General features: G+C 45.1%; 1 protein-coding gene and 1 long non-coding RNA gene across 4 annotated transcripts in view; one reads left to right on the forward strand and one right to left on the reverse strand.

The window, feature by feature from the left end:
• Positions 1-8,234: 8,234 nt before the first annotated feature.
• On the reverse strand, positions 8,235-45,937 carry LOC142786475 (MIF4G domain-containing protein B-like). 2 transcript variants are annotated; one of them, XM_075884178.1, is made up of 7 exons: positions 45,651-45,937; positions 45,456-45,552; positions 40,083-40,255; positions 36,036-36,228; positions 24,660-24,778; positions 19,838-20,146; positions 8,235-8,630 (listed from the first exon to the last, which is right to left on the reverse strand). In XM_075884178.1, exons 1-7 carry the CDS (start codon positions 45,666-45,668, stop codon positions 8,346-8,348), a joined length of 1,194 nt encoding a protein of 397 aa, XP_075740293.1. In that variant the 5' UTR covers positions 45,669-45,937; the 3' UTR covers positions 8,235-8,345. The 2 variants fall into 2 exon arrangements, with proteins under 2 accessions (XP_075740293.1, XP_075740294.1); XM_075884179.1 differs by lacking the exon at positions 45,456-45,552 and having other exon boundaries at positions 45,651-45,936.
• Positions 45,938-51,051: 5,114 nt separating this feature from the next.
• LOC119185585 (uncharacterized) overlaps positions 51,052-72,089 on the forward strand; it is a 21,935-nt gene continuing 897 nt past the window's right edge. Inside the window, exons 1-5 of one of the 2 annotated variants that reach the window (XR_012889064.1) lie at positions 51,052-51,190; positions 54,999-55,062; positions 57,716-57,875; positions 60,429-60,516; positions 70,440-70,595. This is a non-coding gene — a long non-coding RNA (uncharacterized LOC119185585). Of the gene's footprint in view, positions 51,191-54,998; positions 55,063-57,715; positions 57,876-60,428; positions 61,373-70,439; positions 70,596-72,089 lie in introns of those variants that run through there. The other variant, XR_012889063.1, reaches the window with a different exon arrangement.

A 72,089-nucleotide genomic window follows, 5' to 3' on the forward strand; every position in this document is an offset into this window, starting at 1 on the left:
CTCACCCTGAACTAGCTTGTAAATAAATAACAGCTCAGCGCGATTTTCCCGGTCATTAACTGGTGGCAAATATAATATTCCAGCAGTGTTGAAAGGATTATAGTGAAACGATGGGGGTAAATGCTTATGAAATTTTTCTGGACTCACTCAGTTGCGCTACTGCTGGATTTAGCAAGGCCATTCCAAATCAGATATGCATATGTACTCAAGTTGAGCACGACATATCACGGTGTACCATTAGTAGAAGGCTGTAGGAGAACCGGATTCTCGCGAGATGTCGAGCCAACAGGAAGAGAATGAAGGCCTCACATGGCAGCACATTTAATGCAAGTAGAAAAAATTCGGCATGCTATCAAAAAGAAGACCAAGATAACTGATCTCATAAAACTTACATAACGACACAGTATGACAGCATATGGATTTGCTGTTGGACGATTCGCGAAATACAACAACAACAACAACAACAACAATAATAATAATAATAATAATAATACACTCATATCATTCTGACATGGCCGAAAATATCTAGCCACATTGAATGAAATGCCAGTGTCCTGGTGCCCATGAATCTCTATACGCGACTGTGCACTTGCGCAGTTTGGTGAGTATGTACCGGCATACATATCTTATAAGTAAGTGCACTACCGTGTTGGTGTTGAAAGGATATGTTCGCAAGCAGTTTGAATCGTTACGCGCCTGCACAGCAAAGGGCTGTTTACATATAGTAGAGTTTGGCTTAGGTATCACGCCAGCCCGCAAAAAAATGTGTCATACTAATTGTATTCACAAGGCAATGTTTATGCTAATCATGATGATGGCACGTGCGCTTTAGTGACCTCGACCAAGTAATGACACACCGACACAAAATAGAAGTTTTGTGAATTCGGCAGCCTACGTTAAATGTTGCTATAAAGCTTCAGCATTTCATTACATGGTCCATTAAATATGTATCACGTGTGAGTCAGTTGCACCTTTCTTAACGTACATGTCTATGACGTGAGATTTATTTGACGCTTGAAAACATTACAATAAATTAATTGTTCACTTGTGCAATCATAAAATTTTTGATAAATTTACTATGTGCACAGCCAGGAACATTATACGTAGCCAAAGGAAACGCAAGATGTATTTTGCAATAAATTAGTACAACTTCCATCTTGATTGTAATCATAATAGTGCCTGCACGTTGCATTCACGTAAGTTCTTTTTGTTTTTGAAAATACTCCCTTAAACCTTGCACTGCGCATGCAATTTTAGTAAATGGATGCTGAAAGCAATCGCAGTTGAGGGGTCAACAGGATTAATAGAAATCTTGTTATATGAAGGGAGCATATAGCCATCAAAACTTTCAAATAATCAGAAAATTTGTCCACCGATGTGGAAGCTAAAAGTGCATTGAAATTACTATTTCTTGCTGCCACTTTAAAGAATGCATTAATGTGAACAATATAACTTGCATGCATTTTGTCTTTACATAATACTATATAGGATTGCTCTATAATAATAGCGAGGTTCGGAAGCTTCAATACGTTTTGTGACTTGACACGATTCCTTCCTCGTAAAACATGTCTGCTCTTGTATACATTATTTACGTCGTATTAATTGCAACTTATTGTTTCAAACCTAAATGTCTAGAAAAATGTACGAGTTAAATTACACGAATGCATGCATATATGCATTCAACTGAGTTGCAACTATCACGAACACAAAGCTGACCTGAAATTTCGGTTTTTTTGCATGGCAGAAACAACATATATATTTATTACTCATATTGTTATGAAAAATAAGCAGGTCAGCTTTGTGTACATATTGTTATATATTACAATTCGCATAAAAGTGTGATCACGGTGCTAAATATATACGTGGTTCATCCCAAATAAGAGAGCACTTCCACATATAAGGACCCACTTGATATGTTATATATGGTGTGGCCGTGCCTTATTTGGCCGGATTTGACTCCTTATATGGGCCGACCGCGTCATATATGGCCGTATATAACCCCATGCATGAACCGACTCCGCCAGATATACATCCATATATGCTTATATCTGGCCACATATGCTGCCATATATGCTTATATGTGGCCACACATCCTGCCATATATGCCTATATGTGGCCACATATGCTGCCATATATGCTTATATATGGCCAGATATAACTTATATATGGGCCATGTATGGCGTTTCCGTAAGGGTTGTCTACAAGCTATACAATTCAGGTTAGTCGGCATCGTTCAAAACTTTGTAAAGGTCGAAAAAGTTAAAATTTAAGCAATGCGAGTCTACAAACAATCATTACTGAGCACAGGCTCCAGCTCCACAAAAAGTGCAAAGGTTAACGAAACTTGACGTTCGCTGTAAGAAACCACTCCGCCAGCCACAACATCAAATAGGCAGCACTGAAGTTATTCGAAATTCCCGTTTCAAACAACTCAAGCGGTATTTAAATTCGTGTTATTCTTCGTTAATATGAGAAATTTGATTTAAAAATTGAAGGCCGTTTAGCTCCGGTGGCGTTAAACCAGACGACACGACACTGCATGGTCGCTGTAGTTTATCTTCATTTATTGTTCCATTGCTCTATTTGTTTATCGTATCAGCTTTCTTCGTACTTCATATTGTCTGCATCTTTTTCTTTCTTTCTTTCTTTCTTTCTTTCTTCTTTCCGGCTTCTTCTTTCTTTCTTTCATTCTTTCTTTCCTTCTTTTTCTACTTTCTTTCTTTTTCTCTTTCTTTCTTTCTTTGTTTACGTCGTGCAATGTTCTAGCAATCAGATGACTTTGTGCACGTACTTCGATGACCAACAGCGTCGTATCAAAGAGTGACAAAATTACGATATTGTGCTACCCACGTTCGTATAAAAGCAACATGTCTGCCACGGGAAAAACTTAATCGTATATTTTTTGGCTCGACGAAATTTCCTTTCAGAAAAAATGGTTGCATGTACATGGTGACCTAAAGGGAAGCGCAACCTCCATGCTTCAGTTTAGGCTTCCAGCAGTTAAAATCCACGTTTACAACATCTACGCACGACAAATTAGGACGAGGAACAGCCACACATGCAGGTATAATGGCATTTAGAGCGCGTTAACAGACAAGAAACGAAAGACAGAGCGATACAGACGAGCGCTGTATAACTCTGTCCTTCGTTTCTTGTCTGTTTACACGCTGTGAATACCACTATGTTCAAGCACAAACCTCCCCAAATTTGAGTGCTTTTAAACATGCAGATATGCATAAGTCATCCATCTTTCGCATCGCTTGGTGAATGAATATCACAACTTCTATTGTACATTTAAGACAAGTCATCGAAAGTGGCACAATTGGCGCTGTTGAGTTTTTTTTATTGGTTCCCCCTGGATTTAGGATTTTTGCCACATTATTCATAGGGACACGAAGACTAGCTTGGTCCCCAACTTTCCGGCTTTGCACAGAAGCAGCGTCGTAGCCATTGCAGTTCCTTGGGTTCTTAAGCGAACGTTCTCGAAAAAACAACGCAGTCTCTATAAAGCGTTCACCCGTTGGTTGATCTTGTTCGTCCCTTTGTTTTGAGAACGTGCTTGTCAACGATGAATTCTTTGAAGTTATAGACCGACTCACCGTTATGCTCAATTCAGCCTCTATACTATCAATAAAGTTTTCCAGCACGGCAAGATTGTGCTTCATAGGATAATTTCCAGCATGGCAAATCTTTCCTCACCTGACGCTGAGCGCACTCGCACGCTTCTGAGCGTGTTTCCACTTGGTGCAAACGATAGCGGCCACGCTAGCTTATGCACCGTAAAAGTTACATAATGAACCCGCTCAGGCGGTTTCATTGTACTCATTATTACGCAGGCAACTATTCAGCCCCCTTAAGGTATATATATATATATATATATATATATATATATATATATATATATATATATATATATATATATATATATATATGTATATATATATATATATATATATATATATATATATATATATATATATTTATATATACATATATATATATATTTATATATATATGTATATATTTATATATATATATATATATATATATATATATACATACCTTCGTCATGTACTTTCGTTTTTCACCGCACTGAGCGAGTTACCAGGAGAAGTGGTTAATGCGGACCCGACACAATCGTTCGCCTATCCCGTCAGTAGCCTTACTACTGACTTTCGAAATTCTGCTCTGTACTTATGTTCCATACTCAAGTGCCATATTTTGGTATTTCTTTATAGTGAAAGCTGTTATGAGATCCCAACACGGGTTACATGCGCCATAGTTGTCTGCTTCAACCGGTGTCTGTAACCCCTATCGCGCAAAGCGAGAAAAAAAAACTAAAGAACAAACAGCAACACCACAATTGGATTCGAGCCCGAGTCCGCTGTGTGCCAACCCAGAATTCTACACTGAGCTACGCTGGTGCTTGGAACTCCGTGGCAAACTGCACCCTATAGGCGGGCTTCATGCCGGTGACAAAATCGCCGTTAAGGTGTGTAAATAAAGCGCTTAGAACAGCAACAGAGCAGCCAGGCATCACATCTTGCGAATTTCGTAACGAGTGGTTCGTGGAATGGTACTAATTCTTGTTCTTGTTCACCTATTGATCGTGACGCATACCCACTATGAGGAATTGGCCAAGAATCGAGTTATTTTAAAAATTATTGTTCAGACTTAGAATATTGGAAATATATTAGAAAGGTTACCGATAACCTAGGAAAGTGTAGTGCTTAATTTAGTGCATGCAATTATTTAAATAAAGAAACGAATTTATTCTCAGAAGCTAGCAATAACCTGATTTTTATACGTATATAATTTTGTAAAAACGTTACGATAACGAAACACATTAATTAGTCAACCTATTAGTTTCATCAGTATGGTCACGGACGGCCGCGCGTACTATTACATTAAAGAACCGAGAAATGGAAGCTCCAAAAGACAAAATGGCAGGCACAGATAAGTCCATACCGATACCACATAAAGGTTTTCTAAAAGGTTGTTTCGGAGTGTGAAATATCGCCTGCACGTCAAAAAGAAATGATCTATTTTTTTAAGTTCATCACAGAACGTGCAAAGTGGCGAAGGTGCCTGAGCAGACCTGTGTTTATAGAAATTCAGATTTGGTAACCGGCAACGCAGCCTTGTCATAGCTACTTCTTGTTTACGAGTGCGGCAAAAGTCTCTTCGCCAGGGATATAATAAATGGCGATATTTTGTAGAGTTTTTTTAGCGCTGTACCTCTAAAGACTTCCATAAGTGTTCGTCTGCGGAATCAAGCAACAGTCACATAAGCGGATGATGGACAGTGTGGTAGAATCGATTCGCTAATTGACGACTTAGCTGAGGAATGACCTATTTTATTTAGAAATAAACCTTTATGTCCACGCACCCAAACTAGTCGTACTGTTCTCAAATGTACAGGCACTAGCGCACGGAACACCTTTGTTACTTGATTATCAGCACCAACAGAAAGTGCCGCACAGAGAGATGGACAATCTGTTATTATGACAGCTGATGTAATTGCTGTATGTAACTTGCGTAAGGCGAGCACTACTGCCAGAAATTCAGCCACAAAAACGGGTTTGAGATTGGGCAGTCTAAGGGAATAAATCCAATCCAAAATCGGGCTGAAAATTCCAACCCTTAAATTTTCGTCACATTGCGATGCGTATGTAGCATTAACAACGTTTGTTCTATTACTGCACAGGTGATCTTGTAGTAAACCATCCAAATAATTATGAGGAAGTAATTTGGCGTTATTAGAAAAAATATTGTCAAATTGAATTTCATCAGGGTATGAATTATAACGACTCAGCATGATGTCGCATATACGTACGTTTAGAGGCTCCAATAAATTTTGCACAAATATAATTTTGGGGGGGAGGGGGTGGTTGTGAAATCGTAGTCATCTAGCACCGAGAAATGATTCCGGGGTGGAAATAAAGGCTGCTTCTGAAGGTTGTAATGGGGATTTATAAATTCTTAAGAACGTCTGATCAGTCAGAAGGAGAATCCTACAAGAAAGAGGAGATACGTCGATTCTAAATACAACACATTGTTAGCAACTGTTTGGGGCAGGCCAAGGCATAAGCGCAAAGCTTCTATTTCCTGAAGAATTAGAGGCTACAACTTGTAAGCTGGAACTCCAGAAAAAAGTACACAACCAAATTCCAAAATAGTATGAACGCACATGCGATATATCATTACCAATGTGTCTCTTTCTACACCTATGAGGTAGTTGCTTAGGCCACGTAATATGCCAATGACCCGCACACCTTTTCGGGTGATATATTTGATATGAGGTCGCCAGTTATGCGATGTGTGTGGTCGCCAGTTAAGCGATGGTACTACCCCATCATAATACCGTTAGGCATATTCTTCTCCGTTGTCAACCACAGCAACAAAATATAGCACAAAATTTCTCGCAAGTGTGAAACGGATGAGGCTTCACCGAAGATTGACGAAGGATGGCATAGTGAATATTATGTTTTCTTGGCCCCAGAGTAAGTATGTGCCATCAATTCCAGGCTACAAACAAATAAACAAATGCCGGCAACAAAACTATGGGTGTAGTGGCTACCCCGCAATTGTGCTTGTAGCGGTTACCCAAATTGTTTAAAGCAGCTCCAGAAGGCTGCTCTTCCAGCTTTAGCAGTGTCTGTGTTGCGCGTTCTGCTCAGGCATGGCGTTTTTAAAGACGATGGTCTTTCTTGGGGACCTTCGACGGAAAAATGTTGGTCTGTATGACTGTCTGTACATTTGTCTGTTTGTCCACCCTAACGACACCTCAAACGGCACTAAACGGTTAACCCCATCCGCAGCGCCCTCCAATACTGCTCGAGGTTTAGCGTTCATAGTTGTGCGATTGTGAATTAAAGAAGCAAGTATTTTGCATATCAGAGGTACCATAATAACACGTCTATGTTTTGTATGTCTGCCTTTATATTAGAAAAGGCACACACAAGTAGCTCTAAGGCCTGTAGCGTTTATCGCGTTGCGCTGACAGTGCAACGCGATGCTCATGAAGGTGTTTTCAAAACTTTGATACGACGACAGGTGCTGGCACCTGCCCGTCGCTTTGCATTCTACACCTTATCTCCTGCAAGACTGGCGCGCATCTTTCAACGCGGTCGCGCACACCTTCGTTTTCGAAGATAACTGCCAGATGGCGCTCGTGTCTAACGTGCCTAGATGCGCTTGTTCGCTTCCGCTACACGCTCGATGCACTCCAACGCAGCGCCTTCAGAATACCATTCACCTATTTTCTTGCACAGAACATAAAATAAACGTATTGTTCACTTTCTCCAGACGCAAGACTACCGTTTTTTCGACAAAATTTACAGTGTAGCACGTAGATTCGGGTTCAATGTTTTGTCATTTCTACTGTATTGTGTTTAGTCAGTTCAGTTTCTCTTATTACCATTGACATTCATGTACCCCCTCCTGCTGCAGCGCGAAAACGGTCTGCAGTATATGTAAACAATTAATTATTTCTATAATTAATTATATTTATTAAATAAATAAAAAGATAACAATTCACTGTACTTATATCATGACAGGCTTGCCCTAATCAGTATCGTTTCAATTTTTCTACTTCAGAGATTTCCATATTCACATATCATCTGAATTCTTTCGGAAGGAGGTATTCGTTACACAGAGTGAATTTCATTCGGTACATTCCACCCCGACTTTCTTCAGCTATTTGTAGACAACGCAATGCTTATCGGTCGTTTTTTTTCCTTTGAGTCTTCTCCCTTCGGTCGCATTGACTAAGGCACTTAGCAGTGCAGAGTGATTAACAGCCTAAGCCAAAACAAAATGGCGGCCGAGTCTGGCGGCACAGTCCACCTGCGTGAACGGAAATCTACGAAAGGATAAAACGCGCGTTTCATAGTGACCTATTCGGACTGAAGCAGCAAAGGGCGCACTTGAAAGGGCGTAACCGAAATGCTCTTGTGGAGGGGGTTCTGATATTCTCTTCAAATGCTCATGAATTCTCTGTGTGAATACATACGCCTGCAAACTCGAAAAAAATATTTGAGAAGGTGACGAGGGGCAAACCATTTGCCGTCTTCTCGAAACAAGATTTATCTTCTTGCAGCTTTTGGTTCCTTGCCATGCTGTTACCTCGTTTCATCTGAAGCCTTCCATCACTGTACTTAAAAAAAATCAGTGTACTTTTCAAAAAGAAAAACAAAGTTAAAAACAGCTTGTAAAAACCATAGGCAGATCCATCACATAGAAATTAGTTTATTTCACACAAAACAAATGGAAGAAGCTATTGAGCGCGACGCGAAACGTGTTGACGGAAAGCTTTCGTCTCCGGGTGCAAATGTAAGGAAGCCTCATTCGGCGATGCGCCATGGGAGAGGTGACAAGTTTTGAACATCGTCGCATTCGTCTCCGACGGCATCGTTGAGGCTAGCGTACGAGAGTTGCTGCTCAGGGGATAGTTTCCATCCTGAAGCGCGCAGCTCTATAAGTTCGAGCAGGGTCAGGCGATCATCCTCCGGAACATCTGACGACAAGAAAGCGTCCCGCAAGCAGGCCACCAGCGCCGCCATGCGGGCAGGGGCGCCTCGCTCCGCAGCTTCGCCGGCTGTAGTTAGGGCTCTGCGGAGGCACTCGACCTGCAGTGGCAGTTTCAAAATAATAATGTATCATTATATACCTAGCAGTCTGTTAAAATGTGTTGTTTGACTGAAGAAACAACTGCGCTGCTCAACAAGGCTTCAACTGACTTTACCTACGAAGGCTCATTAAAGAATCGAAGAAATGGCTTCAAGTCGCCAACGCTCGGCGCACTGCTCCCGATCTTTCCATTGCATCGGTGGTGCTTGAAAATGTGCTAGCGTTGATCCACATCTTTTTCCAGCACAGCCAATCTCGCTACTACTATCCCTCCTCCATACACCACCTGTTCTAATCCCACCGCAGCTTCACCTTCATTCTGCTTCTTTGTACCTTGCATGGTCTTCTCAATATTGCCACACTTTCTTTGCCTGGCTAAAGTAGCTTCTTTATATAAGCCTCCCTGTGTCCCTGATATCTTTACCATGTTCTCCCACTTGCCAGGCTTCTTCGCTCTCGCGCGTGGGCTAAAAGTGGGCACGACCGACCCTCGGTTTTAAACAGTTCCTTTGAGGAGAGCTCCATGGAACATGTATATAACAGACATGAGTCAACTATTTTGCAACAAAGCCACACCACTGCGTAAAACTTCTTGGAGAAATCACACTATACATGCTTTATGTAAAGCGAGAAGTCTGGAATCAGGGGAGAGGTGAGAAGGTGAGAACACGTGGCCGAAGTGCAGAATTGAACTGTAAGTTGCACTATGTCAACCAGTAAGGGGGCTTGGAGAGCTTCGCCCATATTACAATGGGCACAGTCATAACTAATGTTTTAAAGCAGTATGTCCACTTAAGAGGTGTATTAACCGTGGAGCCGAACCGCGAGAGTGAATTAACAAGAAGAATAAGGATGGGATGGAGCACATTGAACACACATTCTAAAGTTACTAAGAACAGTCTACCACTATCCTTCAACAAGAATGTATGTGACAGCTTCATCTTACAGACACTTAACTGCACAGAAGGAACCTGGAAGCTTACAGAGAGCTAGGACACAGCAAAAATTGAGGATGACGCAGTGAGCGATTGAAAGAAAATTATAGATGTAACCTTGAGAGACAATAAGAGGGCAGAGTGTGTCAAGGAACAAACCAGGGTTAGGAGTATCAGAGTCAAAATCAAGAAGAAATAATGGTCATCGGCAGAGCACGTAGCACGTAGGCAGGACCACCGCTCGTCATTAAAGGTGACTGACTGAATTTTAAGAAAAAGTAAAGGCGTGAAAGGGAGACAGAAAAGTACGTTAGCAGATGAGATTAAGAAGTTCGGGTATAACATGGCAGCAAAAAAGTACAACACCAGGTTGATTGGTGGGACATGGTAGAGGCCTTTGCTCTGCAGTGGGCGTAGTCAAGCTGATGGTGATGAAAATAAATAATCGCCATCGTTCACAATGTAAACAGTAAAGCGAAATCTCGTCAATTGGAATTTCACGAATCCGCTAAAAGTTTCAGAAGTCATTGAATGCCGACCAATTGAACGTATCAAGAAAACAAAGGAAATATGTCTGCTATGTCTACATCAGTTTCCTTCATGAATTCGTAAATGCTGCAATTATTGCGCATAAGACCAGCGTAGAAGCAGCAACGTTTGTCATTCTGCGTTCTAGTTTCCAACGCGACATCGGTGCCAGACTACCGTGTTTAATAAAATTAACGTTCTCGGCAGACCTCCTTCCTTGCGTGTTTACTGCCACCACTACAACCACCACATGTATGCATTGGCTATGATGAAAATAGCAATGCGTACTCTTCGACCTATTTTCTGCTGGCTGTAAATGCTGTTTTTGTTCTTTCGGGACAAAGAATGGCCGCGTTTTGGGCTAGGCGCACTCCGATGATTGTCGGAATCAACCGAGTTGCGGCCTAATGTGGCCGAATTAAAAAATGTTTCTCGCCGTTAAGCAACGCGTAGGCTAGCCAGAACCAAAAGACCCGTGCGAAGGATGCTATTTTCCGGATTATTGAGGTAGGACCTATAAAGCTTTAACTGTATTTGCATATACGTATATTGTGGGCATTTAGTATATGCATCCTCTTCACCTGTACATTATCATAATTATCATGATAATGTACGATGAGGATGCATGTGGTTCATGCATCCTCATCGTCGCGTAGCATCCTCATCTTGGTTCATTCATCGTAGCTGTCGGTGCCAGTTCCTCAGGCCTAATAAAGGTCATCTAAACCAAGTCTTCATACGTGGTGGAGTGTGCTGTTAGAACCCCTGCCTTCCTCTCGACCACTCTACCCCGTGGAGCTACGTTCAGGTCGCCGCTTGGGCCAGGTGTCCAGAAATATGTCGCACCAAGATGAGGTCGGTGCTGCAGCCATTCCCACTCCACCACCGCGTGCCGTGCCTTGTCACGTCATCAACAGCCTCCAGCGTGAGCCCCATCCCTTCGCTGTGTTCGCGGGAAAGATGTAGAGGAATGGCTGAACAATTTCGGGCGTATCGGCACAGCTAACCGGTGATACAACACCTACAAACTCGCTCACGTGTCATTCTACCTCTCGGGTGTCGCGAACACGTGGTTCCTCAACCACTTCATCGACATCCCCGACTGGTCAGCCTTCAAAGATCAGCTTCGCGATGTCTTTGGCACACTGGCTGTTCGTTCGGCTCTCGCAAAGAAAGCTCTCGCGACTCGGAAATAGCACATCGCGGAGTCGTATACATCCTACATCGGGGATGTTCTTTCACTTTGCCGCGGGGTTGACACACCAGTGACAGAGTCAGACATGGTGCGCCAGCTTCTTAAGGGGATCGCACCCATCGCACCCTTGCAATCCAGAATGCGGCTACCGTTGCTGACGTTGCGACAACCTGTCAGTGCCTCGAAGAACTTGAGTCTATGCGCTTACAACCGGATAGTGACGTGGCCCGTATTACAGCGGATCCAAACCTACGAGACTCGATAAGTGTGAATGTACGTGAAGAATTAGAAACAATGGGATTCATACTACCTTCAGTGTGTCCCATTCAGTCTTCTTCAACGTCATTGCGGGATGTCGTCAGGGAGGAGCTGACGTCCATGACCCACATGACCCACTGCAGCCCACTGTCACCGTACTCTCCCTTCGTTCCCGCAAACCACCGCCGCGCCACCAGGAACCGTCAGCTCGACGTCTCCGCCACGAACGTACGCGTCGGTTGCTGCCGCACCTCCCACAAGCTGTCCCACGAGCTTTCCGTCACCACCGCCTGAGCCGTCATTTGTCCCTCTCACTGCTCTCTCTCTCCCGGTGCAGTTAGGGCAAGCTACTACCCTCCTTATAGATCGAATCGCCCAACGTGCTAATATTGCGACTATCGTGGTCACAATTTACGCTTTTGCCACAAGCGCCAGCAAAACGAGCGGCAAGGGTACGACATCGCGAACGGAACTATACCACAGGAGCCTTGTACCAGGGCTGCCGTTATTCGTCACTGCCGCGTCGGTCTCCATCTCTACCAGCATCGGGTGAACTGCGCAGTGGTCATCCATCAACCCGACGCCGTTCACGATCGCCCTACCGTCGCTCCTTTTCTCCTCTTCAGCCTGCTTTCCTCGCTTCTGATCGGCGTCCGGAAAATTAAGCGATGCAGTTTTTGGAGGAGAAACTGCATTCCGACACAGGACTCCAATTACTCCAGCGCGCCCTTACAATATGATTGCGGTCAGAGTTGAGGGAGTGGACGTTGATGCTTTGGTGGACACTGGGGCTGCGTTTTCTGTTATTCGTGCTAATTTGTGTGCCCGTCTTCGAAAAGTCACGACGCCTTATGATGGACCAACACTGGTTACAGCCCAGGGAACGACGATTCGCCCTTCCGCTCTCTTTACTGCCTGTGTACTAATCGACGAAGTTCTTCATCACATATAATTTGCTGTGCTATCCCCGTGCTCCCACGAACTCATTTTAGGCTGAGACTTTCTTTCCTCTGCTTCTGCGGCTATTTGTTGTGTACAACGTGTCGTTCATCTTACTGACACGGATCACTTACTCAACGACGAAGCCTACAGGCCACTTCGACTCATCACTGCTGTAGACATCGAGTTACCACCGCACGAACATCAATTAGTCACACTTTTGTCCAACGACGTCGAGTCTGGTGACATTTTGGTCACTCTGTCGCCCCGTTGCCTTAATAAAGGCATAGCTCTCGCATCAGGTGTGGCTCGCTTCAACAATGGATCAGCTGTCCTTGCTGCTACCAACACCACACCAGATAAAACTTTACTGCCATGGGGCACTACTGTCACCTGCGTTGCCGATCTGGAGCCTGTGTGCGTCGTGCCTCTTACCCCTGTCTCCTCTAAATGCCATCTTGCAGATCATGCTCCTCCCTCGGCCTTTACAGCAACCAAAAACAAGACTTGACAGACTCACAGAAGCAGCAGCTGCTTGATTTGTTTGAAAAGCATGCAAACTCCTTTTTTATTTATTATTTATTTATTCACACTGTCAGCCCAAAGACCAAGACAGGAGTTGGGGTTACATATCTGCCACGTACAAAGAACATATGTGGAAACAAGTTTCACACTGTACGCTCAAGACGCACACTATATGGAAATAACAAAAACAAAAACGCAAAACTATATCAAAATACATCCCGCATAGATCACGGATAAAAGAAACATGTTCGAATACATCTCGTACACGTCACCAAAAAGAGAAAAAAGATTCGAAGTGATATAGTACATATTGAACTTGTTGATATAGTACATTGAACATGTTCAACCGACAAGGAACAAGCAATTTGGTTACAAATTTTCTGACAAAGCCTTTTCGAACCTTTGTAAACCGCAATGTTCGACTATGTATTGAGATAATTGATTCCAGTCAACGATGCTCCGAACCAAAAACGAATACTTGAATAAATCTGTTCTGTAGCTATGTGGTGTGATATGTTTCGAGTGTTTAGTTCTAGATGTGGTAAATGGGTGTAGTGCGATGTGTTCCTTTAGGTGAACTTTGTAGTCTCCATTGAGTATCTGAAAAAAGAATATCAGTCGATTATGTTGCATTTTTCGTTTCACCGTCATTAAACCGGCTCACTAATAGACTGAGTTCCGGAATAGGAGTTTACGTTCATTCATTCACCCTGGGCCAGACAGTCGCTACAGCACATCGTATTCAGACCAACGGAACATCCATTGTGCACTGCCGTCTGTACCGCGTCTCGCTAGCCTAACGAAAAATTGTTGAAAAAAACATAGATGATATGCCGCAACGGGAGATAATCTGACCCTCAACCAGTCCTTGGTCGTCTCCTATCGTTTTGGTGTGCAGAAAAAGACGGTTTCGTACGATTTTGCGTCGACTAGGAAGGACGTATACCCCATGCCACGCATCGATGACGCCCTCGATTCCTTACAGGGTGCTGAATACTTTTCGAGCCTCGACTTGCGTTCCGGCTATTGGCAAATCGCCATGCACGAAGATGATAAAGAAAAAACTCAGTTTGTGACCCCAGACGGCTTATACGAATTCAAGGTTATGTCGTTTGGTCTATTCAATGCACCCGCAACTTTTGAGCGCATGATTGACACCGTGCTGCGTGGCCTGAAATTGAAGACTTGTCTTTGTTGGCACGATGACATTGTTGTCTTTTCATCGACGTTTTATCAAGATCTGGAACGCTTGGGCGAGGTCTTGACTTGTCTTGCGGGCGCTGGTCTTTAAATTAACACCAAGAAATGCCAATTCACCAGCATACCTATCAAGTTCCTCGATCATGTTCTGAACAAGGATGGAATTCGTCCAGATCCTGATAACACTGTCGACGTGGGAGTCGCCCGCTGCGCGCTGACGTGCGCTTTGCAGGACCTCAATAAAGTTTCGCAAACAACCAACCAACCAACCTGATAACACTGCTGCAGTGCTTCGCTTCCCTCGCCCTGACAAACCAAAAGATTTGCGAAGTTTCCTTGGTCTCGCCTCTTACTTTCGGCGATTCATACAAAACTTTGCCTCCATAGCCGCACCACTCCATAAGCTACTTGCTTCCGGCATGCTCTTTCGGTGGTCTCAGGAATGTGATTCGGCTTTTGAGAGGTTGAAGAGAAGCCCTCACGACTGACCCTGCACTTTCTCATTTTCACGAGGATGCAGCGACCTTCCTGCACACAGACGCTAGCGGCCGCGGTTTAGGAGCCGTGCTCCTGCAACGCGACAACTCTTCGCGAGAGCGAGTCGTTGCAAACGCCGGCCGCGTCCTTTCCGCAGATGAGAGGAACTACACGATCACCGAGCAGGAGTGCCTCGCCATCGTTTGGTCAGTGCAGAAATTTCGTCTATATCTGCACGGCCACCATTTCACCATTGTGACCGACCACTACGCTTTACGTTGGCTTTCGACACTCAAGAACTTGTCGGGATGCCTCGGCCGCTGGATTCTACGCCTCCAAGAATATGATTTTGACATCGTATACAAGTGTTGCAGGAAGCATAGTGACGCCGACGCTCTTTCTCGCTGCTCACTACCAGCGGCTCCACTCGGGATTTCCGCGATCACTTTGCATTTCACACCCTTGGAGTCCACATCTATGGCGGTTTCCTCTCTTCTCTATGGACCAGCTGCCTTCGAACGATCCCCACAATTTTTCTTCTCGGCAGTTGGCTGAACCATACTGTCGACGTATTATAGGCTACCTCACTAGCAGTTCCCGTCCACCTAATGCAAAGCTCCGTCGCCAACTCTCGCAATTCAAGCTGGACAACGCGGTGATGTACTGCGAAATTTACCATCCGGACGATCAGCGCTGGGTTCCCGTTCTACCCCAATCGCTTCGGTTAGAATCCTCAGAGCGCTTCATGACCATCCGACATCTGGTCACCTTGGTTACCATAAAACCTACGATAACCTTCGAAGTTGGTTTTACTGGACAAGCATTACCACTAGTGTAGCTCGGTACGTCGTGTCCTGCACTACCTGTCAATGTAGAAAACTACCAACATCTGCTCCAGCCGGTACACTGCAGCCTCTTCCGAGCCCAGCCACACCATTCGAAGCTGTAGGCGTCGATCTTTATGGCCCCCTTCCAGTCAGTGCTGCTGGAAACCGGTGGGTAGTAACAGCCGTTGACCATTTGACGTGCTACGCTGAGACCTTCAGGCACGAGCACTGAGAATGTCTTGGCCTGCCACGGTGCACATCTACCTCTGGCACTATAGAGGAGTCACGCACCTACCCTATACAGGTTTACACGTCTTGTGAGCCTCTTCGAGTGCACCTTCGTCTGCTGACCCGACATGCACAGCACCCTTTGTCTTAGAGTCAAGTAGACCGACCAGGCTGTACCTATTCGCGATGCCTCGATACGCATAGGCACATGATCCCGTCAGGCTTTGCACCTACCGTAATCCCTGCAGTGCCTCCATTGACATTGACTAAACCACTGGTGTGCCTTCACATACGTGCAATTTCGTATAAGTCGCATGTTTCTTATATTGCCCTAAAGCAACTCACCTTGGCACATTTAGATGACCGATACAGCGACTCTGTGCACATTTACACCGATGGATCCGTAACTTCATCCGCCTCAGCTGCAGCCTTCATGATCCCTCAACTCGGTATTTCCCGACAGTACAAATTAGATCATAGGTCATCTTCGACAGCTGCAGAACTTGTTGCTATCAAAAGCCATAAAATTTGTGAACGACCAAGCACCGCGTAAATGGACGATTCTGTCTGATTCAAAATTAGCGCTTCAAGCTATCCATTCTTGTGCAAGAAGAGGCCCATTTTACGAGTTAACGTTAGGAATCATCCAAGCATTTGACCTAACACACAGGAGCGGTCACTTGACTACACTCCAATGGATTACTGGACACTGCGGCCTGGTTGGCAACGAAACAGCCGATAGCAAAGCAAGAGCGGCAGTATACAACGCTTCCATGTACGTCAAAATACCGTATTCGCCAAGTGACGTCAACACATTGTTGAGATAACTCATGCGCGAATGCGCTGCCACTTACTGGTCACTACCAGATCACCGCAACAAGCGCCTGCGGGAAACAGACCCCGGTATGACTTTTCGTCTTCCAGATAAAATCAGCCGAAGACATGCTAATATATTGCACCGAATTCGCCTGGGCGTCGCCTTCACTCGCCACTACACCCCCCTAATCGGCCGTGCGGACAGCCTGAATTTTGAACGCTGCCAAGTGCGCGAAACGATAGTTCACATATTTTGTGACTGTGCATTATACGTGGCGCAAAGAAAAATCCTAACTGCAACGTTGGCAAGCATTGGACGAACACCATTGAGTGAAAGCCACATATTGTCAGCAATGAACGACCAAACAGCGTCAAAAACTGCTACAAATGCTGTTCTAGACTTTATAAAAACCACTGGACTAGAAACTATACTGTAAGGTACTATTATAAGTGGCTACTGTACATACGCACCATCTCTTCTTGTCCCCATCATCACACTTCATCCCTTTTTCCTTCCCCTTTCCCTTATACCCTGTGTAGAGTAGCAGGCTAGAGCGAAATAGCTCAGGCCGACCTCTCTGCCTTCTAATAAATTTTCACTCACTCACGGCATCCGTCACTACTGGCTTAGCTTCTGAAATTGCCGATTCCATCCTCCGAGCCATTATACTGCGTCATGGTGCTTCACGTGTATTCCTAAGTGACCGTGGAAGGGCCTTCTTTTCACAACTAGTGAACGAACTTCTTCACGCCTTCGGCACAACTCACAAGACTGCCTTTAGTTATCACCCCCAGACTAATGGCCTCACTGAGCTATTCCACCGCACTCTTGCTGACATGATCGCCGCTTATATTCAACCAGACCACAAAAACTGGTACTTAGTTCTACCATTCGTCACTTTCGCCTACAATACGAATTTTCAGTGGACAACCGGCTACTCACCATTTTACCTAGTTTATGGACGCTCCCCTACTTTTTTACCTGCCAAACGGATTCATCTCCATCCTCTACAGAGGAATACGTTTTACGACTCGCACAGAGCCGCCAACGCGCTCGCATAAACACTGAAAGCCGACAGCAAGACAGAAAGATAGTTTATGATGAATCGCATCGTGCTGTATTCTTCCAACCTGGAGACGAAGTGCTCCTTTTGACGCCTCTTCACACACCTGGTTTGTGTGACGAATTTCAGCCACGGTTTATTGGGCCATACACAGTTGTTGAAGAGACTGCACAGGTGAATAATCACGTGACGCCACTTGTAGCCCAGCAGATCACTGTTATCGTACTACAGAGGTCTTCCATGTCTCCCTTATGAAGCCCTTCACGCGATGTTCTTTGTTGGTTTGACTTGCCGCGGCCAGGCTGGCCGCTTTCACGGAGGGGGGGGGGGATATGTGTGAGCATTTAGTATACGCATCCTCTTCACCTGTACATTATCATACTTATCATGTGTGGCTCATGCATCCTCATCGTTGTCGCGTAGCATCATCCCCTTGGTTCATTCATCGTAGCTTTAGGCTGCCGGTTCCTCGGGCCTAATAAAGGTCATCCAAATTAAGACTTCATAATATGTAAGTGCACAGAGTGCCTTATAAAGAGGCGTAGTGGTTGATTTGTTGAAGTAGCAATGACATCAACTTTATGCATGTCACGTTTATGGCATCCACGCGTAGTTCATCCCCTGGTGACGGTTCTGTACTGATCAGGCAACATATGGGCGAATGGATATATGTTATCTCGATCAGTATGACTAGTATCGAACCCACTTCAAAATGGGTGAAACCCGCCAATTTTCAGCGCTGCCAGCACCGCCAAGCAGTCCCCTCCCACAGTCTCGCCCCATTTGATCATGCAGCCACAAAAAATAGTGACTCAATTTTCAGTTGACATTTCTTTTGCTTGGCGAACACGTGTATAGGCATGCCTCCGCCACAGCCATCGTCGTCGCCACCGTCATCAGCGTCCACGAGCGATGATCAAAACACTAGGGAATATGGGATTGTGACGATTCTTGCCGCAGCGAAGCAATGTCGGTTCGATCGTTGTCTGAGGATTTATTTTGAAATCGACGCCGCACCGCGCACTGACGAGACAGCTGGAGACGCACGCTTGGGCCATGCTGGCTGGTAATACATATTAACGCTGCTCGTGGGTTACTTGTTCGTGATTTGCCTATAGCTTCAAGTAATCACATTCACGCCCACTAACTTCTGACAAATCACCCCAAACAACAAAATGAAAACGCAGAATTAACACGAACGCCCTGCACAAACCAAGCAAAACAAGCATGTGAAGCCGTTGCCAGGCAGCCAGGCATTTCCACCAGACGGTACCACAAGTAGACTCTGTGATGAGAACATCATTGCTGCTCGCTCATCGGCACTTGGCGATGCTTCTTTGCGTGGCACAGGAGCTTGCTAAATACGCAAAAATACTGTTAATGAGAGAGAGAGGTCAAGGAAAGGAAAAGACGCAAATTCTGCAGAAATAATTGGGAGCACGGCTCAGCGCCTGCAAGGAAGGAGAAGACATTAAAGATGTGAAGAAGAGATTATAGAAAGAGAAATGACGTCCATGACCAAGGACGTGGCGGGCGGCTCCTATAGCTGGTTGTCTAGTCCAGTGTCTTCAAGGAAGCGAAGAATCACTTTGAAGACCTGAGTGCTGTGCTGTGCAGGAACGAGAAGGCCCCTCTGTGTAGCTGCGGGCAGACCGTGGCGACGAAGTGCGGCGAGCAAGACGCCGCATTGTGTGTGAAGCGCTAGGCAAACACACAACAGGGGCTCGATGGTTTCATCTGCCCTGCACGCAGTGCACGCAAGGGACGAGGCTCTGCCAAGCCGATGACGCCGGGCTGCAGGCCAGGAGCAGCCGATGCGTCAGCGAAGCAGAAAAGACCTCTCATTCCCGATTGAGCCCGGGTCAGGCAGCCGGGTGACTCATGGCCGGGAATGCGCCGATGAGCTTTGTCACCATCACCTAGTTTTCTCGGTGGCGGTGGCTTTGGATGCTGTTTGCGCTCGAAATAGAATAACTTACACCCAACGGATCTCATTCCTACTTCACTAAAAAAAACACGTGCTTACCAAAGAAACGAATAAACTCTAGATATTATCTTTGAATTATGGTGTCACTGCTCCTTGAAAACTTAAGAAGGTGATTAATGAACGGCTTGTACTTAGCAACCATACTTGTTAAGGTGCGCTAACAGAGTTTATGACAAGTCCTATGACGAGCCGTGGTGGTGTTGGTGGCGATGATGATAATAACATACCTTGGTGTGGTGGTCCAGCTCAGGCGACCTCAGGACAAGCTTGCAGGAATCACACAGGAGCGCCGCGATGCAGAAGATATGTCCGGAGTGGCACGAGCCCACCGATGCAGCCGTTCCTTTTCCAGGGATGGATGACAGAAGCACGGCCATGAAGCCAACTAAAGCGGTCAGTTGGTTACCAGCATCTTGCTGCGGCGGCGGCTCCCATTGCACCCTTGCAGTGGATCTCCGCAGCGGGACGTCGTGTTCCTTGAACCAGACGCGGCAGGTCCACAACAGCCGATCGATGAACACCCCGTCCAGCTCAGCCTGTGGTAATTCGCATTGCAAATAAATAGAAGAATATTTGTCGGAGTTTAACGTCTCAAAACTACGATATCATTGATAGACGCTGTCGTGAAGGTCTCCAGAAATTTGGACCACATAAAGTTCTTTAATGTGAACCTAACTTCAAGGATTTTCGATTCCATCAAAAATGCGGTCAGCGCAGCCGGGATTCGATCCCGTGACTTGCAGACAGAAGTCAAGTGCATTGACCCCTAAATCACCGTGGCGGGTCATTGCCAATACAGTCGTTACAAATTAATATCTAATCAGTGCATGGTAAATAAGGGCAAATTTCCGACACGTAGTTGGAGGTAGCTCGGTCACAGACGACCAAAAATGATATACCTCTGGCCAGAGACGCCCCAGGAAGTCAATGTCTCCTATTATGTATCTGAGTAATGTATAGCTCTTACCACAGGCCTGGCGAATTTCGCAATAAAGTTTGTCCACTCATTCCTACTATTACAGTACGATGTTTGTGGAGGATTTACCAAGACGTGGATGACTGGCGAATGTTATCGCCCCACTGGTTGCTGCTTAAAAAATCGCATCTGCTGAATAAACTTAAGTTCAAAGTAGAATGTCTGTCCTGTGTACTTCTTGTTTATGTCCTGCTTCATAGCACTTGTCTGTATTGACTCAGACTAATTGAGGGACTCAAAATGAGAATGACCAGACCTACGCAGAAAACGCAGTGCAATCGTTGCCAAATCACAGCGAAAGCCTCTCTAGCGCGCTATGTAAAAACTCTTGGGGCAGTCACTTTTCGCAAGTACCCTGTGGTTATCGTGACCCTTCCCTGTCTATTTTTTTCGTCCCGCTCTCCATGGAACTGCAAAGACTGAGAAACGATGTGAACGCTACATGTCTGGTAATTAAGTCTGTAGATCTACTTATTTTATATTAACTGTATTTATTTTAGTATTCATTCGTCAATCTCTTGATGTGTCACTCCAGAGCTGCAAACGTAACCCTTTTGAATGATGGCCTCCTATCTACGATTGGAAGTACGTTCAGGGACATTTAGACCACAGAAAACCTAACAGCAGCAGCTGCCAATAACAATAAAAATTGCCTGGTCCACTCAGAACACGTAGCGCATTCCCAACGAAAGCTGGAACGGTGTCCTTTCCACAGCCAGTTGTAGACATTCTTGAAGGCTGGTACATGTTCAAGGTACCGTACGCCATGAACCAACGTAACTTCCAGGAAGTAGGGAAGTACCCAATATACGCTCACTTTGTGCTTTTGCCACTGACGTTTAATAGTTATGCCTGAAGCTTTTACAGTTACTAGAGTATGGAATTGCGGTCGTTGTGCAATTCATATTGAGTAACACTTGTTTGTTATCTGTTGACATGGCTCCTTCCCAGACAGACCTGCATTGCGTGTTCTAGTGAAGGAGTGTTAAGACCAACCGTCTCTCTAAGTGCTCAATTGCCGCGCAGAAATCCGGGTTTCAAATCCCAGCCTTTCCGAGAAATATTTTTTATCGATTACATTTTACTTTATGTCTCGCGATAGTAGAGCGGTTGCGGACCCTAGCGCTGGCAGCGGCGTATAACTGCGGCGCCTAAATCGGTTCTTGTGGTGATCTCAATGCAGCTTTCAGTATTATATTATGACAGTGCCTGAGGCCTTTATTGGCACCACAAAGGTAGCCGAAAGCAAAGAGCAAATGTTAGGTAGGTAGAGGGTGGATGTATCTGTCGCCCAGGTTGGCTCGATATTCTGATATGGAAAACCAAGGTGAAGAACACGAAACTGACCCCGCAGTTGAAGCTGCTCATAATCATAATTATGACAATAAAAGTTGTCTATATTCCTTAAAATTTTCTGGATTCGTTTTCTTTTACTAATTTCGCGGATAGTGGTTGTGGACAACAGCGGTGGTGGACAACAGCTCCCACTGCCACTTCCATTGTTATCTGATAACAGCTTTCACTGCAAAACAAAAACATCTTCCCGACGCCAAGGAAGATGGAGGAGCTCGCTCGGAACTGATCGGGAGAACCCACGAGTTTTCTGGACGAGGCCCTTCTTATAGCAAGGCGTGTTAACGAGCCGCGGCACTTGAGGTGTGTTTCGAAGGCGGCGTCGTCGGGCACGTTCCGCTGCAGACACTGCATGAGAGCGAACTCTCGTTGGAGCACAGTGATGACGTTCTCGCGGGTCTGGTCGTTGCGGCTGGAGACGATGGTCGTGATATTGTTAAACCACACGTGGCCGCGAGGTCGCATACCTTAAATCCATGGCCGAACAAGCGATTCAAGAAGTCTCGCTTGAAGGGGGCGTTGGTGCAACCAAACTGGGGTAGCGACGTTTAGGCGCTTGGTCGCTGTTTACCGCGATCACTCCGATTACAGGTTTTCTTTCCGCAACGTACGTGCCGCCTCTTCTTCGCGGGCTCTCACTTGAGGATCCGCTTGTCGACGAGCCCGTTTTGCTTCGGCTGCGCGTGCCTTCGCCGCGGCCGCCACCTCCGGATCCATGCTGGCGCTGGTTTGCGATTGCTGCTGGCGCTATTGTCTTTCTTCAAACGCGCGAGCTCTCACTGCGGGGTCTAGGCGGCGGGCCTGTATTGCAGCCGTACTGCGATGTCTCTGCGCCGCTGCCTTCGCTTTAAAGGTGTTGATCATAAGTAGCTGCGTAGAGATGTGCACACACCGCACTACTGCAGCTATCAGAAAAGAAATTTACCGAACGCCCTCGCCTCGGTAACTAGAGTAACGTCAAGGGACATGCCCCGAGCATAAGCTTGGCGAGCAAACTCCTAAAGAAAGGCGCGTTCTTTGATAAAAAGAATTCTTTTCAATTTAACAGACTCCGTTTTCACATCCAGGAGAAGTCCTAGCTTGCCGGCACAAGGGTTTCTTAAGTAAGCCTTCCATGCCTTACCAAACGCTGAATTTGATCATCGCCAGTGTACTATATGTCGTCGGTGATTGATGCAAAAATTATCCTAAAGGAAGACTGAATGGAAAAAAGATTTTTCGCGTATTAGTGAAGTACACTGGCAGAACCGCGAAAACACCCCTCCTGCCGCAAGACGACGCTTGCCTAGTGATAAACTAGCGAAAAAAAATGCGGGTGGAGACGTTACTGTGAGATTCCCGCACCAAACACCGTGACGAAGTAAGTTTTGAAAACGTTTACTCGGTCGTACATAGGATCTACTCAATTGTTATGAATTACCTTGTGTGTCGGTGTCCTAGACCGAGCATATGAGAGTTCAAAAATTTTCATCCAGCCAATGTCGTGAACATAGGAAAAGTACGTTTCGAAATTCAACACCTAGTGTGGTGATTTCGGTACGAAATTCAACGCTCAAACTTCGGTATAGTTTCTCCACTAATAACGAACTTGTGATAGCAAAACTTGAAGTGTACGAGTTCTTAGAGTGCTCTTTATCAACATAAACCAAATCATTGCTTCTTTTCAGTGTCTAACAGGATCAACTCACAAATTGCGAAACATTAAGACGTCGCTATGAAGTCATGACTACGCCACATCGTCACGTCTTTGCACGTCTGTCATTCTGTCAAATATGAGCCGATCCTGGAGGCAGTCGAAACCGCGTTATTTACAGGAAGCTTTTGTAAAGTGGCGGGGCAGTGTCATTACATATACCGAAAAGAATGCAAAGACTGCTACTGCCTTCGTGTCGTCTCAGCTTTATGCTTATGGGACACTGACAGTTCTTCCACGTGGATTCTAGCTGACTCGTATATTTTTTTCATTCAACACAGGAATGTTTCCAGTGACAGGAATGCTGAGGACAGTGGTTTTTCTGCTAGGTTTAACGTTAATTGTAAGCATAAGCCCATCTAATGAGTTATTACGACACAGGTTTCGAGATAAAGAAAACGGTTGCAAAGCAGATCACCAGTTTGTTGATTGATACAAATTGGGATGGTATTTGTAACGGTGGTGGCCGCTTTACACGCCGGACAACTGATTACGGAGACGTTCTCGCACGCGAAGTACACATAGTTTCATTTTAAAATAAAGCTCACAGGGCCCCTCCAGCATCTTTGTCAGTCTACTCTAATGCGAAGTCCAACCTCGTTTCCTCTGAAGTTGACGTAATAAAGCTTCTGCGCGTTCCTCCGAAAGCTCCGTGGAACAAACCTGGTTTTGCAATGCGTTGCCGCCAGGGCTGGAGTTATTGCAGGCTTGCTGCTTCTTTCTTTTTTTTACGCAGCCTCCGTGATCAGCCCACGTTTGACCAAGCACTGCTGCCGTGATTACGTCACCATGTGACTTCACGTTATACATGACGTCACCAGGACCTTGCTATGAGGTCACTTGTTTTGATGATTGGTGGCGTCGTGATGACATATCGTGACATCATCTCATGATGGTGTCGTAACCTTACTGTACTAACGCCACCGACACTAGGCCGTCTAATCACGAAACCCCAGCCGATGTCCGCATCTGTCCAGGCATTTTCGCCTTGAAAAGTAAGGTGCACTGTTGAATGCTAATAGCTCACCGTGATGACGCGGGCGCAGAAGCTCGCTGCTGGCTCAGCACTGTCGTCGTCGTGAATGGCTTTCCAGAAGACAACGCGCACAAGTCGATCCACTTCCACTGGCGTCAGCAAGTCAGGATCTGAAGGAAAACGGCAAATGGGTCACGTTGCGACAAACGTGTCGTAATTTAGTGTAAAAGTGCATTGGTGAGGTGCATTCATACTAAACTTAGGAATGGTTAATTACGAAATGCATTCGATAACTGTATTGTTTATAGCACTGTTACGCAATGCAGAATATGTTGCAAAGTGAATTATTTGTTCGTAGGACGTCTTTGAATGATAATACAATTCCGCGAAGTGTCTAGTCGAGCGGCACTTTTTAAAGTACGAGCATTTTCTTACTACTCTAGAAAAAGCTCACGCCATTGTAGCTATCACGACAAAGAGCTTTCATTTGAGCCCTAAATTTCAGGCTCAATGTAAAACTTTATTGAATATATAATACTTAAGGAAACAATCAACGTTCTCAATTATTGAGCTAAAAGCCACATGCACCTCATTAAAGGCGAGAATTTAGTAATGTCAACACGAGTGATAGAAAAAAACCGTGGGAGGACGTCCCCATATGACGTCATTATGATGTCACTGATAGCCAAAATTTTTGTATCACTTCACGTGAATTCACAGATTAGTGACGATCAAAAATTTTGCTGACCAATGACGACATGATGACGTTATTACGACTCAACTGTCAATTCACATCAAAGACATGACATGGTTCTTCTGCTGATAGGTGGGCCCACGCTGGAAGCAGTACAACACCGCGTTAGTCACAGAAAGGTTTTGGGGAAAGGGGAGGAGGACGATGAGGTTCATTGCATCGAACTAGAAGATAGAGAAGGAGATGGATTGCGCCTTGAAGTCAATTCAAGTGGATTGCTAAGGAATCCTGGTCCCGGAATACTGAACAGAAATTGGCAGCATATCCACGGAGTGAATGATGGAGAGTGGGGCGAAGCATTCGTCCGTCCATTCGTTCTTGCTTCCGTCCGTCCATGCGTCGATCCACCCCTCAGTGCGTGCGTCTGTTCGTGCGTACGTCCCTGCGTTCGTCGATGCATCCGCCCCTGCTTCCGTTCATGCGTTCATCCAGGCATCTGATGATATATGGTGTTTTTTGGCGCAAGGGCCATTTGATGGCCAAAGAGCGCCAGTTCATGGGACAAGAGATGTGGACAATGATTGTGATTAGCGGCTAAGGGTCATAAAATTCCTCGCGGTAAGGCGGGTAAAAACATACAGGTAATAAAATCATGACCATGCCGTGAAAGGTGTGTGTGGTGCGAATAGATAAACAAAGTTGGGGATAATAAAAGACGATGGTGGATATGTATGGCATTAGCACAAGCGCCTCACTCGTTCATACCCTTGCATCCAAGGGCCGTGAGGCAAGTGCTTTCTTGTGTAGCCACCGCAGCGAAAACCTCTCAGGAGAGGTCGTGCTACGGAATGCCCGGGAATATGATATGAAAACTATGAATTTCTTTTAAAAACGCTAGCAATGATTTATAACTAAAAAGCGGTTCCCTACCGACGAACAATGCAGGGTGTAAAGGTATATGTTGTCGGTAGGGTAATGGAAAGTGTTGTCTTCAAAAATGTGTGTGTGTCGTGTATGTGTGTCCTATCCCGAGTCTTGTTAGTGTTAGCTCTGTTAGACGTGATTTTGATGCTGGCAGCCAATGACCAAGGTGTGGCTTAATAATGTGTAGTTTGTTTTGTGTGTGTGTATCCCACTTGCTCTGCCAGTAGTTCCAGAGGTTTCGTTTGAGAGAGGGCTTAAGATCAAGGGCGGGGATTAATATGGGTGTAGAGGCAGTGCTTTTGTGGACGGATGCAGCGAGCTGATCCGCCCTCACGTTGCCTTCGATCTCACGGTGCCCTGGCACCCAGCACACTACAACATGTTGTTTGAGTGTGTAGAGTGTGCACAAAGTGGAGTAAAGTGAGACAAGGACCGGGTTTTTTGTTTTTTAAGACTGTGCAGAGCCGTTACCACACTGAGGAAGTCTGTAAATTACTGCTTTTTGTATTTGTAATTGTTTGATGTGTTTAGCTGCCACAAGTATCGCGTAAGCTTCTGCTGTGAAGATACTTGTGCCTGGATGTAGAGGGCCAGCATCCGAAAAGGATGAGCCGACAGCAGCGTAGGACACAGAGGAGTTGGACTTGGAGGCATCTTTAAAGAACTCAAGACGTGTGTATTTGTGTTGAAGTTCCAGAAAGTATGTTCGAATATGGGCAATAGGCGCATGTTTTGTAACTTCTAGAAAGGACACATCACAGTCTATAGTCTGCCATTGCCACGGTGGCGGATATGCTACAGGAGCCATTAAGCTGTGTTCAAGTGAGACTCCAGTTTCCTCAGCTAGGCTTTTCAGGCGAACTGAGAAGGGCTGCCTCATCGAAGGCCTGTTTTGAAACAGAATTGAGCTCGACAAATCATTAAGAGTAGAGTATGAGGGGTGCTTCTTATCCGCTTTCACCTTAAGAAAATAAACAAAGGATATGTAAGTTCTCTGCAGATGAAGCGACCACTCATTTGACACAACATAAAGGCTTTCTATGGGGCTGGTGCGAAAAGCACCCGTAGAAAGGCGGATGCCCAAATGGTGCACGGGGTCCAGCATCTTCACAGCACTTTGAGTTGCAGACTGATAAACAACGGCCCCATAATCTAAGCGGGTGCGAATGAGGCTTCGATACAGATTCACGAGGCATTGCCTGTCACTACCCCAAGTAGTACGTGACAACACTTTATAACATTCATGATTTTTATACATTTTGTTTTTATATACTTTATGTGTGGTACCAAGGTCAACTTGTTGTCCAAGATTAAGCCTAAGAATATATGCTCGGCTTTGACGGACAGACGTTGCCCGTTCAGTCAAATGTCAGGTTCCCAGTGCATGCCTCTCTTTCGAGAGAACAAGACACACGTGCTTTTTTGTGGGTTAAGTTGAAATCCGTTTTCATCTGCCCATTTGGAGACCTTGTTTAAACCCAGCTGAACCTGCCGCTCACACATTGCCAAGTTGCATGACTTGAAGCCAAGCTGGACGCCGTCGACATATGTACAACAAAACATATTGCGGGGGATGGACAAGTGCAAGGAATTCATTTTGATGAGAAAAAGTGTGCAGCTAAGTACACCACCTTGTGGCACGCCTGTTTCCTGGACAAATATTTGGGAAAGAACCGTGCCCACTCGGACACGGAATGTCCGGTTTGACAGGTAACTTTCAATTATTTGAAACATTCTTGCGCACGCCAAGGTGGGACAGGTCTCTTAGAATTCCAAAACGCCATGTTGTATCATAAGCCTTTTCGATATCGAGGAACACAGAGAGAAAATATTGTTTATGGACGAAGGCGTCTCTGATCTGTGCCTCGATACGAACGAGGTGGTCTGTGGTAGATCTACTTTCTCGAAACCCGCACTGAAATAGGTCAAGCGAATTGTTTGTTTCAAGGATATGTAGAAGTCGGCAGTTTATCATTTTTTCGAAGACTTTGCACAAGCAGCTTGTAAGTGTAATAGGTCTATAGTTTGAAGCTAAAGAAGGGTCCTTGCCCTCTTTGGAAATGGGAATAATAATAGCCTCTTTCCAGGAGGTAGGGATAGTGTCAGAAAACCAGATAGCATTGTATAAACAAAGTAACGTTTTTCGTGTTTCGGCTGGTAGGTTTTTTAAAATTTCATACACCACACGGTCAGAACCTGGGGCAAAAGTACTGCAGGAGTTTAGAGATGTTCGGAGCTAAGCAAGACTGAAATCTTGGTTATACGCCTCGTATCCAGTGGATTTGTGTTCGAGTTTCTGCTTTTCTACTCTTGTTCTGTATTTTTGCAAAATGTCGGTATAGTGGGACGAGCTGGATATCCGTTCAAAGTATGCACCGAGGAAGTTTGCCTGATCTTCCAAGGTATCACCCTGAGTGTTTACGAGTGGAAGTATGTGCACTTGTTTTCCTGCTATCCTACCGACCATGTTCCAGACTTTAGCCTCCTGTGTGTATGAATTGATCCCTGACAAAAACTTCTGCCAGCTTTCTCTTCTGGCCTGCTGACGCGTTCTCCTGCCTTGAGACTTTATTTTCTTAAAGCTCTCAAGGTTTTCCGCTGTCGGCAAGTTGTGCAGCAACCTCCATGCCCTGTTCTGTTCCTTTCGCGCATTACGACGCTCTGTGTTCCACCATGGGACGTGTCGCTTGCCGGGCTGTCCAGATGTTTGTGGGATGCATTTGGCTGCTGCATTCATAAGGAGGGCTGTGAAGTACTGCACAGCTTCATCTATGCTTAGTCCACATATGTCAGTCCAACATAACTGAGCATTGTTATGAAACTGTTCCCAGTCGGCTTTGTGTATAAGCCATTTGGGAACTCGTAGAGGACATTCGTATGATGTTTTTGTACTCAAAACAACAGGAAAATGGTCACTTCCGTAGGGATTGTTTAGAACTTTCCATTGAAGTAATGGTACCAGTGAACGAGATGCGATGCTGAGATCTATGGAAGAGTAGGTTTTGTAGGCAAGGTTATAATATGTTGCCTCTTTCCTATTCAACAGACAGGCGCCGGAGTAAAAAAGGAACTGTTCAATGAGACGGCCTCGTGCATCGCAGCGAGAATCACCCCATAGACTGCTATGAGCATTCAGGTCACCAAGGACCAGATAAGGTTCGGGTAGTTGGTCTATTAAGGACTCGAATTCTAGTTTTCCAAGACGGTAGTGTGGAGGTATTTACAGAGAGCAGATGGTGACGAGCTTGTTGAAAAGAACAGCTCGAACAGCCACTGCCTCTAGTGTTGTTTGCAGTGGTAAATGTGTGCATGCTACTTTTTGATTAACAATAATGGCTACACCGCCGGATGATGCCGCAGCATCATCTCTGTCCTTTCGGAAGAGAGCATACCGACGCAAAAAATTCACGTTTTTAGACTTTAAATGAGTTTCCTGTACACACAGCACTTTCGGCGAATGTTTGCAAAAGAGCTCTTGAACATCATCGAGGTTTCTAAGGAGTCCTCTGACGTTCCAATGTATTATTTGTGTTGCCATATTGGAGGTAACGTAGTGCTGTGTGTAAGGAAAAATGGGTGTGTCTGCTTCTTAAGCTAAGCGTTAAGACTCAAAGAGCAGGGCCATCGCCGGGCCCCGTTATTGGCTTTTTATTTCTTTTGGCGCGCTCCAAGGAGCTACGCCGATCTTTCTGCACCAGGGGTACCGTCGAGTCCATTGCCTCCTCAGAGGCACTGCGTGCCCGCATTTGCGAGCTGATTTTTTGGGCTTGGGACCTCGCCTAGTGAGACGAGGCCTTCATATCGGCCGACCCTGGGGTCTCCTTCACCTCGGGGGGTGAAACCTTCGGTCCTCTTGGGCTAGAGGTCGAAGGCACCTCCTCTGGTGCTGGGATACCCTGGCCGCTGCAAGAGCTTGCAGCGGCCGTGGTTGTCGCCGTGGGGACGAGTGGCAGGGCAGCCTTGGCTGTTCCCGCCGTGGGTGGGGGCATTGGCGACCGCCTGGGCACACTGTGCCTGGCATGGGGAGTTGCTGCAGGCTGTTGTAGTGCTGCCCCCTGTTGCACTACATCGGCGAACGATGGTTTGTTTGTGAAAAGACCAGATACTTGTTGACGGGCTTCTCGGAAAGTAATGTTTTGTGTATTTTGATTGTAACAATTTCTTTTTCCCTTTTCCATGTTGGACAGGTTCGGGAGTATGCGGGATGGGCACCATCGCAGTTTGCGCAGTGGGCCCCATCCTCCACCTTACACTCGTCCGTAGCGTGTCCTTTGGTGACACACTTTCCGCAGGTGAGTTGGCCGCGGAAACTCTGAGAGCCGTGACCAAAACGCTGGAATTTGATGCAATGCCATGGGTTGGGAATGTAGGGTCTCGCATTCAACTTCAAGTATCCTGTTTCGAGATGTTCAGGCAGGGTACTGGTGCAAAATGTCACAATTATGTGTTTTGTTGGGATTTCCTTCTTATCACGCCTAATTTTGATTCTTTGTACTTGTGTCACCTGCTGGTCCTTGCGGCCCTCAAAGAGCTCACCTTCAGTCAGGTCAAGCAAGTCTTGATCAGATACAACGCCTCGGGAAGTGTTGAGTGAGCGGTGTGGTGTAATTGAGATAGGAATGTTTCCAAACGATCCTAGTTTCGAGAGGTTTTCATACTGGCTCTGACTTTTTACCTCGAGGAGGAGATCCCCAATGGCCATTCTTGTAGCCTGGTAACCTGTTCCAAGTGTAGTGGTGAGGCATTTGGAAACAACGAAAGGCGAAATAGTTCTGGCGTTCTTTTCCGCGGTTTCACAATGGATTACATGGTAGCGGGGAAAGGTTTCTTTCGGTTTGCTGAAATAATTGCAAAAGTCTTCGGTGCGCCCTGTCTTCGAGAGAGGACGATCGTGCAATGAAGGGAGAGAAGAGAAAGCCAGAAACTAAATATGAGTTCGGCAGCCATGCCAGCCGCTCAGCATGGAGCCCAACACGGGGACGTGACAAGTCCTAAATTTATATGAGGCATGTCAACGTCAGCTGTACACAGCCGCTATAACCAAATATATTGCGCCCAAGACAGAGCAGATACACAAGGTTAACCCTTGCCGCCAGGAAAAATCGGAAGTAAATGGAAGAGAGAAGAAGACAGGATAGATTTAAAGACGAAAAAAGACTAAGATGTAGAGAGAGAGAGAAATAGGAAAAGGCGACTACCGATTTCCTCTGGGTGGGTCAGCCCAGGGGTGCCGTCTACGTGAAGCCGGGGCCAAAGGGGTGTGTTGCCTCTTCCGGGGGGCCTTAAAGGTCCAATCGCCAAGCATTGGCTCAACCCCCCGGATCCCCTTTTCCCCGGACACGGCAAAGCCACGCACGGCTAGGCGTGGGAGGGAGCCGAAACTCCCCCGTTAGCTCGGATCCGTGGTGTCGCGACACACCAAACGCCTACTTGCGCAGGCGCCCCTGCGGGGTCCATCCATGCACCTGTCTGTGTGTCCGTTCGTCCATCTATTCAACACTCCAACTACCACCATCTCGCATCTTTTCATCATATATTCCCCGCATAGAAGCACCGCCATCCAGCGGACATTCCAAGGACTAAACGAGAGGTGGCACACGCACACTTTCTTACGGCTTGCGCTTCGGGTCGATTTCCCACCTTTAACCACCTCGTGTTCATAGTATATACAAGTTCGTTGTATTCATGACACTGCCGCTCAACGCTCGAAAACCTTTCTAAAACTAAGGAGCTTACACCCAGCGAGTATAACGTAGCAACCCTTTCTTGTTAGATAGTGCTCAATGTACATGCCAATGGCAGCTAAGGGGGATTGCAGCGTGCGCGTTAACTAAAATCCAAATACTCCTGTCTCTCATTCCTCATAAGCAGCCATCGGCATGTACATTGAGCACTATTATTCGTTGTTCAACAACTTGCAGAAGAAATCTTTCACCGGCACTACCTTGGAGGTCAAATGGTTATAGTTGTTACACACTACAACGGCTACGAGGGATGAACAAGTGCCGTTATAAAAAGCTTCGCCCCAAAATATCTACAGTGGATCCGCAGCCACCATAGGTCTCCATAAAACAACGACAGAATTCCAAAAATAAAGAATGGTAAAAGCCATGAAGACATGATCTATTCAATGCTATTCACCGCGTGTTTATAGGAGGTTTTCAGGGCCCTAGAATGGAAAGAGTTAGGGGTAAGAGTTATTAAAGAGTATCTTAGTAACCTGTGATTTGCCCATGACATTGCCTTAATGAATTTAGGGGATGGATTACAGCTCATGATTATGGAGCTGGACACAGAAAACAAATAAGAAGGTCTAAAAAACCAATATGCACAAAATAAAGTAATGTGCAACAGTCTCGGCAGAAAACCGCACTTTGCGATTGGCGAAGATGCGCCGGAAATCGTGAAGCAATATGTCCATTTATAACAGGTAATAGCCACGGAGCTGAACTATGAGAGTGAAATAACAACTAGAAGAATAAAAATGGAGTGAATCACATCCATTAGGTATTCGCAAATCATTATTGTAATTTGCCACCAACCCTCAAAAGGAAGGTATAAAACAGCTGCGTCGTGCGAGTACTTACCTACGGAGCAGAAGCCTGTAGTCTTACAAAGAGCGTTCATCTTATATTGAGGACGACACAGTTAGCGATGGAAAGGAACATAATAGATGTAACCTTAGGAGAAATGAACAGAACAGAATGGATCAGGGAATAAACCAGGGTTAAGGACATCACAGTTGAAATCAAAAAGAAATGATCATGGGCCGGGCATGTAGCACGTGGGCAGGATAACCGCTGACCAATAAGGGTAACAACCACTGGCTGAATTTTCAGAGAGGGCAAAAGCACAAAGGGGAGACAAAGCTAGGTGGGCCGATGAGATTAGAAAAGTTCGCCGGTAGAACGTACGTAGGAGCACAAAGCACAACAACGAATTGATTGGCGGATCTTGGAAGAGGCCTTTGCCCTGCTTTGCGCGTAGTTAGGCTTAATATGATGATGATGATGATGGCATATGTACTCCTATAATAAAGGGGTCACGTCATGTTTATGTCACCTATATGCTTAAGCACCTTCCCGTAAAGTATGTTTAGGTAGCACTAGCCAGAGCTATCTATGTTCCTGTTGGCATTGTTACGAAACACGAAATAATTGGTTAAATAAAACATACGCACTGTTTGACATACGTCTATGCGTCTGTTTTACGTATATTTAGCGACATTTTGAAACGTTCGGCTCAATTAAAACATTACACCAAGTCACCTTCTCTATGCACGTTTCCCATCACGTCCATTTATTTATTTATTTTAATACCGCAAGGGCCTCCGCAGTGGAAGCATTGCATGAGGGGTGGTACAAAAGATACACTTGGTACGAGCATACAAAGGTGACATGAGCTCCATGATTACAAAAGACATACACACACGTTGGGTCAACAACTTGTACAAACTGTAAAATTCGGCGGACACATGAGCTGGAAATAGCGATCATAAATGCGAAGCGCATCAAAGAAAAAAACGGCACCAATATATCACACAATCCCGGGCGCTGTGAGCGACTTGAACTGGTCAAGGTTTCTTAATTAGACTACGTAATCTGGAAGATGGTTCTGTTCCTTTGTAGTGCGTATAAAATATGGCTGCACAGATGAGTTAGTACGGGGGCGAGGGTATGTTACTTGTAATTCAATATTGCTACGGCTTGATACATGCAGTTTCGGCACGATGTAAGTATTGGGTGATAAAGAATGATAAAACCGGTAAAATGATGGCAGTCTCGAAAGCTTCGGGCGGTGGCTAAGGGGAAGAAGTGCCAGGCGTGATTTCAGGTATGTGCTACTAGTAAATGATGAGTAGCCTGAGAAAGTGAATCTAACCGCGCGGTTTTGAATTGCTTCAACGCTATCAGTTAGGTACCTCTGATGCGTATCTCAAATCGCGGCTGCGTGCTCTAATTTTGGGCTGATGAGGGTTTTAAAGTCCAGTAGTTTTAAGTGAAGAGGAGCAAGTTCTATTGTACGCTGCAGATACCCAAGAGATCTGGTAGCGCAGGCGATCAATTTGTTTATGTGGATGGTCCAGGAGAGATCATTCGCGATAAGAACACCTAAGTACTTATAAGACTTCGCGGATTGTAAAAACGACCCTGATAGAGTGTCAATAAAAGTTATTAAGCTCGCGCGTCATGAAAAGGACATTATTTCAACTTGGAAAGATTTATTGACATTTGCCAACTTTTACAGTAGTTTTCAATAGTAGTTAAACCAGATTGCAACGTAAGTTGGTCTTGGTTACAAGTAATTTTGGCATACAGCACACAATCATCTGCAAAGAGACGTATGTTGTTAGTAATGTCGGAAGGCAGATCATTGATATAAAGAAGAAACAGCAGCGGGCCAAGTATACCTTGTGGCACGCCGGAAAGAACAGTGGTTGTGTTGGATTATGCGGCATTTACTATACGACAAATGGCTTTCTTGTTCCGAAGAAGTTTTCTATCCAGTTGAATGCAAATGAATCTAGATTTAGCTGTGATAGTTTGTACATTAGACGGCGATGGGGCACCTTGTCGAACGCTTTTTTGAAATCGAGAAAAATTACATCTGTTTGGATATTGCTGTCGAGATTAACGTGTAAATCATGGGTGAAGGTGGCAAGTTGTATTTCGCACGATAGCCCTTTACAAAACCCGTGCTGTGCGACAGAAATGAAGTTATTGCGCTCAAGGGGGTTTATGATATTCGTAAAAATTACAAGTTCCAAAATTTTTGATGGAACGGAAGTAATTGAGACGGGGCGATAGTTCAAAGGTTATGATCTGTTACCGCGTTTATAGGTTGGAACAATCTTTCCTTGTTTCCATTTAGTGGGAACACAGGTGAATGACAAGGATTGAGTGAAACGCAAGGCAAAAATGGCACTGACAGGAAATTTAATATTTTTCAGCGTTTTGAGTTTATTTTGTCCGGTCTGGTGGCATACGATAGTTTTATAATTTTAACTATGTGAAGAATTGCGCTGAGTGGGATTAAAATTGGGGGCAGGCATCGGTTCTGAAGTTACTGGATGTGAGGAGAGAGGGGGATTCATATCTGCTCCTGTTGTGAGCACTGAAGAAAATGTTGTTCAGTGTGAGAGCAGTGTCACTATCGGTTAGTTCATCGTTCTTGTCGTCACATAGTGTTATCCTGATTGGGGAGATGGGTCGATAGTCTTTCAAAATTGCTTGGGGTTACTTTTCAGCATACTTGTTAGTGTTATCTCGTAAAAGTTTCCTTTAGCAGCGCGAATGGTTTCTCAAGTTTCTCAAAGCTTTTTTACTGCACTTTGATATGCTTGCCACGTGGGTTGATCATTTCTTGCCTCTTTTCTAAACAATTTTTCCTTTCTTGAGTTAGAGAACCATGACACTAACATCTTGCTTTGATTAGTTACCGTTGAAACATACTTGTCAGTTCATTCTTGCATTTTATCCGAAAACAGCCTCCAGTTTGCTCGGCTGAGCAGTCGCAATAACCTTGCTTGAAAGAAGTATAGAATTCTTCCAGTTCAGTGGTAAATCTTTCATAGTGGTCATGGTAATTAGGCCCTATAGCTTTGTTAGACAGACAGACAGACAGACAGACAGACAGACAGACAGACAGACAGACAGACAGACAGACAGACAGACAGACAGACAGACAGACAGACAGACAGACAGACAGACAGACAAACGTTCTTCACCTCTGTAAGTAGGATAACTGTGAATGTAGAGCTCGTGAAAGTTTAAGATCAGTGTTTATTTCGAAGACCATAGAAGTCGTACCTGATAGAGCTCTGTGAACTACGCTGATGCGCTTCTTTGTGGATGCGTCATCACGCCGTTCTTGCTTCTTTGACGTCGCTTGAGTCGAGGGAGTGGCGTCTCCATTCTCGACGTTGCCGCTGGTCCCCCGCTTTCTCCGTTGTGGCCGCGACAGACTTGTCTTCCTTCTGGACTTGGACTTCTTTGATGCACGCTGCATGAAGGAGCGTACACGAGCAAGACGTTTTGTTTATTTATCAGGGCTTTAAGTTCACGTAGCTCAGATTGTTTGGTATAACTTAGGCACTCTGAGACCCTGCCTCCTCCAAAGAGGAGGCACAAAAAGGTGTCCCAATGAGCGCGAACTTCAAACATACGTCCCAACCTCGATGGCTGGTGACTTCACATTCAAACACATTTCCAAGTGCATAAACGGGTGTATTTGGGTATTTAGTTGTGGACGCGATCGTCATCCTTCCTTCCCTCGTCTGGATGTGGCGTCTCCGGATTGAAATAGTGTGCGATTACAAGTCACCATACATGATCATACAATTTAAGCTTGAGTTTTTAACAACGTTCAGAACTGTTTTTAATTATCATTCACATTCTAAAATCAGCAACGATAGTCATCATCCAGGACCGTTTTTGATAAGAAATTCAACACATGCAATCACGCTCATAAATTAAAAGATGATATCATGTAGAGGTACTTAAATTTTCGTTGTGCATGCTTTAGTGAAGAGGAACGAACGCTATAGTGATTGACTGTCCCTAGTGATGTCTATATTACAGTGTCAGTCTCTGCTAAGCATTGCTTGTCAATATCCTTCGCTCTCGAAGTCCGTGAACTCAGGCGTTGATGAACTATTATGCTTGCATTCCAAAATTGCCTTTCGGAGGCGTACTTGCAAGCTTCCAACGGGTGTTAATCAATGGTCACAAGTTCGATCCCCGCCAGGGCAAATTTATCTCTCAGTCCATCTTTCTTTACGCTTACATTACGATCACTACTGATGAGATCCGTCATACTTTGCTTGGCGTTTTTGTGTTAGTTCTCATATTTATTAGCTGTCAAAGAAAAACAATCTCTTTCATTTCCACTTCTTTCCCCTCCTGCCCCCTCACACACTCAGAGAGAGATAAAAGAAGTATTAGTTCCGTAGTTTTGATATGTGCCCTATAAAAGTAAGCATTTCGTGCGTTTACATAAAGGAGGCGCTATGTTCCCCCATTCATCCACCCAAACAAAAAAAGGCAAATATTAGTTCGCCTGAAAACGTATACTGATTGAAACACTTCATTGTCCTTAAAGGGGCACTGACGTGATTTTGAAGCACCCTAAAAGGGACATCTTTCATTTCCATGGTGTGCAGTACCATCAACGTTCTCCACACACCGAAGCCACAAAACGCTCACAGAGAGAGAAACAACTTTTATTGAAACGGCAAGTGTTAGAGGACGGTCACAAAACATTTTACTTTGATTTCAAGGCTAGTCGCCTAGCGTCTGTGAGCCAACGCCACCACATAGTGCATTATCAGGACAAGTCAACGCAGTTCACTGGTTCTGCGAAATTCGCGTCCTGCCTGCCACCTAGATAGCAGAATTCAATGTAAGAGCCTCTGGACGACAATTCACTCATCATTGTTTACTTAAACCACGTGTACTTGACAGCAAACAGACTGCTTACACCTGTACATCGTGAGTTGCAGTATCCCCGTGATATCAGACCTCTATGGAAATATTACTGTGAAGTCACATTCTTGATTTCAAACCAAAATTTCTGTTTAAGGGTCTTGGTATAAAAACAATCCCAGCATATCCACGGAGCGAATGATGAGTGGGGTGAAGCGTCCGTGCGTGCGTGCTTACGTGCGTCTGTCGGTCCCTCTGTCCACCTAGTGAACACTCCAACTACCATCATGTTGTGTCTTTTCATCACACATTCATCATATAGAAGTACCACCTTCCAGCGGACCTTCCAAGGACTAAACGAGAGGTGGCTACTATATCACAAGAATGGGACGTAGAACCCATGGCGTAAGGAGCTTCGCTCCTGAAATGCATTCGCTGCATTTCCAAGCACCATGACATTCTTTTTATAGTGTTCCTTACACCCGCGTTTCAATTAAAAAACAGCAACCTGAAAATATTTAGAATTCCTATCAGTACTCCTATAAATAAATATTAATACTCCCGGCAAATCTCCCACCAAATTACCAGAGAAACTTCTTCGATTGCATTATTGTATAAACCACAATTTTAAAAGTCATGACCGCATAGAGGATAATATCTCTCTCACAGGGATCAGTGACGCCTCCCAAAACGTAATCAGCCTTTTCAACTTTCCAGTGCCGGCCTCTCCCCTTCTGGTATGCTTTTGGTGGAGGCCTGGGCAGCCGGTAAGGGCAGAATGAAATCCTCCGACATCGACAGGCTCTCCGCGGCTTTCTCGCTAGGAGCCGAACGCACATGCCGTGGTATCATGAAGGAGTCAGATCGTTTTGTTAACTTTACCGAGATTCGCGAGGAATATACGCCTTGCTCATACATGACTCACCAATATTGCATAGCGAAGGCTGCTAAATCGCATCATTGTTGTTCGCTGCATTTTTACCTCATACATTTGGATACAAATACCTGAATGGTACAGACTCTTAAGCTAGTAGGTTCATGACATTCTGCGAATCGGCTGCGCAATATGCTTTCTACCTCGGGGCTGTGTCTTCAATGAATACAACCGAAAGGTACACATTACAATCAGCCTGGGTGTTGCTTTCGCGGCATTACATTACGCAGTTGGCGAACAATCCACCCCTGTGTTTCGCGCTATGATTGATGCGTCAAAGGTTTCACGAGAGGAAAACTGCCACCCTGATTCATACCCTAGTGGAAAGCGATGCGTTCGTTTATGCAATCGAGGAGGGAAATTCTGAGTGAGCTGGAAGATTCGCATGCTACTTGCTCGTTTTCTCTTCGTAAAGTTTTCCTCACCACTTGATTGTTCTAGTTTTCTCAACTGGTGGCTAAAAAATGGGACTGTGCATTAGGCTTTCGTTTATTTTAAGACGCGGCGCAATGAATGTATGCCCAATTATCTCTCTTTTTTTTATATGAATGTACGTGATTGCTTCGCTGCAGTCACTATCAAGTTCGACGAGTCGTACGGTTTGCGGCTTCCCGCAAACCATGACAAAAACTAAAACAAATATCCTTGAATAAATACAGCCAAAAACAATATGTGCTACACATTTTCTTGTGCAAGATTTCATTCAATTTATGCAAAAAAACATCGCAGGGTGAGTTTCGGATAAATATACCTTTTATTAGACTATAGATAGAGTGCTCGCGTTTTGCTAACGTAGCGTAGCTGTGCCCAGCGTGCGCGCGCGTCAACAATACGTTAGAGTATATTTGGCCTTTCATGATGCACTCGCGGCCGTTTTGCAAACTGCACATATACCGAATTTGGGGTTAGGTGACGTCAATGGATGACGAAATATATGACTGGTGCAAACATGATAATCCTGACACGCGTGTCATGTAAGAACATGACAACAAGCCACGCTCATAGCGTGCTCGTGGCCGTTTCGATAGCTCCACATATACTAAATTTGGTATCAAGTGACGTGAATAGATGACCAAGGTAAACAACACATCCAAACATGAGACTCATGACACCGAAATCATGTACGGCATCATTTACCTCCACCTCGTATCGTTGTGCTGATTTTAAAGTGACATATCGAAATTTCTCCTGTGTGCTTCGCATATCATTGATTCCCACTGTACCTGAAATCTGCCAATTGTTATGTTTTGCAGAGTTTTTAACGCTGATGTCAGGCACAGATAAATGGTTATGACTTCTACAAAGATAGAAAAATGCTATACAGCAGCTAGCACTTGGTTGAGTGAACGGCGGGTGAAGCGTACGGTGATGTCATCACCGCGACCACCATTCACTAAACCAAGTCCATGTCCTGGAAAAGTTGATGCGAGCCTAGCTAAAGTACCTTTAAACACCACAGCCACCCACAGACACTCGACAACGCGTGGAGGATTACTCACGTTCGAATACACCACCGTGACAACCGAGGACTTCTTCGTTCCAGACTCAGTCGCAGTCTCGCACGAAGTGACCGACGCCTTTACGCCACAAGCGCCATCCGCACCCCCAGTGGCCGACGACGGTATTTCTTCATCGGCGCTTTCCTCTCTAGACGCGATAATGTCGGCCATGTCTGCGAAAAACAACATAGGATTATTACTTCAACAGAAACAGACAAGATTGGGTGAGTTGGTGACTTTTATTGATAAATATATAAAACAGCGTTTAGACAAAGCACGAAGGCGGGAAGGTGTACACATGGTGCTGTGTCTCATCTTTCGTGGGTCTTGTGTCTAAATGCTCATTCATATTTTCATCATGGAACAAAACTAAAATCGCCGACGAACACGATACTTCTTAATGTGAACAGTGAGTGCAGCCTCATGGTGGGGAAACGCCAGCCGTATATGAAGTTTTGGCTATAGGCAGAGTTATGAAATTTTGAAATTCATTACATATTGTCACAGAAACTACCATTGCTGAAATGATTTGCACAGCACTTGGTGCATTGCGGGCGTCGCGAATAGAGTGAAACGCCGACAGCGCGTTACGACAAGCAAGGCCAGCCGTAGGGCACGCGCCAGCCCTGCATACGTGCGCCCATCGGAGGGGCCAGCACGCGTGTCAGAGGAAGAAGGCAACGTTGGAGGCCAGTGGCTCGGGATGTCGACAGCCTCTGCGTTCTCTCTCCTTCGTCTGTGTTCGCTCTATCAGTTACGCCGAAGCCGCCCAACCTGTACGCTACTAAGCACACGAACGGATGCCTAAGAGATCAGCTCTAAGTAGTATTATGATCCTGATGCATTTACTTGTTTATTTCGCAACACTGTAGGCCTGAATACCCTGTAGTGTTGTAGAGTTACAGCGAAAGGATTGGAGAAGGGGAGTTATACAAAAAGAAGAACAGTGCAGAAATAATTGATAACGCCGGCACCACATGCAATACGACAGTGTCGCTAGTATGAATTTTAAAAAAGGAATAAAAAACAGCTCTATCAGTTTACAACACCCGCAAAACTAGTATTACACCACGTCAATTATTCAATATAAATACGACAAATGCTACTCAAGGAATTCATCAGAACTGTCTGCCTCGTAAACGAACTCAGGTACACTGTTCTAAATCGAAGAAAAAAAAACCCGGCATGCCTTTGTTTTGGCAAAAAGTGTGCTTTAGACTGTGAGTGTTGCGTTAAGTTCTCTGTAGTGGTAGTTAAACTTGAATTTGCCCAAATTAACTCGAATACGGAAGCTGAACTTCGTAGTCTAGTGCACCGATATACACACCGCCGCCCGAAAGCTTTAAGCACTCTACGCGGTTTTGCATTGCCTCCGAGATTCGCCTCGTTTGACCAAGCGACGATGTCACGTGATGACGTCCTCGTATGGCCTCATGATGGCGTCACAATCTATGGCGACCTGTAATATCACGATGACGTCATGAGGAGACGTTATCAACTACTGGATTCTTTCATAGATGGGGTCGATGCTGACGCTACTGGTGGTTATTTTTCTCGTTTTTAAAGTACTACTTCAACATTAGTAACCACGTTGAATTCATGAAACCAGGGTACCATTCTCGCAAATATCGTAGTTGCATCATGCATTTCTCGATGGTTTGTTGATGCGGAAAGTGTAACAGTTCAGTTTTGGTTGCGGGTTCGATTCCGGCTATGGAGGTCCCATTTCAGTGGACGCGAAATGCCAAAGGCCCGTATACTGTGCGCATAACGTGCACGTTAAAGAACACGAAACGGTCGAAATTTCCGGTGCCCTCCATTACGACATATCTCACAATTATATCGTGGTTATGGGAGGTTAGACCCAACTTAACATTATTATTTTTTTCTAACGATAATACATACGATTGGCTCAACCTAATATCGCATCTACTTCATGTTATGATGAATTCCAAAAGATAAAAAGAACGAAAACATAATGCCCGGCAAGACAGTTGCGAAGGAAAACTGCTTCAGAAGTACACTCAGAAGTGTTGAGAACACTTCAGAAGTGTTCCTGTATTGTAATATCATCTTGGCATCTCAGGCCTCAAATGCTAACTACTAATAAATTGGTACTAGGAAACAGTGAGCTATGTTTTCAAGTGCTCGCTAGATGCACGGGAGCGAACGGAGCGTATCCTATGCTAGCACTGCTCCATGCACCCCTCGAGAGTCTGGGCGCGTTCGTGCAGTTGTTGCTAAAATCTTTAATATAGAGGAAGTACCGATACTCTCGTCCATATCCTCTCTAAAGTGCCCAACCCTCCTCTACCAAGTGTCCATACCTTCTTTATATCCTCTCCCGACTGGCCACCGTGTGGGCGCTGGCCCTATCACCCGGCTAGCGTCACTTTACTATCAAGAATGCTATGCCACGCAGATAACGCACGTGATGCTCATGGCGGCCCGAGAGAACGGTGCACGGCGGCTTGGTTAAAATAATGGCGGTACTTTCCTAAGAATATCCAGGGACTTTATTTGTTTCTACTTCGTAAAACTAGAGGGACCCCACCCCACACCCTTTATGGACCACTGTGCTCACGCCTACGCTAGCAAACACTTTTCGACTGATAACACGAGTATCCAAACGTTGTCATGGTGACCCGCAATTCATTAATAAATTTATATGTGGGGTTTAACGTCCTAATACCACCATATGATCATGAGGGACGTCATAGTGGAGGGGTCTGGAAATTTCGACAACTTGGGTTCTTTAACATGCACCCAAATCTGAGCACACTGGTCTACAGCATTTTTGCCTCCACGGAAAATGCAGCCGTCATTCAATCCCGCCGATTGATTTATTGATATGTGGGGTTTAACGTCCGAAAACCACCATATGAGTATTAGAGACACCGTAGTGGAGGGCTCCAGAAATTTCGACCACCTGGGATTCTTTAACGTGTGCTCAAGACTGAGCACATGGGCCTACAGCATTTCCGCCTCTGTTGGTATTGCAGCCGACATTCGATCCCGCTGCCTGCGGGTCAGCAGCCCAGTACTTTAGCCACTAGGCCACCGCGGCAGGGCTGTGACGCGCAATTCCCCCCTTTTTCTTTTGTTCATGGCTCTCGAAAACACAGCTAGCATACTAGAACTTAATCTTAGATAAATGTTAACTCGCGTAGTGCACAGTGCAAAAGGCGTGGGCGGACTGTGTCCATCGCGCCTAACAGAGGTGATTGGCAACATTCATCACACGGCGACTCAGCAATCTCAGCCGGGGAGCTACGAGTATGTTTTGGGTAACGATTTAGAGTACTATACACTGTACTATGGGAGAGCATAAAGGGCCCTATACCCCTGTCACGCGTGAACTTAAGTGCACTTCGAGCGAGTACACTTAGCCGAAGGTGTCGTTTGCGCGCTGTCACACGAGCAAGTTTAGTATCACTCGCTACAAAGTACACCTGCCGGAAAGTGCGTTCGCCAACCTCACCTCGCTGCGATCAAGTGTGCAGCTTTGCCATTGGTACCAGCGACTTGCACAGAAATACGCTGTTGTATAGAGCAGCGCTCTTACTATTTTTAAACTATTGTTTTCGTTATAAAGGATTTCGCTATGTACTATAACAAGCCATAAATGAACAAACATTCTCGCTGCTCTCATCCTCGGGCAGTTTGCAGCCTCGTCCGCAACGGGGATGCGGCGCACATGCTGTGCAATGGCCGCATCCGTCACGTTGTTTACTTCCAGGCACTTTCACATGTGTAGGCGAGTCGTTCTCTAGTCGTTTACGATGGCGTGTGCCAACTGTGCGACTTCCACGAAGACAGCTTGGTCCGACAATGAGACACGGGCGCAAATTTAACAAATATATATTGCGCTAAAAACCCAACAATTGCTACAAGGATCCCTTCCAAAGTACAATTCACTTACTCGTGTAGCAGCGAACCGCCAAAATGACACTTCGTGAGCGTAAATACACTCGCTCAAAGTGCACTTAAGTTGCCACGTGTGACAGGAGTATTACACTCGATGCGGCGCTGTTATGAAAAAATAATGCAGTGAACCAGTTCCCGACAAGAATATTCACACGTTCGCCAGTGAAATACTAGTTTTATACGGGATGAATCCTTAGAGTGGGCTTCAACACGTCCAAACAAAACCACGCCACTGTAAGAACAACTGTCGATGAACTCAAAGTGTGGGGAGTGCCAAGGCACACATCATCCGTCTCGGCAATTATTGTGGCGCAGTTTTCCTAAATAAACGTTTTTCTCAGAGTATGCATCCAGTCTCAGATTGCTGCCGACTTTGACAGACGACTAGGCTGTTTTTTCGCGAGGAGCACGAGTCCTTATTTTGAAGTCTTTGTTATTTAATTTAGGCGCATGTTTAAGGCCAGGACTTTACCACAACAAGCGTTGTCCAGCCGTCTATAACAAGGAACGGATGGGCTCAAGGAAGTTAAGCAAAATGCCCCCACCTCCCCAAGGGGAATCATAAGGATATGCGAAGACATTTGTTGCGCCGAGAAAGGGTACCGTTACCGTCAGACATTCGCCTTCACCGAGTTCAGCCATCGCCTTGAGAGGCGCCCAACAAGCGAGCGGTCCAGGGTGAAGAGCGAGCGTTCTCGGCTCGGCGTAGTCGTTTCAAAGCGGCGTGTCGAGCACACATCTCCCGATGGTCTTGAGAGGCGCCCAGCCAGCGAATGGTCGAGAGTGAGGCGTGAGTGGACGTTAGAGTGGGGCGCAGGAAGGAGAGAGCGAACGGTGAGATTAGGAGTGGCGAAGCTTTGCACTTACGCTCTCCTACGCTCTCTTGCACCACGTGCTCCATTTTCTGAGAGAGAGGTCAAGCGCGCACGCCACAGCTGTTGCTATTCGAGAAGGAGAGCGAAGATTTAATACCTGCGGCGCGCGGACACCACAGCGGACAACGTCGGGTGTCTGACATAGCCCGTCTCATGGTGCAATAACACCTTAGGTAAGCGAACTCCGGTATTATCCGCTGCCCGACAATGTTCTGCTTCGCAAGGAGCCTGAGCGATGGCGCTACGAACTTCGCAAAGGGCTATTACGCATTCACCTAAAGCGACTAGAAGGGGAAAGGCAGGCTCTGCCTTTCAACAGGGAAGGTATTCTTAGTTGAGCTTTTCATGTCTGGGGGCCATCGCAGTTCATGGAAAGGTATTTGCCACCAAGCTTAGGTAAATCCCACATCAGAAACGTGCCACTACGCCCACTATTCGCTACTCTGCCAATTCACCAGTACTCCCGCAACTGCCCCACGCACTCCTCACGCGTCATTCATCCTCACTTCATCGGCATCCCATTTCATTGAACCAGCTAATATAATTGACGAAGACTAAGGCACTAGCTTACCAGTTTCATCAGTGTTCACCAAGCGGAGCTGCCTGAATTTTTTCTTCTCAGTCAATCGTGTTAACCCTTCAGCACAGTACTCCTCGGGTCCACTGTTCTGAAAACAGCCCTCCCGCTGTCACGTTATATGCACAAATCATTCAATGTTTCCATCATTCTTATAGAGTGGAAAAAGGCAATCTGTGCCCTGCTCACCTGCGGATTCCTCGACATTCAATGGTAGGTTCAGTCCTATGTGCACAATGCTGCCGATGGTCGAAAGAAGGCCGCTTCGTGTCGGGCAGAACAGCAGAAGAACGGTAACAGACGTTGACCTTTCGGCGTTACTTCGCGATGTTCTTAAAAGACAAAGGAACAAAAACGGAAAGCTTTCTTGTATTACGCGGCTGCGCCACGGCGATCCAACTGGACTTTGATGCTACTTGCCAGCCACAGGGAACTTCCGGTCCGTTGTCTCCGGCGGCTTACGTTTCTGGATTCGAGGGACATGGGCGTTTTGATAACAGCCATGATGTCGAAGATATCACGTGTTCATCAGTTGGAAAACTATCGCACGCGAAATCGCGCTTATCTTCGGCGACGCTCTTTGAGTAGGTGAGCCGCTCAATAAAATAGTACATTTGTCCAGTCACTTTTCACACAGCCGGAGGCGTAAGGCCGTCCCTGTTACGATGAGCGCCGCATCTTAGAACACCGAAGCGAAGTAGATAGAAAACGCGGCACTTCGCCGCAGAAACGCATTATGCACCCCTTCAAACGAATAATCCGGTGCCGCGACCTGGCGTGCAGCCGACGTGAAAAGTGTAGAAAACGTGAAATATGAAAAAACAACTTTCGGGCACTTAGCGTTGAATTTGGTCGAATTTCATTTTACGATCTAAAAGCGAGCGGCCACTTCTGCACTAGAAGAAGGTGACTGTATTGAATGATTGATTGATGAATTGATTGATTGCTTGATTGAGAAAACCTTGACGAGGTCGTGTGAGTGACACCCGCGTCTGGATCATCAGGTCTCAGCCGCATCGCGCGCTTGCTGTACAGTCCACAGCTTGAAAGGAAAATCCAAATTCCTTTCGAAATTCTTTCAAAATCCATACTCTTTTAAAACTATTTGTTTCGGCAGGGTTGACTTGTAGTTACCCTTCCTCACCCGCCTCCTGGAGACGACAACACATTCAGCACTGCCTCCGGCATCAGACTCACTGGAACGTTTCTGCAATTGATGACGCTTTAAAGTGCCTTTGGGACCGGCTTACCTCTGACCAAACCAGAAAGCCATCTTGTGTGGTCACACATTTTGATGGCTTTCGATGTCACGCTGGTCAAAGGACCACATGACGTCAAGATGAGGTCCCGTCAGCACTCGATTAAATATTTCTTGCATCGGTCGTGTTGACGCCTTCTACGGTCACTCTTCACCATTGATGAGGAAACTAAGGATTCCGTCTTACTTTAAGCAGCTGCATAACGTGGTCGGCAACGTGGCTTCGTACTATAGAGTTAAGTTACACTTGTAATCAGTGAATTCGGGCTTCTTTTTTCGCTAAGTAGCTTCCAGAATTTTACAGCCGCTTGATATTTTATTTGTTGGGCTCATTTGCACTTCTCTGAGAAATGTAGTTATTTTGTGCCCATCGCGTTCACCGTAGCGCCTTTGTCACTTACTTATAGAGGGTTTGTCGATGACGGTGGGTAGTTGAGTCATAGAGCAACATGAAAATTTAAAGTGGTCACTCTAGCCAGAAGTGGTGGGGCTACGCAGCTTCCCCCAGGCTTCAAGATGGCAACACATCACTTACTGCTTCAACGAAACACGTGTACTAGTTATTTACTACAGTACCTTTTCTGAAGCAGTATACGTCTACGTGTTTTTGCGACTGTGATAGAGGCGTGAATTCGTCTCTGTTGTCTGCGATTGTACGGTGCGATAACGTCGGGCTGGGATCAGGCATGAATCGGACGCGAGAGAAGTGCACACGGGGTCGACGACACGGTGCGCTACGGTAACAATGTCACGCTCTGTGTTCATGAGCATTTAGGGCAATGAAGAAGTACGGGCAGCAGCAGGGAGATGCCATAAAAGATGTGCGATAGCGTGCCTGGCGTGCGTCGTGGTCTTCGCTTGTTTCTGCTGCTTCTCACCTTGGCTGCTGCTAAACACGAACGCCATCAATACTTCGTTAAGTGATCATCGCATGTGTCATTGAAGCCTTAACCTAACATTTCTGCCATTGTGCTGTTCGTTGAAGACTTCTTTTTTGTGTTCTTCATTTCGCTTACTGTTTTTGTGAATTGCTTCACATGAATGGAAACTGTATGGAATGCTCGCAGCAAGCCTGCGAGAATATTGTTTCTTCGGTGAAGAAACCGAGTCACCGCTCACGTTGCTAGGTTTTATTCCTGCCGATATACATGTATTTGAATTCACTTCATGAGCTAGATTATCCCGTCACGGTGGTTTAATGGCTAAGGCACTTGGCTGCTGACTCGCAAGTCGCCGGATTAAATCCCGGCTGCGGCAGCTCCATTTTTGAAGGAGGCGGAAATGCTGTAGGCCCTTGTGCTGAGATTTGGATGCACAATAAAGAATCCCAGGTGGTCGAAACTTTTCGGAGCCCTCCACTACGGCATCTCTCACAATCATATCAAGGTTTTGGGACGTTAAACCACACATATAAATCAATGAGCAAGGTTTAGTGAAAAGTGCTGCTATGCTCAGTATCGTTATCTGTGCCATTCGCAAATTGCTTGACGCTCCAACGAGCGAATTAAAAGAGAAGTGCTGAGCCTAACTGTAAAAACTGTCCTTTAAACGCACGGCATATACTGGTGTAATACTCACGGACAACTGTCATTTTATGAAAACACGTCGTAAACAGCCGTAAAGGGCAATGGACATATGCTGTATATTCAAACACGGAGATATTGGTTCTAGTGGGTAATTTTTAAATGTGGTTAGGTTGATTGCACTGTTAAGGTATTTTCCAACCAAAGACCGTTACAGACTACTTTCGTTGATATAACAAATATATGGCCACGCTTGACGTGTTCTTGCCACCAGCGTCGCCGTCGCCGTCATGTTCCGTATAAAGACCCAGTTGATATCCTCCCTAATCGCACAGTTTGGATCGCGGGTAGAACGCAGACGATGCGCATACGGAGCGCGACACAATACAACCAATTTAACTTAATATGTCACGCTCGAGAGCAGCGAAGTAAATAATATTTAGCTGTCGTCCTGCCAGACTGTCTGCGTGTATTATTTGCAGCGAAGTAGACACGTGCAAATATTCGTACACAAGGAATACTCAAACGAAAATCACAATACTCCCAGAGATAGAGTAAGTGTTCATTACAACTCTGTGAAAGTGGTTTCATTACACCGTAAGAATGCTATGCCAAGAGAACACCTACAACCAACCTACTTTGCGCTGCCGCTAAGCTGAACTTCAAAGTTGAATGAACATCTTGCTCTCGCTCATGTTACTCATTTATTAACGGTTAAAAGCTTGTTGTACGGGCTTATATCTTATGAATATAGTACTTTTGAAAGTTTATTGTATTTAACTGGTTATCTCGTTTAAAGCAAAAGAAAGCAAAATAAATACAGATTTTCCCTTTTTCTTTCATGGGAATAATTATCGTGATTAAGAACTGTATCCTATTTGATCACGCACTCTCCAAGTTCAGAATTTGAGAACTTGGAATAAAGTATTTATTGCTGTTTGTTTATGTGGGCACACTTTGTATACATTTTATTTCGATCAACAATAATTTTTTTGCAAAACTAACTTCCAAATCATTGCCCTGAGCCAAAAACCTGTGCGTATAAGTTTCGTCAGAATCAGGAAGGCTGTCCATGGGACCACAGTATGACTATGATTCACGCCTTAGTGAACGGCTTCGTAAATTTAGTCCATCTGGGGTTCTGCCACGCACACTGACATTGCGCATTACGCAAGCTTCTCTATCGAGACGAAATTCAGTCTCGCCGTCGCGGCCAGCTTCGATGTTGGGCGAATATAACGTCACTACGCTTTAAAAAAAGGCAGTTCGACTACCGATCTTGTACAGCAAAAATAATAGAATCAATGAAAATAAATAAATAGTAAAATTTAAACAGTTGGATGCGTATATGAAGAATGAGAAACGATCTGCAGTGTGTTGGCGACAGATGCACGCATTGCTATGCGAAATCAATCTCAAAGACCCGTGACAATAAAATAAGTTCAATGTGATAAACAACGCAAACGCCTGGCATTCTGTTAACTGCAGTTCTGTCGCTGGAATTCGCGCCTCACCTTCTCGCGTACGGCAAGTAGCAAAATAGGAAGCGCGTACTGCACTGACGTTTGCCGGTCTTTAGTATTTCAAAACACGTAATTGCAATTAAACACTGTTTCAAAAATTGTGAGATGTGCACTCTTTTTTCGTCCCACTTGTTCCTGGAAGTGTTGAGTAAGCTCAAGTGATGATTATTTACTTATTTATTTATTTAAAAACACTGCAACCACATTAAGGAATTTTCGTAGGATAGAATACAAATATTTGATACAAATAGTAGGGCGAACAAAACAATAAAAAACGAGCTACGTGTGGTACCAAATCTATGCAAATATATATAAAATTGAAGCAACACCTTAAATACATTTATCAACACAACGAAAAGTAAAGTAAGCTAGTTGCACAATATGGGAGATGAATAAACTCAGAGATGGCTGCAACACCACATTGTTGGACAGTTGATTCTATGCATTTGATACCCTGCGAAAAAATGAGTACTTGAAGCAGTTGTCGACGAAGGGAGCGGTTGCCGTATAGCGCGACCTAATATAAGAGAGTTTTAGTACTGCGGAATGGTGCTACGTACGCATCACGCAAGCGCCTTGCGTTACGTGGCGTCGTTTGCCACTAATCGGCTTTTAGTACGCCGTAGTACCCGCGTACGTAACGAGCGTGAAGCGTGCTGCGCCATCTGGTAGATCAAAATAGAAGCACGTGTTCTTGACAGCCAATGTGAGCCAATCCAAGTGTTATAGCCAGATTATGGCAATATTTTAAGCCACAGAGCAGGTCGGTTATGGTAGGTCGGTGCTTGCCTTCGATGCCGCCATTTTGCAAAACGAAGTCTCGCGCTGTTGCGAACTTGTTCGAGAGCGGCGCGATCACCTCATACGTACGCACGCACGCATCTCATGCGTGCGTACGTAGCGGCTGCGTACGTATTACGATACGTGTGCGTTGCGGTCTGCGCAAGCGCACTACGCAGAACGTGGCATCCTTACGTACGCAACGCCGCCACGTACGCAGCGTACGTAGTACTAAAACTCTCTATAGACACCTACCAAGCTTACGGCATGACGCTGTGAAGGTACAAAGGTTGTCGCAGAGATAACGCCGTCACCGCGCGGCAGTACACGCTCTGCCCCGAACCATATCCTCCTCTTGCGCAAAACGCGCGTTTGCGGCAGCGCACAGCCACTTCAAGCGCTTCAACAACCGGGCGCCGTTTGGCGCGGGCGTCGCGGCAGAGTTAAAGTCACGTGATCAACGTTTCCCGCCTTTCGTCTCGGTCGTGTTGTGCCACGGAGGAAGAAAAGGTGTTGTGCGTGCTCCCCTCGGCGCATGGTCTGATCCGTTCGAGTGTTGGTTTCCGTCGACATGTTGTTCAGGCAAGAGACTGCGACGACGTTTGACGATCTTCAGGACAAGACTCGCTGGGAATTTTACCGCAGGTACGTGTGCTTCACTTTGGCTTTTGCTATTGATATTCCACATAACAGGCCCACGAAACGTATATGCGATCGAAGTAAGGCTCAAGGCGCAGCACTCCCGATCAGTTAGCAACGGATCAGCAAAGCGTATAACCTTTATTAAAAGCATAACGCCCGTGGTACAAGGCGTGAAATAAGGTTCCTGTTGCCAAACGGTTTAGAGCTCTGACCAGAGTGGCACTAGGAGGTTCATCTTTTGGGCAACAACCATTCGAGACCGTACATTGTCGCCCGTTGAGCGCTTATAACGTTTCATGTTGGTGGTTGTTAACGTTTGAGCTGAACGTGTCGCGTGGGCTCGTCATTGTGTATTTGTGTTGTGCTGAGAATGGTCAGGGTTTATTAGTTCAAGCTGGCGCTATGCGTTGAGTGACGTAAACACGTGTTTCTTGAGGGAAAAGTACGTGTTGCTATATCTATAGGTGTGCGCAGGCTTCTCCTTCGCGGAAGGAGGGAGGTTTGTCGCAGTGCCCCCCCCCCTTCCCCATTATACGTCTATGTATGGGGCTTACTTTGAGCCCTTCGTGCGCACGCCTATTATACTGTCCGTTGTTACATGTGCCTAAATGCCTCGACCTATATTTTCGCGTGTTACACGTGTATGCTTCGCTGGCAGTGCACTTAGTCACGGAATATTTACTGGAGCCCTGGTGAACCGGTGGAAGTGATGAGGACCCCTTGCAGTGATTGAAAGGTCATAAACACAACATGCTGCGTCCTATAGGTGCCTTTTCTTTCTCTCTGGTATAAAATAATTCAGGTTGCCAATTCTATCTTAGCAGCTTGCCAATGTGTTGAGTGGTCTGCTGCCAAATTCCACCTGTTTCTAGCTACGTTTGGCCTTGAAATGTGTGAGCATTGAAAAAATATTTCTGCGTGCATATGCCGTAGAAAACCACAACAGATTTTTTGTAGCCATTTTATGAAGAAAGGGCAACACAAGTCAACTCCGCTGCAATAAAAAAATTGCCATGCGGTGATGCATACCAAAAATAAAAAGGAGCAGTTGTTACGGTAGGTAGTGTTTGTTTGCGTTTGTTTGCCTGTTTGTTTGTATCAATAATGGGTTTCACGCAACCCCGTTGTGAAAATTTCTGGTGTAAACGCCTTGTGTTTTTTTTCGTCTCCTAAGTGATGTGTCATATTTTCTCGAGTTTCTGTGTGCGATGCTTTCAGGTAGATAATTAAAGGTGTAATATTACGTAGTGGGTGGCGTCATCTCCGACCTGACAACCCGTTTTGATCCGACCACTGCCTTGTACGAAAATGTTCTCCGACTGTAATGAGCCTTTTTTTGTGTGTGTGTTTGTGTGTGAAGCTCCTCGTCTGCACTTGCGGCTGCTGTTGTGGTGTGCACCATGGAACCACACTGAGACGTTCAGAAATGGTTCAATACTTAGATGACCAATAGGCTAATAGCAAGTGGTCGTTGCTATTTGTTTAGAGCACTGTATTTCTTTTTGAAAGACTTCGTATTCGTCCATGCAGAGCGAGTAAGTGCTGGCACCTTTCGGGGATAAAATGTATTTTCTTTTTTGCTTTACCTAGCATCCTCTTTGTTTTCTTTATCAGTAAGTTTCTGCTATAGCATCCACGTATTGCAATGTGTGGTAGCGCGATGGTTAGTGTTGTGTCGACGATGATATTTGTTTGCCCTTAAACTTGTCCATCCCGTTTCTCAACAAGATAGGCAATCCCTTCTCACCCTTTAATTCCCTTCGGTTGCGGAATCACATCTGATCACAGGCGAATACCGGTGCATAAAATGATGTTAATGCTTACCTGCCTGCGTTTCCCCCCCTCTTTTCTTTATTGAATATACTGAACGGCATAGCTGCTGAAACTCGCCGTGATTAGTCAATCGGAGAACGGAAAGGATCACCATGGATCTGCTTCGTGTCCCAGAATGCGTGCGCCGATTTTTCTGGCCTGGGGTGCATGCAGCATGGCCCGAGCTTCTCGGGCAGCCGAGTTTGCTCGCTTGCGGTAGCTGTGGCACGATGACAGTGTGGATAGCCGTGTTGCTAGAAATGGCTTCACGAATGCGCGTGGCGTGAGAAACACATGTGGGGCATTTGCGGTGGTTATCAAAGAAACACCGCGTGCGAGCACGTCAGCGCCACTACTCACTCAGCATTTTAGCAGTGCAGCGACGTTAGCGTCATTGTCGTGCTGTATTCTTGCCAACTCAAGACGTGCCTCCCACAGGCGTGTTTATGGGCGTATGTCCTCTTTCACACAGGTTCTTTCGCTCCACCTGCAGCATGGAAATTTTCACTCTCGAAGGCAGCAAGGCTGCTCACGCAACGCTCTCGTGCTGATTCTTTCGGTTCCATCAAGTATTACGGATAAATGTAAGGACAAGTGGTCATCAGCGGTGCTCGCATCTTGTCGGCAACGCGGCTGTGATTGGATATGTCGCGAGCGCGGTTAAAAGAGGTATGAGATCATAGGGAGGTTTAAAATAACGTTTGCGGGTGCTGCGGGCGTTGGTTTAGTTGCGGGCGCCATATGATTTTCAGAATAGCGTTTGCTCTTCCTGAGGAAACTTTCACCCCGACCGCAAACCCGAATGAACGGAAGCTACAGACAGCAATTCGCGGGCCTCACGGGCCACGGTCGCCACGTGCTATTTCAGATTTTTCGCGGGCGGGCCGCGAACGCGAGCGGCGGCTCGCGTTACAACGCATGTGCAGTGGGAGCTACCGCACCGCAAGGTTCCGCGGTCCGCTATTCTATACCTCCCCTATAGTAGCGACGTGGCTTCCTTAACTTCTGCGTGCGTGTGTGCATAGTCTGTGCAGTAAAGCTGGGAGATGAACCATGCGCTCGCTGGCGTTGCGGCGTGAGCACTGCTCCTTGGCAAAAGCAAAAGTGATGGGCGGATTCGATACTCGCCGCGGGATTCTGTCAATCGAACTGATGGATGAGTGAACTCGGATACAAAGTCGTTGATTCTGAGAAGGCCCGAGTTCAACTCGTGACTGTGATGGTGCCGCTGCGACTGTCAAGCGTTTGATGCGGTGAACGCTACGCGGCAGCTTCCTTGCATATAAAACATGCGACGCGCTTTTTATCCCCCTTTGTCCGTGCACGCGCTTCTCTTGAAACGCCTATACTGCCTGTCCCAGTGTTCGTGGGTGACCCGGACTGCATGTCACTGGGACTCCGGTACGCGTTCTTTGCAGTGCACGTGGGAGTGTTCCCGCGCTCTTGTGGGACGCACCCAACGCTTTCGTCAACGAGCACCGCTTGAGAGAGCTCAGCCGATGGTTACACTGCCAGTCTCCAGTCATGATAGGTTGCACTTCTGCACTCAGTGGAATGACAAACAAATGAAATAATTAAGATGCCTCTGGTTTGAAAACTCCACTCAACTTAGCCGACCGTCCCTAACGTGATGACTGGTACGTCATAACCAATAAATCGCAGCGCGCTGAGGGGTGTATTTGACGTTTTCGTACTGTTGGCTCATTCGAAGGGGGGGGGGGGGGGGGGGTATGAGCCCACAGGTACATACATAAGCGCACGACTACACCTCACTTATATGACGTGAGACGTAGCAGCGAGTAGTGGGATTTGCGCTGATTTTGTGGTAAGTTTGCCTGTTCATAATGCCGGTAGTTTCACAGCAAGATCAAATATATAAGACGGGCATAAGCAGCTTCACCTTTATATCTGCTCAAGTGGAATGTCCAAAATGTTGAGATGCGTTTTTGAGAAAACGTGCTCCTAACATTGGTCAAGTGTATTCCTCGTTATTTTCCAGGAAGGAATCAGCATCGCAAAAAAACTCTCTGAACTGCCACACACCCCTACTATCATTGCACTTGGTATGTTCAAATATGAGCTTTCGTTGCATTGCTATATATGTCTGAATGATTATGTAGCCTAACTTGCATTGAATTTGCCTCACATGTTATCACCACATCTGCTACCTTTATAGTAAGGAGGGCAGGAATGATTGTGATGTCAGAAAAGATTATAATGTGCTCCTTTTTCTGACCATGTACAAGAGTTTCTTTCCTTTGGTTAGGGTTTCTGCTGGCTGTGCTTAAGGAATGTTTTTGTCTTGTGTATTGAACAGGTACTCTTTGTTTTTATCTTTATTAACTTGTGAGTACAGCTTTTAATGTGCTCTGGTAGTGGAAAACCCTGTCAGTGATAACCACAAGCAGCCTGCACATTCATTACATCACCTTGGCTAGCCTAAGTGAGAAGATTGGTTGAAATGACTACGTAGCACATTGTCTGCTGCAAGTTGTCATCATGAGGAGAAGGTGGAGCAATTTGTGTGCACTTAACTACTGTGTAGCACCCATCTGCAGCAAACCACATGTCCAATTGACTGCTTATTTAAAGATGTCACTTTTGACACTATCTCTGCCAAAAGTTGTTTCTATGCAGCTATGCAAATGACAGCCATCTAAACTAAAAATCTGTGGTGTGCGTCTGTCACTGTAGAGCCTTTCATTGCAAGTTATCAAAAAGTAGAGGTGCTTTTCACAGAAAGCTCTAAAGTCATGCAAGAACCTACCTAAATCAGCTCTCTAAGCACTGTACAGTGTTCATCAGGGAGTAATGAAAGAGATTTTTGAATCTCTTGTGCAGCTTGCTGCGCTCACAAGAAAACAGCTTCTGCTATTACTGCAGGAAGACTTGATCACTGTTTTCCAACAAGTATAGTGTTGCAGGCTTAGATGCGGTAATGCAAGGGAATGGGCTGCATATTGTATTAGCCCTTCGTCATTTTTTCAAACGTGGTTGTCGCACAGTTACAGCTCTGACTTATTAAAATCAGTTTCATTGCTGCTGAGGGAGGGAGTCTGTATTCTGCTTAGCAGCATTTATGGAATTTAAGAGCCAGAAACCCTCACCAATCAGTTGATGTAATCAGTATAATTGGTCCTTTTTTAAGTCACACTTAAAGGGGCCTTGAAACACTTTTTCAATGTAACCATGATATGGATTCATGAAAAGATTTTATTGTTTCATGAATTCAATGCCGCGAAAACTTCAAGAGTCCTTCTTGTGCGAGTGGATTAACAAAAATTTGACGCACTTTGAAATTGCATTCTCTCTTCTCTCATCCCTACAAAAGCGCTGGAAGCTAAGCAGGGAGGTGGGAGTGGGGGGGTGGCGTGGTCAATAAAAATTCGCCACTCGCGCCTCGTGATATTGAGAACTTTTTTTTTAACCGCAGCTTCTTCAGTGGGATCGCGTGTGCATACGTGGACAAGTCACAGCCTCCCGCGGCAATCCCTGTATTGACCGAGCGCGCCATGTTCAAATCACCCATTGTCTGGTAGAAGGCCTTCTACGAGTGCTTTTTGAGCTTGCTCCATCATTTGCTGAGAAGAGAGAGCAATGTTTAGCTAAATTTGATAATTTATTGTGAATTGCATGCCATGTGCCAAGCTATATTACTTAGCTCGCGTGTTGTCAAGAATCAGCAGCGTTTTGAGACCATGTTCAAAAAGTGTTTCAGGGCCCCTTTAAGCCACCGACCCCGAACTGTACTCATCACGCGATTTTGTACCGCTGCCGAAGACACGTCACAGATGTCAATTACTTTTCTTGCAGTTTTCAGCTCTAGACAGCAGTTGTTGTCTATCAAAAACCACGTTTAGTGCCTTTCGTGCGTGTTTTATTCTCGGCAACAGTCATTTCATAGTGCTGTTTTGCAAGAAGAATGCCAGTGGCAGCATTAGTGGCAACATGACACTTGTTGCCGACAGTGACTCGGACGTTGCGTTTACCCGGCATATTGCTTCTGATGACGACAAGAGCAGCAGTGACGGTGATGTCGTGAGCAGTGCACATGTGTGGCATTGCGTGAACGCTGATAACCGACCACTTGCGCGATAAACATCTTAGCACTTTTCAGTGTGTTACCATGTATTGCATAAGGAAAATGCTTCAGGTTTCAGTATGCTGTGACCCATTACCAGGTCATTCATTGAGTGAAAGCCGCCCTCAACTGCAGTTTTTCTTTTCTTAAATTTTTGTGCGAATTCCAGAAATCAGTGTGATAATAATTTAAAAATCAGAATTGCATAGACATATTGATGTATATCGTAAAATATTAATGATTTTTGTACAATTTTTGGAAGTTAAATAGGCAGTTATATGGTTAAGTGGGAAGACCTTTTAGTGAAGTGTTTTAATTTATGTTTACTGAGAGTTAACTGTACTCAATATCACCTTGTTTTATTGTCAGGGGCCTCTATCATGTTAGTATATTGTGCAAACATTCAGTTCTCTGTTGGGAACTGTAAGCCATCTGCAGTGACACAAGTTCTATTCAGCCATATGACAAAATTGCACTTGGCTTGAAACCCAATCATATGTTGTGATCAGGTGCTTTGGATGCAGTAAATGTAGTGGGAACCTTTTTGATAAAGCAGCTATACGTTTCAGGCTGCATTGATTATATTAATAATGAAGTGATTTTAATCCATTGGCTTGTTTGCCATCTTTTCACAGGAAGCATTTTAAAGAAGGAATACTTTGTGGCCTGCCAGCAGCTTCTTTTCATCGAGGCTGTGGACTTTTCAGAGGCTACCTGTCTTTTACTTAATAGGTACTAAATTTTCAACTTAGCTTATGCAGACCCTGTCTGGACAACACTGGAATTTCTTCATAGGTGAGATGTGCTGATGATGCAATCAGAATCTGTGTCTTGATCCACCACAGTGGTCTAGTGGTTATGGGGCTATACTGCTGACCTACAGGTCGTGAGATCCAATCCCAGCCATGGAAGCTGTATTTTAAAGGAAGGCGATTATGCTGAAGGCTCATTTGCTTAGATTTAGGGGCCGACTAAAAAGGACCTCGGGTGGCTCAAATTTCTGCAGCCCTACACTAAAGTGTCTCTCACAAACATATTGAGAATTTGGGACATGTGACCCTAGAAATTGGGAAAACTGATAAGGAATCTTTGAAACCCAATATCTTGCTAAATCTAAAGATAAATCTGTCAGTACCGCATGATTATAATAGATGTTTTGTTCCAAATCACCCGATAGTACAACAACACCTATGCCTTCCATCTTTGAATAATGTTGGAAATTTTTTGTGATAAGGGGTTGTTCTGGCGTAGACATAAGGGATCAATTTTCAGTAACGATTCAGTTGTCAGTTTAGCACTAGTCCTGTTGGATGTGTTGCTTTATTGCCCTCATTCTTGTTTTTTTTTTGTGCTGCTTCAAGCAATTTATAGAAAACAACAAATGAAGGGGAATTTTTTTGAGGAGCTCATTTTTTTTGTAAGACGGAATGAAATAAATGCAACAGACACTAAGGCCAAAGAAATTTTTATGGACATTATATACAAATTTTGGTTAGTTGCCACTTGAAGAACTGCTGTTGATTACAATTCAACATTTAAATATTTTAGTTCGTTTCACATAGTTACATTACATTTCACGTAGTTTAGTACTGAGACACAGAGTGGGAAAAGCTCCTGACACCTTGCATGTCTAGTGAGTACTGAAATAATTTTCCGAATTGTTTTGTGAAAAGTTAAACCGTGTCTCTGTTATAAAAAAAAGGAGCCTCCTCAGCCGCAGATTCATTCTTGAGCCTGGATTATCTGAATCCTCAGAAGCTGGGGTTTGTATAGCTTAACAGCACCAACTAGCAGGCGTTATGCTCTAAAATGTTCGAAACATTGATTGTATAGTAAGACAAAGTTTGGCTGAATCAAGCTGCCTGTTTTTTGAGCAAACACATTGAGCAATTAGGTCGAGTGAAACTGGCACTGCCGGTATCCGTTTCGGAAGTGTCCGACATTGGAGCAGAAAGTCCAACTGATACGTCAGGTGAAAGAAAAAAGGCCTGCAAAGGTCTGAAATCGCAAGACAATTCGAAATACCACCGCAAAAATATCAACTATTCTAGTTTCTCAGGAAATGAAAGCGCAACCATGATTCTATGTATTCTGAAGTGGAAAGAGTGCTTCTCGAATAGTTGAAAAGCATTAGAAGTACAAACATTCCTGTAAATGGGTCTGTATAGACTGCAGAATCCAAAGCCCTAGACACCTGAATGGGCATGCAAGATTTAAAGTGCAGCAAGGGCTAGCTTGAACATTTCAAAAGACAGCACGATGTGTCTTAAAATTGATCATTAGTGAAGGTGCAGCCGTGGAGCACGATGTCGTGGATAGATGACGCAAGCGTCGGCTGAGCGCCCTACTTCAGCAGTACGCAGAAAGAGACATTTACAACTTGGACGAGTCCGCATTCTTTTACAAACTATTTCAAAAGCGCATGCACTCTACACAGGGCGAAACTTTATCAGGATGTAAACTAAGCAAAGAACGCATTACAGTGCTGTTGGGTGCTAACAAGATAGGGGAGGACAAACTTTCTTTGCTTATACTGGGAAAGGCAGCAAAGCCTCAGTCGACTAGCCGGCCGAAATAGACAACTTGCTTGGAGGCCCTGATGAGGAAGATGAGCCGCTAGACTAACAGCTCCGTGAAATACCAACAATGGCACAAAGGCAAAAGAGCCTCCGTCTGTTAGAAAATAGAGTGTAGGGCTCGAGCGGCGACCATGACTTCATAGTTTGCCTCAACAAACTCAAGCAGGCAATCCTCGCACCCAGCCAAAGCACCCGACAAAGATAGCTGAATGACTTTTATGTGTGTGAATAATGATATGTTTCACGTGATACCACTTCTTGGAAGTTGTCATAGCTAATTTGGCTGTACTTGCTTATCTTTTATCAGGCAGTTGCGTATATCGAATCACTGCTTATATGGAACTTTTTCGCCGTCCCGCTGACTTCGTTATTACGAAGGTTTACTGTACTTATTGCTACAGAAAAAACAGAAAGTAAAGTTTTTTTGTAAGTACTTTTAGGAGTTACATATTTATGATCTCTAAAGGACAGTCTAGCAATCATGCTTAACGTGGTCACCCTTCAGTGTCTCCCTTTTGTGGCATCCACTGAGAAGTCAATCAGCTTTTTTGTTTTGAATGATAATTTTGTTCACTCGTCCAGACATTTTAGGTGTACATGTCTTTTATTCTTCGAGGAGTTTGATTGCACTGTGGATGCATTAGAGCCGCTTTATATGTTTCATTTGTTATTGCTAGGTAGATGCAATAGTATTTTGTTTTGGCAAAGATTGCCTTCTTTCACTAGTCGACGTGTCCTAATATTTTCTGTTTGTTGTGTTTCTTTTCAGGTAAACCATAAGACATGGTGTGATCGGCAAAATAATTTCCACCTGTATAAGTTCAGAATGGCTGGATGTTCATTTGGCAAGTATAATAGTATGTATGCACACTTCCTGTCAAGGCTATGGACTGTCTCACTCTTTGTAAGAAGCATAGTGAATGCAATGAGCTCAGCTGGGAAATATCAGGATATGTTACCACAGGAGGCGTTTTATTGCTTTACTGTAATCTACGTGCTAAACTTGAAATGACACTGTTATCTGGGGCAATGCATGCCACAGGAAGATGTGCTTTTCACAGTGACATGCTACAACATTTGACCAGCTAGCAGAATCGCAATGTTTACTGACCAGTACCAGCGGCTGCTTCCACTAAACTGCTGAAGAAACGCAAGACAGAGTTCAAGCAAAGCATGCACGACCATGTTTTTTTAAAATATTGCACGCAGTCAGTTGCATTACATTACAAGTTAGTGAATCGAATACACAGTTAAGTACTGGGTAAACAAAAACAGATGTGCATATTTATTGTCCCAGCTTGAACATCTATACAGGTCAGAAAAACAAGCCTCGTTACACTTTATTTACAAATTCACACATCATAGTAGGCTTCTGCGAGTAGTGAATTTTAAGTTCAAAGTGAATAGTAATTTATCTGGAATAATTTTAAATCGAATTCGAATAGCGTATTTCACATATTATAAAAAAATGGCCATGTTCATCGTCATCCAACCAACTTGCACAATATTATTTTCAAGTGAAACAAGGCGCGTGCAAATGTCGGTCTTTTTGTTTCAAAGGAAGTGCAATTAACTTTGAATAGTGCTAGCCTAATTCGACTTTCTACAGAATGCAAGTGATAAGTAGTAAAATATGTTAGATTTTAAGATTTGTTATACTTGGAGCATATAAGCCAGCATAACAATCTTTTAAAGTTGAAAGCGAAAAATTGATTCGAGGGCAATGTCAATTTAACCTGTAAAAGTAAGGCTTTGCAGCAGTGCGAATTATTTCTGCAAAGAAGTTTTCATGGCATAGCACTTTTATACAGCAGTGAAACTACTTTTTGCAGGGGATTACCTGCGCCTATGTGTTGCACGTAATTTTGGGCACATAATTTTCAATAATTTATATTGGAATCAAAATTATTTAAAATGCATTAATGTTCATTTGAACATTTGTCGTGCTCGAGTATTCCCATAAGCCTACGATATCGCATGAACAGTGCAATATGTATATAAACCGCATGTATTCAATCCACATATGGTGAGTGGTAAAATACCTGTGAATATATTATCAATGCATAATATATCAAATTGCCTTATAGAGAATTTTTAGTTTACTTTCATCCGGGATGCACTGCAATATTGTCGATCTATATTCCAGGTGCAAACATCGGGCCTTTATTTTTACGTGGTGTCTTCTGCAAGCACTGTGCATTATTTCACTCCATGCGAGTCTGTGGTCTGATTGTGGTCTGTCAGCACGAGGGGAAGATCAGCAAGGGCTTCACCCTTGCTGGTCTTCCCCTGGGAACTCGCATGGAACAGAAACGGAGAAGGAGGAGTTTTGATATTTACTTATTAAATTCGCAAGAACTCCACCACAGCATAAAAACAACACATTCTGGCTCGCAGCATTTCCGCTAGTGAAAAGTGAGGGGGGGGGGTACCGGCAACGGCTTCTAGGGGCAATCGCCCCTACTGCTCGCCCTCTAGATCCACCACTGGTCAGTACATCCCACAAAATATAATATTGACTTGAAATGACATCAAATTAGTCAGCAACAGTGTTCGTTTTACTTTCTCGCTATCATAAAGACCTACGTATACACTGTTCTTGGAGCGGAAGGTTGCGTTCACATGTAACGTAAGGCGTTTGTAGGAAATTCCTTCATAAGAAAACAGCTGTAAAACAGTCACGGAAAGGTGCTTCTTCCGAATGAAGTACTCTGCTGTGACCGTTTCAGTCACGGAAAGGTGTCTGTTATTAAAAAAGCTGGGACGGGGTGTTTTGTGGTGGCCGTGCTAACGTTAGCATTCCGTAAGAGGACTCCTCCTTACAAAAACCGGTCTAATTGTTTCACGGAAGTGCTCGGCACCGCTATACCTTCAGCTTCCTCCGTGAAGGAGGGTCCTCATTTTTTACAGTTAAGACAAGTTTGTTAGCTAAATGTAGTTTGTAACCTTGAATAAACACAACACTACTGCCTCATTAACTGCTTGCAGGACACCTAAAATTGCGTCGTTTTGCTGCGGCAACTGCTCATGACTGTTTTTCGCGACAGAGCGTTGTAAAATGCAAAGTATGAAATTAGTGAAATGGTGGCAAACAAAATGTAGTCAAATTTTGTTTTTCTTTTTTTGCATGCCGGAGTCAAGTGTTGGAGTAACTATAGCCGTGTTGCGTTGTGCACTCTATATGTGGTTGTGTGCATATATTGAAGAAGTTTTACTCTACTCCTGTTCTTTTTATATTGTTGCCTATATGTTTATTTCTTGCGTGCAATTTATAATCATGATACCCCAGCTGTATTTCAGCGTCCCGCAGTGCAATGAACCTCTCTTTGTACCTGCGTTTATCAAACGTTGACAAAGTTGGCATGTGCTTACCAAGATTATCATTTGAACATAAAAGTTTTCCCTCCTCTAAAGATTCTCATGTTTTAATTAAATGTGTGCATAGACACACTCTGGCATCGTGTGCTTGCCGCTCTAGCGCTGCAGTTTACACGAAGCTCATTGATGCATGCAAACGACGTGTTAAAAAAAATTAAGGTATGGCCACAGACCAGCACACCAGTAGAAGGGGTCTCGGAGGCTGTATAATATTTATTCCTTGTCGCTACAAAATGGTCTTTGAGACATCCTTTTCTGTGGTCTTTAATCTCTGAGGCCGCGAAGGTTCCCGACAACTGCTTGTAGTGCTGAGACCCCAAATCAGGAGCAGGAGCCTATGGGAGTGTCCCCTTTTAACTTTATACGTTACTCTAAGGTTAAGTGTTGAAGTCAAACATACGTTGGGAGAATCAACAAGTAACATTAATCATGCATTAGCAAACGTGAATTGAAACGAATTGAGACTATACTGGGTATACTAGAAACAATGCCTGCAGAGTGAATATATGTTTCGAGGGATCCGGAAGTTTTTACCAAATGATGTTCTTTGAAGGGACCGACAACAAATTTTTTCGACCCCATTTTTTTTCGGCGCGACCGAAAGCTTACCCATCACAGTGTTTGCACCTGCAGTAGTTGTTCCCAGAAGCACTTAGTTATTTTATAAGCAGTATTTATCAGTTTGAAAGGCGCTGAACACCGACGTGCCTTTTTGTCCAGCAACTCTGTAAATTGATAGCGATGTCTGTGGCCCTTCTAGCCATAGAGTTTTTTAAATATACACTAGAGAAAACTCTGGTGCTAGTGTCTATGGAGCTGCAACGCATGGCGCTTCAGTGAGCATGGGAATCGGAATCATTTTAATTTTTACGTCACACAAAGAAGAGAATACATTGGTATATACAGAAGGAGGTCCCATAGTAAGAACTAAATTGGGACCTCCTGTACATGATAACAAAGTCAATAACACAAGTAAACTGACAATTCCTGGGCTCAATAGTAAGAATAATGATAATTATTAACTCTAATCAAGTAAGGAATAACTTTAAACAGCATTAACAAAAAGCACCGAACAAGTAATGTATCATAGTCGATGAGAGTAAGGACAGAGCGGAAGACATTTCAAAATGCAACATAGTAAAGCTCAAACTAATAAACAAAATATAAAGACCAATAAGGGAATCACAGAAGAATGAGGAAAGATGAGAAGATAGACATAAACTTACAAATGCAAACAACTAAAGCAGTGAGGAACAAGAATCCAGCAAATCAAGCAGAATATGTTAAAGTTGAGATCAGAACCTAGGAGCATTTATTGATTTTAGAGTAGACGGTAGCGAATTCCCCAAAGCAAGTGCTGAGAAATGTAGCAACTGCTTGCCGTAATTTGTGCGAATGATGGGTAAAATTAATTTATTGTTTCCAGCAAATCTAGTATTGTTAGCATCAATGATGGATACCCTTGGTATTATGGACACCGGAATATCGTTCTGCAGTGTCCTTAAAACGAAAATGGCGAGATTATATTTATTGGATTATTGTAGGAGTGCGGTAAATGATTTACGTTAACAGAATGTGATGAAAACGTTTTTACACGAATGGCCCGGTTTTGAATGGTCTGCGATCATGACAGGTGACTGCTGTATGTGTTGCCTCATGATTCAATGTTGTAGTTAAGGTGAGAATGAACGAAAGTGTAGCACCGTATAGGCCTCATCTGTCCTCCTAACCTCACTGAGCCCTACTATATCCCATTTAACACCCTCTAGCTCCTCGAATAGTACAGCTAGACTTCCCTCACTAGATAAGGTTCTAGCGTTAAACGTTGCCAAGTTCAGGTTCCAATGGCGGCCTGTCCGGATCCAGAGATTCTTAGCACCCTCTGCTGCGTTGCAGATCTGACCGCCGCCGTGGTCAGTTGCTTCGCAGCTGCTGGGGACTGAGGGCCGTGAGTTATTTGACGTAAGCATGTGGGAGGTAGTGGCCAGATACTGCACCAGGGTGGCCAATCCTTCTCTGGTGAGGGAGTGCGTTCTCGGTGGTGTTTGCCGGTGAGGCCGCACCCCAGGCCTCTTAATGCAGTTCCATCAACACGCGGATTTTTTTTTTAATCCGGTTGGGAACTGCGCGGTATCGGGAATACCTTAGTAACCTGCGCTTCGCCGATGACATTGCATTGCTGAGTAACTCGGGGGACGAATTGCAACTCATGATTACGGAGTTAGACAAGGAGAGCAGAAAGGTGGGTCTCAAAATTAATCTGCAGAAAACGAAAGTAATGTACAACAACCTCGGCAAGGAGCAGCGCTTCGAGATAGGTAATAGTGCACTTGAAGTTGTAAAAGACTATGTCTACCTAGGGCAGGTAATAACCGCAGAGCCGAACCACGAGATTGAAGTAACTAGAAGAATAAGAATGGGGTGGAGCACATTCGGCAAGCACTCTCAAATTACGACAGGTAGATTGCCACTATCCCTTAAGAGGAAGGTATATAACAGCTGTATCTTGCCGGTACTTAGCTATGGAGCAGAAACCTGGAGACTTACAAAGAGGGTTCAGCTTAAATTGAGGACGACGCAGCGAGCGATGGAAAGAAAAATGGTAGGTGTAACCTTAAGAGACAAGAAGAGAGCAGAGTGGATTAGGGAACAAACGGGGGTTAAGGATATCATAGCTGAAATCAAGAAGAAGAAATGGACATGGGCAGGGCATGTAGCGCGTAGACAGGATAACCGCTGGTCATTAAGGGTAACTGACTGGATTCCCAGAGAAGGGAAGCGGGTTACGGGGAGACAGAAGGTTAGGTGGGCAGATGAGATTAAGAAGTTTGCGGGTATAAATTGGCAGCAGCAAGCACAGGACCGGGTTAACTGGCGGAACATGGGAGAGGCCTTTGTCCTTGTGATGCAGGTTCTTTGTTGCTGATTTGTTTTTCTCCCGGGCTGAGCCTCAGAGAGTTTTGTTAATAAGGACAAAGCCGTTCGGTTTCCAAGAAACACACAAAAAGTTTAATTGAAAAGTAAAAAGACAAAGATTCCTCACAAAACAAAACACTTAATAAACAGTTGACTGGACATGACGAAACACATCTGTAAACACCCAACAAGAACGTTCAAAGTCAGTAACTAAACCTAACGTTCGAAAGGGGCTGAGTGATGGGAGTAGCGCAAGATATCTGTTCGGTCTCACCCACACGCTGAATTCCGCCGACGATGAGCAAACCGGAACGCGGTGATTCCGGCTTCAGGACGCGGGCAGGACGGGGATGAAGGAACGCTGGCTGCTGACGACACGTCGAGAGACCAGGCCGGAACGTGGTGGCTCTGGCTTTAGGAGTGTGGACCCGTCTGTGACGAGAGAACGCAGGCTGGTGGTGACGCGTCAGAGAACCAGGGTCGACCTAGTCAAGCAGCTGGGCGCACAGCTCGGGCCCGGAGCCCGACGGCTGTAGCTCGCCTGCCGGAACCAAAGTCCGCAGGCCCTGGAAAGGAGTTCAGGACCGGATGGCCACGGTCCTTTGGAGCGGGAACACGACGGCAGGAGGCCCCGGCCGGTTGAAGACCTGCAGGCTCGGGTCCTACGCCCGACGGCCCATCTTCAGCGCCCGGTCCGGTGACGACCTTCCGCTTGCCCCGTCTTCTTCGAACTCCCCTTGCTCTGGTCTGCTCAGGCTCCTGCTTCAGCTCTGGCCCACTTGTCTCGTTCTGATTGGCCTTTCAAAACTCCGTGGTGATCAGCCATTGGCCCTTGTTTTCTTTATGGTCTTGGATGCTTGCGCTCCACGCTCTCACGTGTACCGGTCCTCGGCGTCGTCGTTGTTCAGGCGACCCAGCACGTGCACTCGGTCATCCTTTAATTTCGCGCACTTTTCGAAGGCGCGCACTTTGAACGCGCACCACACATCACATACGCCCCCCTTTCATTCAAGTTTTTTTTTTTTTTTTTCTCTAAAAAAAAAAAAAACTGCCGATGAGTGCGCGTTCTGCACTACGTCACAATTAAACCACATATGTCCGCCACACAGTTCACTGCATTGCCCAAAGGTCCACATTCACTAACCTCAAAATACGCAAGAAGTGAGAAAAAGTATGGACACATCTAGCGGATTGTGAAAATCCCCAAATTAGTAGTACACCACCCCTTTTTTTTTCATATATACCCTATCATCTCAAAAACTATACATCATGTTAATGTTACATTGCATGTAACTTCTTCAAATATTTACAAGCAACACCCTTCCATGGTCCGCAAGCAAGATCCAAAAGAAACCAGCGGGAAATCGAATTTGACGCTTAAGTTATAGCGTCCCATACAAGACGTTTAACTGCTCTAACCATTTGACAAGAGTAAGGAATCGGAAGCCAGTGGAAGAATTCTCGACCGTAAGCTCGTATGAACCTAAAGCTGTGTATCACCAGGTTCCCAACCTCGAAATCACAAGCATACACGCTGGAATGTCTGTATGCCAGTCGGAGGCGTTGCCTCCAGGCGCACCAGTACAACCACGCCTGAATCATTTCATCCTTCCCACGAACGCCTTGCTTGAGCTCGTAAGCCGCTAATCGTTGAGACATCTTAACAGAAGCGACCTCTTCAACCGAAGATGCCAAAGAGCACCAGTCGGCGTCCTTCCTCGTACAATAACCTGCTGGACCATTACTGCCTTCTGGTTCACTTTCCATCCCTTCAGCTTTCTGTATTGCTTGTTCATCAATACTTTCAACCCTTCTGCCTGGGTCATCGTGATTACCCTCATTGTCACATATAGCTGACCTACATTGCAACTCTACTCTCTGTTCTTCAACAAGTGCTTTTGCATTTTGCTCCAATATTCTTCTAACAGCATCATCTACAATTTCCCGAGAACACAAGCCATCTCTCTGTATGGGCAAGTTATAATCATGGTGAAAAACCATGTCCGTAGCGTCTGTTGCTATCTCCAGTGGCCCAAAACAATAGGTAGCTGCTACATCAGAGCTTTCATTATGGCATTCGCCGGCATTACCTAGGAGACCTTTTATTGCTCCTTCAGCGGAGCTATTCAGAGGCAATCCTACCTCTGAATAAAGTGCGCTTGACCTCTCACAGGTTTCAAAATACCCTTTACTCTGAATGGAACGTTCTTGTTCCATGCTCACGAAGCATTCCTGCGCTTCAATAAGCTTATCGAGTCTCCTAGTCTTTTGACTGTTTACCTCCCCGTCATACTCTTTCAGAGTTTCTTTCTCTAGCGAAAGGTCATGACGAGGTACAGGGTCAGTCTCACGTAAATTCAAATCGCTCCCGATGTAACTGCTTTCAGAGCACACCTCATCCACTGGTTGACTACTCTGGCTCTCAGACCACGTATATTCAGCGTTTTCCCTCTCAAGCCACTGCTGCAAATCCTCATATTCTAGTTCCAACAGTCTCTTCTTTTCGCGCATCTCTATTTCGAGCAGCCTTTTCTTTTCACGCATTTCTAGCTCAAGCTGCTCCTTCTTAGCGCGTGTCTCTCGCTCGAGCTTCTCTCTCCTAGCCCGTGTTTCTCGCTCGAACTCCTCTCTCTTAGCGTGTGTTTGCAATGCAATCTGCTGCTTTTTAGCGTCACATATCGCAGCCCGTTCCTCACGCTCCCTCTCCATCCGCTCCGCGTACCATACTCTAAACTCCGCTCCCGTCAGTCCCATTTTATCCGCCAACTCAATTAACTCCCACGTGTTCGTCATCGTGTTAACCGCGTCAAAAAAAATCTACTGGAAAAACAAACGACTTTGTCCTGTCGCTGCGGACGCCAATTTGTGATGCGGGGTTCTTTGTTGCTGATTTGTTTTTCTCCCGGGCTGAGCCTCAGAGAGTTTTGTTAATAAGGACAAAGCCGTTCGGTTTCCAAGAAACACACAAAAAGTTTAATTGAAAAGTAAAAAGACAAAGATTCCTCACAAAACAAAACACTTAATAAACAGTTGACTGGACATGACGAAACACATCTGTAAACACCCAACAAGAACGTTCAAAGTCAGTAACTAAACCTAACGTTCGAAAGGGGCTGAGTGATGGGAGTAGCGCAAGATATCTGTTCGGTCTCACCCACACGCTGAATTCCGCCGACGATGAGCAAACCGGAACGCGGTGATTCCGGCTTCAGGACGCGGGCAGGACGGGGATGAAGGAACGCTGGCTGCTGACGACACGTCGAGAGACCAGGCCGGAACGTGGTGGCTCTGGCTTTAGGAGTGTGGACCCGTCTGTGACGAGAGAACGCAGGCTGGTGGTGACGCGTCAGAGAACCAGGGTCGACCTAGTCAAGCAGCTGGGCGCACAGCTCGGGCCCGGAGCCCGACGGCTGTAGCTCGCCTGCCGGAACCAAAGTCCGCAGGCCCTGGAAAGGAGTTCAGGACCGGATGGCCACGGTCCTTTGGAGCGGGAACACGACGGCAGGAGGCCCCGGCCGGTTGAAGACCTGCAGGCTCGGGTCCTACGCCCGACGGCCCATCTTCAGCGCCCGGTCCGGTGACGACCTTCCGCTTGCCCCGTCTTCTTCGAACTCCCCTTGCTCTGGTCTGCTCAGGCTCCTGCTTCAGCTCTGGCCCACTTGTCTCGTTCTGATTGGCCTTTCAAAACTCCGTGGTGATCAGCCATTGGCCCTTGTTTTCTTTATGGTCTTGGATGCTTGCGCTCCACGCTCTCACGTGTACCGGTCCTCGGCGTCGTCGTTGTTCAGGCGACCCAGCACGTGCACTCGGTCATCCTTTAATTTCGCGCACTTTTCGAAGGCGCGCACTTTGAACGCGCACCACACATCACAGTCCTGCAGTGGACGTAGTCAGGCTGATGATGATGATGATGATGATGATGATGATGATGATGATGAACAAAAGTGTAATAAATGAATAAGAGAGTAGAAAAGGAGAAATGCAATAACTCTTTGATAAAATGATGGGTAGTACAAGGATTAGTCTCGTTTTTGTACTTCCGGCTTCGTTTGTGTCCGCGTGACTTCGAACTTTCTTGTTACAAAAAAAAATCGGTAAATGTTCTGTGATTTAGGCTTACCATTTGAAATCGGGTAACGAAATTCAAGAAAGTTTGCCGTTTCCTTCAAAACAAAACTGAAACACAGTAACAACGAAGCCAAAAGAACGATTCATCATCTGCAAGTAAGAAGATTATACAAATCCTTGAACTACCCATCATTGCCATGGTCGCTGAACGATCGCAGCGCCAGAGTCTCCTTTAGTTGATATTAAGAAACACTATGCTTCTAGCGACATGTGCATGCTGTCAATGTTCTGCTTTCACAGGAGTTCCTGTAACTATGCTTAACCAGGTTTAGTCGAAGTTTTACAACTATTTTTGAAAACACCTAAAATACCTTAATACCTAAAAGCAGTTACAATGAGATGATATGGTTTTATGCAGGTTCCCTGTAACTGCATTTGTGCCGCATTGCGGGTGCCTGTGCCCCAGGTTGATGCACCTGTTTCGTGGATGGCTTGTCCCGTCGTCGTCACTTGCTCGACATACGACGAGCCAAGTCAGCGAAAGCGTCACTGCGCGTCATTTCTGAGAGAAAGTGTAGGTAAAAAAACCACGTCACTTCAAAATCTTAGCAACCTGGAAACTGCGTGTACGGTTTAATGAGCACAAAGAAAAGTTGACGCGCTGATGAGCACTGGATCACAACATCATGCGAAGGCAGCGCCACTATAATGCGTTATACTAACGCAGGCACATAAGTACATTTTTATAGAGTATTATCTTTTACTATAAAGAAGCAGACAATATTTCACTACTAACAGGAAAATTGTTAACCTCATGCAACAGTTTACGGTCATGTGACAGGGCAACTCAGATATTAGAAGCTTCGGCCACCAGGTGACGCCACAGGCTATTTTTGCGATTTAAAGGAAAAAAACAAAAATGTAATTACTTCTCGAGAAAATAAGGTTGGTTTGAGTCGCTACGAGGGACAATCTTTACATCCGCGCAGTCATCTCATTTCATGTTGTGGGCAGTGGTCGGGCCCTTTAATGTGCATCCTGATAACCCTGATAGAGGTCTGTATCAGTCTGATACAATTTCCTATCAGTTGTACCAGTGTTGTATCAACACACACACACACACACACACACACACACACACACACACACACACACACACACACACACACACACACACATATAATATATATATATTATATATGTATATATATAATATATATACATATAAATAATCGGTCATTTTACGTATGCTGTCTATCAGTTTTTTTGCTGTTGAAAACTGAAAACTTGGTGACCCTCGTATGATGCATCATCCAGAGTGCCACTGGTAGTTTTAGGATGCATACAATGCTGTTTAATACTCCATAGCGGTGTTAAGCAGTATGTGAAATCATTGCATCTCTTCTCTTTTCTTGATTTTTCCTCTTTTCTCCTCTATTTCTGGTTCTATGTTCCCCTGATCCCTCAGTTTTTATTTATTTATTATTTTATTTATTTATACAATACTGCAGGCCACAAATGGGCCCAAGCAGGAGTGGGGGTGTTACAGAGCCGTTAGAACAATTATACAATCTTTAGCGAGGTAAAAACAATTAACAGGACAATACAAAATATTTTGAAAACACTGTAAAATAATAATACAAAATTTTACAAGTCAAACATTTGATCAATAGATTTTAGCACATTGTCAGATGAAAGAATTTCATGCGGGAGGTTATTCCAGTCGGTTATAGTGCGGGGAAAAAAAGAATACTTAAAATTGTTAGTGCGCGCTGTGATAGGCGAGAACTTTGCAGAATGGTAATTCCTGGTGGGACGCGATGATAACGGAGTCAGGAAGGCCGATGTTTCGAGTCTGATATTCCCGTGTGATAATTGGAAAAGAAATTTTAGCCTATTCATTTTGCGTCGTGATTCCAAAGTAGGGATTTTATTTATCTGCATTAGTTCTGTCGGGGAGTCATAACGGCGGTATCGGTTGTAAATGAAGCGGACGACTAATCTTTGAATTTTTTCGAGATTGTCAATGTCTTTTGTAGTATGTGGATCCCAGACTATGCATGCGTAT

Source organism: Rhipicephalus microplus, unplaced genomic scaffold (assembly GCF_043290135.1).
Source record: "Rhipicephalus microplus isolate Deutch F79 unplaced genomic scaffold, USDA_Rmic scaffold_24, whole genome shotgun sequence".
NCBI lineage: Eukaryota > Metazoa > Arthropoda > Arachnida > Ixodida > Ixodidae > Rhipicephalus > Rhipicephalus microplus.

Coding starts and splice junctions, on each gene's coding strand:
- LOC142786475 (XM_075884178.1), bottom strand. Junction 24,779..36,035: donor AGTTCACAGAGCTCTATCAG/GTACGACTTCTA, acceptor GTTTTCCTTCAG/ATCCTGACTTGCTGACGCCA. Junction 8,631..19,837: donor AGCTGGACCACCACACCAAG/GTATGTTATTAT, acceptor CTGCCACTGCAG/GTCGAGTGCCTCCGCAGAGC.